Source organism: Petaurus breviceps, unplaced genomic scaffold (assembly GCF_028583685.1).
Source record: "Petaurus breviceps papuanus isolate PSGF00001 unplaced genomic scaffold, PetGlider_PUasm1.0 90760, whole genome shotgun sequence".
NCBI lineage: Eukaryota > Metazoa > Chordata > Mammalia > Diprotodontia > Petauridae > Petaurus > Petaurus breviceps.
In genome coordinates, this window is record NW_027187338.1 from 12,979,509 (window position 1) to 13,051,597 (window position 72,089).

The 72,089-nt window shown below is 41.3% G+C and overlaps 1 protein-coding gene, 1 long non-coding RNA gene and 1 pseudogene across 2 annotated transcripts in view; 1 reads left to right on the forward strand and 2 right to left on the reverse strand.

Annotated features, from left to right (window-relative positions):
• The first annotated feature begins 7,434 nt into the window (after positions 1-7,434).
• Positions 7,435-47,117, forward strand: LOC138146165 (uncharacterized). Its single transcript, XR_011164411.1, has 3 exons — positions 7,435-7,579; positions 41,153-41,232; positions 46,870-47,117. It is a non-coding gene; the product is annotated as an uncharacterized lncRNA (long non-coding RNA).
• Positions 47,118-52,757: 5,640 nt separating this feature from the next.
• LOC138146166 (heterogeneous nuclear ribonucleoprotein A1-like) lies at positions 52,758-54,018 on the reverse strand (annotated as a pseudogene).
• Positions 54,019-68,741: 14,723 nt separating this feature from the next.
• LOC138146167 (L-amino-acid oxidase-like) overlaps positions 68,742-72,089 on the reverse strand; it is a 7,824-nt gene continuing 4,476 nt past the window's right edge. The window contains exon 6 of the mRNA XM_069067872.1: positions 68,742-69,615. Within this exon, the coding sequence (XP_068923973.1) occupies positions 68,742-69,615 (874 nt within the window). The remainder of the gene's footprint in view (positions 69,616-72,089) is intronic.

Below are 72,089 nucleotides of genomic sequence, written 5' to 3' on the forward strand. Positions count from 1 at the left end.
CAGTGCAGACAGAGGGAGGCCAGTACCCCCTGGCCTTCCCCTCCCCCGCCCCTTGGCTTGCTGGGATCATCAGCGTTGGGTCACATGCTGGGGGGCTGTGCATCAAAGATGCTCAGTGACCTGAAAAGGAGGATTGGGGAGGGGGAGGGGGCCCAAATCGGCTTATCATTCTCCCCCAAGGGTATTAGGCCTCTTAATCACTTCTTCTTAAAGGGCCAGTGAGCCCTATTAGCTCTGTCTGAGAACAGCCTTGAGGTCTGAGGATGACCTAAGCTTCTTCCTGCTCCCTGCACTGGGGCTGTGTGTATGTGTCTGGGAGAGGGGGAGGACAGGAAGCTGAGTCTGTCCCCTTTGCCACAGATTGATAACTGGATAGCCCTTGCCCTATTTGGGGGCCTTCAGAACATCAGTTATAAGGTGCTCTGAAGGCGAGACTTCCAAGGTTTAGGATATGAGGCAGAGTGGTAGAGTAGAATTTTCCAAGGCCACTGTGTTGGGGAACCAGCCTTGGAGCCAGAAAGACCTGAGTTCCAGCTCTACCTCAGGCACATATTGACCCTATGACCCCAGGGAGGTCCTTGGACTACTCGAAGTACCAGGTGATTCAGTCGAAGAGAAGGTGCTGAGCTGAATTGGAGGAGGGACTTCCCTCACCTGGGAGATCTCACCAGTCCAGTCCTTCTCTCTGTGGGAATAGGGAGTCAGCAGTTGTGGCCTGGCCTTGTCTAGGTAACTGGGCCCTTGGATGTGGGGGTCCCAGGCTGGATGGAGATCACTCTCTCCATCACTCTCTGTCTTGTTAGCTATCCATGCCTCAGGGTCTGTCCCCACTTCCAGCCCCTACTCCGATGAGTTATTCCTTGCTAACCTGACTAGGCTCTGCTGCTATTGGGGGGAGGGGGGTTGTAGGGAATCTGGCTGATCTCGCTAAGAAAAATAGCATAGGTGGCAAAGGCAAAGGAACCATGGCCATGCAGGCCAGAGCCCATCCCCCACCTGTTTGGGGCCTTCCTGGAGACAGCTCCTTCTTCCTCCTCTTCCAGCCTATGGGAGGCTGGGCTGGGCTGGGAAGTGGAAACCAATTCCCTCAAAGAATCTTCAATTCCGGCTCAGCCTGGGCTTGGCCCAGCAGAGCCAGGAAATCCGCCTTCTTCCCCTTGAAGCCGAGCCTGGGTGGGCTGGGGATGGAGGGCACAGAGGGAGAGGGGGGCAGCTGGCACCAGCTCCTGGGTCAGGGTAGGGGCTTGCACTGGGCTTGCAACGTGACCACAATTGGTGGGGCGACTGGGGACCGGGGCTTTGCTAGGCCAGGGACAATGCAGCCTCTGTCCAAGGCCTGCTGATTAGCAATCATGTCAGCTGAGAGGGGATGCTGGCCAAATGCTCCAACAGCTCTGCTGATGGGGCCAGACTAGTAGGCAGGGAGTGAGAGATGGGAGCTTTCTGGGTCCCCCAACTCAGGAATACTGAGCCTTTTCCCCCAGGTATAAACTTTAGGTTTTATTGGTGGTAGATGCAGCATAGGAGATCTGGCTTTGAGATGCAATTCTGCCACTAATTAGCTGAATGACCTTGGGCAAGTCACTTCCTGTCTGTGGGACTCAGTTTCCTCATCTGTAAAACAAAAGGGTTAGACCAGATGACCTCTCAGGTCATTTCTACCATTCTGACCTGGTTAATGAACTAGATTAACCTCTAAATGTGTTGTGCCCTGTGTAAAATCTTTTCCTTATAGCCAGTAAGTGAGGCCGGGGTCTGCAGAGATAGAAGGGAAGACAGTCCCAAGGGAGAAGCTGTATGGTTTAGATTAGGGTGACAGGGGCTTTGCTTCTGGGTGCTGACAGCATTTTGGGAGGACCTTAAGTTAACACAGAAACAATAGAACTTGTTGCCCAAGTCATGAGAATAATTTCTCCCACATGGCGGCTGGGTGACCTCCTCCTCTCCCCAGCTCTTGCTTGGCCCAGCCCTCTGAATCACAGCTTCCTAAGTAGGGTCTCTGTCTCCCCCTCAATGTCCTCGAGTGATGGCATGCTTTATGTCCCTCCCAGATCCGCAGTCTGGGTGTCATCTGTGAGCCTCCCTTTTCCCCATCCCACATAATGCATTGTTGTTTCCACCTCTTCATATAGCTCGCTGCCAGAGGGAGTTTCCAAAAGTGTAGCTTTGCCCAGGTCACCCCCCTATTTAATAAACTCTAGTGACCAGTTAATACAGCCAGTTCCTGCGTGGTGGAAGTGGACTGTTCTGCAGACCTCCCCCTCCCCTTTTGGGGCTCTCTGTGGTCCCAGCCCCATCTTGGCTCCGTTTGCAGGTCCTTGGGTAGACCCCTAGACAAATTTTCAAAATGTGAATTTACATAAATCAAAAACTGCCTGTACTTCTGGGATAAACCATTCACTCCTCTGTTTGGTACCGAAGCCCTTCCTGACCTAGCCCCAACCTGCCTTTCTAGCTGGAATGTACATTGCTCCCTTTTGCATGCTCTATGCTCCAGTCCACCTGGTCTTTATGTTGCTTCTTACACACAACACTGTATCTCCCGTTGCCAGGCTTTTGCATCAGCTGTGGCGGATGCCTGGAATTTACTCCTTCCTTACCTCCACCTCCTTTCTTCACTTTAAGACATGACTCAAACACCACTTTCTACATGAAATCTCTTCAGATCTCCCCAGCTTCTAATGCCTGCCCTCTGTCCCAAAGTTATCTTATCTTTATTTTGTTAGAGGAGTGTTGTATAGTAGATAGAGACCTTGGAGTCAGAAAGACATGAGTTCAAGTCCTGCCTCTGTCACATGCTGACTGTGACCATGAGCAAGTCACTTACCTTTTTGGTACTCTAGACAATCCTTAGTCTATAAATTGTAGAGAAGGTAACCACCTGTATTGGTAGAGGGAGTTTCCTCATCTGGGAGTGGCCTTTTGGTTGAGTCCAAGTTTTACAGAACAAATTCTTTTATTAAGAGGATTTGTTCAGTGAAGTTTGGATTCAGTCAAAGGGCCACACTTGAGGACCTAAAGGGCCACATATGACCTCAAGGTGCCTGGTTCCCTATCCCTATGACCTAGAAGGTCTTCCACCTTCCTTGCCCCAACCCACCCTTTACACCCACTGTCACATGGACTCAATGTCCTCATGTACAGTTGTGGTCATGTTCTTCTGCTTTAAACTTTGCATGGAAGATTGCCTGTTGAATACAATTCTATCTCCTCTGCCTAGAATTCAGGGTCCTTCTATTCAATTCATTAAATACTTGTTAAAGGCCTGCAATATGTAATGTGTGAGGAGGTCTGGTGTAATAGAGATGTGGCCAAAGAATTAGGAAGGCCTGGGTCTAAGGCCTGCTTCTGACACATACTGGTTGTATGGCCCTGGGCAGCTCACCTAACTTCTCAGTACCCCAGACAGCTCTCTGTAACCTTGTAGAACAAGGCTTGATCTGTTTTATTAGTGGGAGTTTCCTCACAGGATTCCCTATATTAATGAAATTAATGTAATATATAATAATATAATAATTAATTTCCCTATATTAATGAAATCACAGGTCTAGTTTAAGAAAAAAATTTAAAAGGTGTTAAGTGAGGTGCTGAGGATACAAAAGTAGAAATGAAATAGATCCTGCCCTCAAGGAGCTTACATTCTAACGGCATGTTCTAGTCCCTAATCTGGTACTACCTCACCTTTCTAGATTAACTGTATTCTTTCACCTTCTATACACTCCATCCTCTGGTTCTGGGCAGCCCTAACCTGTGCACTGCATTTTCCTACTTGTGGGCTTTTGTTCACACTGTCCTCTGTACCTTGGAATGCTCCACCTACTTCTGCCCATTAAATTCCTTTAAAGTCAAACTTCAATACCTCCTCCTCCAGGAAGCCTTCTTAGATTTTCCCAGGCAGTAAGGATGCCCTTTCCTGCTTTGGCCCTTCCGTAGCATTAAGCTTGGACTTTTCACACACTTAGGATCATAATGTCATGAATTTAGGGCCTTCGAGGCAATTGATTCCAACCCCCTCATTCTATAGAAAAGGAATGAAGGCACAAGAGGTTAAGTGAATTGCCTAGGGTCATACAATTAGGGCTTGAAGCCAGGTTGTCCTGACTCCAGGTCAGCTGCACTATCCACTATCCTATGCTGCCTCTCACTTATCTTGGACTGTTTTGAATCATAAGTCTAAATGTGATGCATTTCCCTATTTAGCTCTAAGCTCTGAGTGGGCAAGGTCAGCATCCCTTCTAAGCTTTGTTTCTCCCACAAGGCCTGGAACAATGCTCTCACTGTAGGTACTTAACCTGTGTTCATTGTGTGGAATTGCTGAACCTGAGTCTTAGCACTTAGCACAGAGCCTAATAAATATTTATGGAATTGAATTAAAAATATCTGTGCCTATGTGTCTTTTTCTGAGGGTCTTTCTGTGTGTTCCTGTGTACATGGGTGCCTATGTGAGCACTGGTGAGAGGCCTGTGCCTGTGTGGACACCTCCTGCCCCCACCCACCTCTTCCTGCAGGGATCTGCTGATGCCTGAGCCCATAGAATGTGGGGGTTGGGGAAGGCAGAGGGAATGTGTCTCTAACAGCCACTGCCAGGCAATGGAAAAGTACCAAGCTCCCTCCCTGTAAGCCCAGGGGAGTGAGGCCAAGACAGTGAATGAGTCCTGGCAAGTCCTCAGTCCCCAGTCCACCATCCTTAGGTTGCTCTCTCCTCCCTCCTCCCTTCTCCTGCCCAGCTCTTCCTCCACCCAGTACCCTGGGTGATGAAGTACCCAGAGGCCCTGGCCCAGCTCAAGAGTACAAGGCCCAGTTGGCCTTCCCTGAGTTCAGACAGGACAAGCTAAGACCTAGGTAACTTCCCTCCCCTGCTGCTCTGTTAGGAACACAAGTTCCCTGGTTTCCTCCTGGTCACCAACTGGGGCTGGCCAACTTCAAGTCTGTGTCCATGTAAATCCAAGGGCAGGTGCCCTTTGGAGCCAAAGTTCAAGTGGTATAGACTTCAGAGGCTCTGGTTTGGAGAGATGTGGAAAGGCAGGACGTATGACCAAGTTAGATGGTTCCCAGGACCAGCATCCTAGATCTAGGGCAGTGGTCATCTAGTCCAAACCCCTCAACTTACAGATGAGGAAACTGAGACCCACAGAGGGGTAGTGATTTTATAGGGTCAGAGCTGGAAGGGACCATCGGACTCTAGTCCAACCTCCTCATTTTACAGATGGTGAAACCAAGGTCCAGTGAGGCAAAGTGACTTGCCCAGGTCATTCAGTAAGGGCATGAGAGAGTTTGGAAGAGAACACAGTTATCTTGTTAACCCATAGTTTTTTTGATTAATGAATGCTTGCCAAGTACCCATTATGTGCTTCTACTAGAGTCATATAGCCTGAAGCTTCACCATAAATATTCCTTTGATACATTATTTCATTAGCGTGGGTCCCACCCTCTTTCCTTTCCTCCCTTCACCCATGCATATGACATCCTGCTTCTCCTTCATGCCTTAGTAGGTCATCTTCATGAATTGCAGTTTCTAGGAGAAAAAAAACTCAACTCTCCTCACCTGGTAGCCAATTGTCCTTTGATCCCCTTTTCTGAACCTCATTGGGTTGGTCCTCAAATAACCACAGTCTGTCTCTCTGGGCTTGTACTCAAAGCTTTTCCAACTTATTAACTTGCTTGAGCTTGTGCTCTATTGGCATAGCCTTTGGGAATACAAATACCTCTGTGCCATGAGGAGGAATCAGGGCAGAATTTGAGCAGTAATAGAATAAATACCTATGTAGCACCCCATTATAGTCTCCCGTTGTTGACTTCTTCCAGATCTGTGGTACTCAAGGGAGTGATAGACTATCTCAATCTATTGTTCATGAGCCCCCATTTCCATCTGATCTGCCTAACCAAGCCAGAATAAGACACGTAATATCTTGGTAAAGCAAAAGGCATCTGCTTAAGACAGAATGCAAGGTAAATTGCAAGGAATGAAATTGAGCAGTGGCATACCTCATCACTGATTTCATGAGGCTATCTCTTCCAATATTTTCAGGGGCTGGTAGTTGGGAATCTATTCTCCAATCTTGTGGGCTTACCCAATCAACATAGCAACTTAACTAATGGCAGGATATTAGAGAATTTTCTTTGACAAACTGTCTGCTGGGTCACTGCTATTTTAGCACTATCACTAGCAAGTATTGTTTTCTTGGAAAACAGAGCCTTAGAAGGTAACCTGCAGGTTAACCACCCCACCACGATCTCCCCATGTCTGTGTCTATGTCATGCCCATCTCAGCTGCCCAATTCTTCAATTCCATTTGTCTCTAGTTGCATCCTTCTGGGCTGTCTGTGGATGCTGGAGACAAGACACGACCATATTCTTACCCATGTTCTTTGAATATCACAAACTTTCTGCCTCTTACCTGTACTAGTTTTTCCAGACTGTCTTCTCACACAGAATTCCAGAATTTGAGAGTTGGAAGGGACTTCAGGGACAACTTGTCTAACCCATACGCAAAGGAAAGCTGACAAATCTCCTCCCTCACTAAAGCTAGGGATTTGACAAGAGGCTCTTCTTCCCTGTTTGTTGACCTTTACTGAGGAAATTCCAATTAATTTCTTTTTCTTCAGCCAGTTTATATACTTCAATTCAGTGGGTCACCACACCTGATCCTGGAAGGAGGGGCTAAGGAGCTAGGTGGAATAGTGGATAGACTTTGGTTTGAAACCTAAGGCATAGAGTCAGAAAGCCCTTAATTAAAAATCCTCCTCATTCACATCCTAGCCATATGACCCTGAGTAAATCTCTTGACCTCTCTCAGCCTCAGTTTCCTCATTTGCAAAATGAAGGGGGTGGATTTGATGTCCTCTAATGCTCCTTCCAGTTCTAAAGTATGATCCTATGAGATTGGGGAGGAACTTAGAGCTGGGGTCTTTAAACATGTTAGATAAAAACATGACCATTTCCATGACCAAGGGATGGGCACAATAGATGATATGCAATAGAGCTCCTGCACAGTCTTCTGAGAAATGTAATCTCTAAAAGAACATTACCATCTGTGTCTGAACATGCCTTTGCACATACATGCACACACACATATTTCTACATGTATGTATACAATTGTCTAAGTCTCCAAAGAGAATTCTTAAAAAGGATCCCCAGAAACATTTTGAACATCTGAAGTGTTTAATAAATTAGCAAACACAGAACTAAACTCAATCTCTTTTCTAATACCATTAATGTCCTATTGTACTGAATGCTTCATCATGGTATCAAGGTGACCTTGGTTCTAAAAGGATATGCCAGCAAAGGACAAGTTCTTGCAGGTCCTACAGAATTGTAAAGGCTTAAAATACAGGCCAGATTCCCCCTCCCCCATACCATCCCAGTCTGGCTGGCCCCATCCCAGTCTGGCTAACTGCCCAAATGCTCTTCTCTAGAAGTTTAGCCACCTGGTGATGTTTTCTAGTCACAGCAACTGATGAACACATCTTCTAAAGAGTGGAGTAGGGGCCTTGGGATCTATGGGAAGAGTGATGGCCTTGGAATCAGAGGACTTGAATTCTAATCCTGATTCTGTCACTTGCTACCCCTGTGATCTTGGGTAAGTGATGACATCTTTGGGTCTCAGTTTCTTCAACTATAAAATGAGAGGATTGGACTAGACATCCCTTCTATCCCTAAATTTATGATCCTAGGATCCATCGACAGATCATGGATCTTTGAGAGTGTTTGAATATTCTGTGCTAAATCTTGTGGGAGAGAAAGGAGTTAATAAGACTCTATACCTGTTCTCTAGGACCTCACAGTCTAGTGGAGGGGGTAGAGTTAGTCTGGTGGGTGTAGGTGGAGTGATGAAATAAGACCCTTCCCTAATTAAAGACAGAAAAGGATAAGGTCTAATCCTTGAGGAAAGGCACAGATGGGGGCTTAGGGAAGAGGGATGGCTTCTTAATCAGAGGTTTAGGCGCTGAGGTTCATAGGATCACAGATTTAGAGAAGCAAGATTTAAAAGCTATTTGGCCCAACCCCTTCACTTTACAGAAGAGGAAACTGAGGCCCAGATAGGTCAAATGACAGATTTGCTCAAGGTCACAGAGATGGCTGAGCTGAGACTCAAACCTACATCCTTTGATTCCAAACCCAGCACTTTATCCATTGGTGTAGGGGAGTGGTGGTGTCTATGTGGTTGTGTATTTGTGTTTGGGTGCCAGTGTGTTTGTGGGAGGGAAGCTTTTCATCTGGCTGAGCACAAAGGCTGGATCTTAAGAAGGGAGGGTCCTCCTCTCAGTCTTGAACTTCTACTTAAGGGCAGGGTAAAGAGATAGGGTAGTGCATGTGTGTGTGTGGGGGGAGACGGGGCATAAAATGGGGAGAGGAGTCATGGTTTGAATTGTTCTAAATAGGCACTGAGATTCCCAGTCCTGCCTTGGTGCCTGGATGGGAGATGGCCACAGGGGCCTATGGAGAGCTAGTGCCCCCTTGTGGTGTGGTTTCTGTCCTAAGGTTATGCCCGGGAGAGAGCAGATGGATTGGGTGGTGGGGGAAAGTCTCCACTGAGATAGTGAAGTCAGAGTCTAGCCCCCAACCCATCCACGCCTCATAGTCACACTCCTCACTCACACACTTCTTTGTGGGGGCCATCTCTTTTCTTCCCATGCCAAAGTCATTCGTCATTAGTCCTTCCTTCTCAGGTGCACTCAAGTCTGTGGAATGGCATTTGAGGCAGGTGATCTGGGAAAGGGCCAAGGGAGGAGCACGTGGGGCAGGTGATCTGGGAAAGCTCCAGTCCGCCAGCATGCCAGTTAGAACCTGGAGGCAAAAGCATTCTGCAAGCTTCTCCCTGCTCTGGGGCTAGCAGGCTTTCCAGTCTGTGTTCTGACCTCCTGCCCTCTAATTTCTATTCTCCTGAGCTGACAACTGCCCAGGTTAATGTTTCTTTCCCATGTACTTACTCTTCATAATCTTGTCTCCACTCAGCTATTCACATTCAGCTCATTCCATCCCAGTCCTTATCTTTTGTCCCCTGCCCCGAAGTGTCTACCTTTTTATACTCTCCTCCACTGGAGACCCCTCTTAAGTCTCCTCTGCTTTGTAGTACTAACTATGATCTGACTTCCCTCTGAGGATCCATGGACCCCTTTCCAACACTGACCACTTCTCTCAACCTCCAGGATTTGCAGGACCAGAAGGAGTCAGCAGAGGCCTTAGCTGCCACTTAGATGCCACTGCTATCTCCAGAGAAACAACATAGTGCTGTGCAGTGGGTTCTGAAACTTCTGCTCTCAGAACCCCTTTCCACTCTTAAAAATGACTGAGCACCCCTCCAAAGAGTTTTTATTTATGTGGATTTTACCATGTTAGAAATGAAAATATCTTAGTATTATGATAAAAATAGTCTTGACCTCCTGGGCTCCCTTAAAGGGTCTCAGAGGCCTCCAGGGGTTTCCAGACCTCACTTTGGGAACTGTTGGTGTGGGGGATAGAGTCACAGCACCTACAGGTGGGAAGTCCTGCATTCACATCCTGCTTCCGTATGACTGTGGACAAATCACTTTGCCTCTCCAGGCTTCAGTTTCCTCAAATGTGAAATGAGAGGGTCAGACAAGATGGCCTCTAAGATCCTTTTTAAATCTATGATCTGATGAGTTACTAGCAAACTGCAATAGAAGTAGGCTGTCCTTAGCAGGAGCTCTCCAACGTATCTTCAGCTAATACTACTACTACAAGTAGTTGTAGTAGCAGGTTTATAAAATGTTTTACAGCAATACTGGGAGGTAGGTACTATTATCATCCCCATTTTATAGATGAGGAAATTGAGTCAGAGAACAGTTAACAAACATGCCCAGGGTCACAAAGTTAGTAAATCGTAAGGCTGGATTTGTGACTTCAGTCTAGGGCTCTGTCCACTATGCTATGTAGCTGCAACATTAGTGAGGGGATGCTACAGTTTACCAAGAAAAGTCTGGGGGACAGCTGGGTGGGGGAATCTTATGCTTGGATGATGGGATTTTGTCAGGAGATGTCAATTTGGAAAAATGGAGAAAGAGGTGGGAGCTGGACATATAGAAAGATGGTTTGGGTGTCCTTGAAGAGCCGGAAATAAGAAAAAACAGAATTGTGACAGACATAAGAAAAACTGGAATGTGAGAGCTTGGGGAGGAAGCAGAGATACATATCTGGGATCGGAGTCTGAAAAGGGAGATGGGAGGGAGGAGGTATGGAGTGTTATGGTCATGGTGTTCCTGACCTCTGGGGTCCTGTTGGAATTTTAATGGCAGTGGAGCCAAACAGAGGGTTTTAGCAGATTCCATTATGCCCCAAGAGGTTAGCAGAGCACCATGCTGGTCATCAAGGGCATTGTGAGAAGAAAACACAAGGATTCCCAGTTCCTTACCCTTATCAGTCCATTCCTGGAGGGCTGTTCCCACACCCCCTTGTAAGTTTTTCCTGTGGAGATTTCTACTTTACTTACCACCTTGAGAAGTCTAGGAAGTTTGTGGGGCAGAGAATGATTCCACAACTTCATTCCTACTTGCTATATACATTGCTTTATGTCTTAATTAAATGCTCTTGACCTGGTTCTTTCATGGTCTGGTAAGGGAGAATGTCTCACTAGACAGAGGCTTAAGCCACGATGGATGTAATTTCTTGCCCATAAGTCACAATTACTGGAAAAGTTTCAAGGGGCTTGAAAGTCAAGGTTCCTAGAGCTCCTAGTGGCCTGATAGTTGCATAACCTCAGCTAGCCCTTTACATGTCTTACTGACTCCCTCTCACACTCTCCATGTGGGGGTCACAAACTTCCCTCCTCAGCCCTAGCCTCACCATCCCCCAACTTCCCAGGAACTGCCTTCACCTCCTGATTTAGTAAGGTCAGAAGGGCCATCAATTCTTTGTCTTCTACCTCAACATTTCTCAACCCAGCTGTAAAATGATAAGAACAAAAGCTGAAAGGGACCTCATGGGCCACTGAGCTCATTTTTACAGATGAGGCAATAAAAGCTCAAGGAGATGAAGGGACTTGCTCAGGATCATATATCTAATAAGTATCAGAGGTAGAATTCGAACTCAGGTCCTATGACTACAGAGTCACTCCTTTTCTTCCTACACTGCCCCCTTCTCCTTCTCTCTAGCTTCAGAGGTCCTCCTTATTATACTTGTGCCCTTAAACCTGTCTCCTTTCTTTTTCTCCCCAGAATCTACATTCTTCTCTCTGACTCTCTCTCTCTCTCTCTCTCTCTCTCTCTCTCTCTCTCTCTCTCTCTCTCCCCCTTTCCCTCTTCTTCTTCTCCCTCCACCCCTCTGTCTTTTTCTCTGTCTCCATCTCTCTGCATCTCCGTCTTCCCCCCACTTTCCTCTCTCCATTCCTCTGTCTTTGTCTCCATCTCTGTCTTCCCTCCCCTTTCCTCCCTCCCTTTCTCTACCTCTGTCTCTCTTTGTCTTTGTCTCAGTCTCTCTCTTCCCACCTCCACCCCCACTTTTCCTCCCTCCCCCCTTCTCTCACTGCTGGCTGTCTTTAGTAGAAATGAAAAAGAGAGGAGAGTAATGTAGCAAATAGTCCTAGACATAGAAATCCAATCCAATCTAACTCAACAGACGATTAGGTGCCTACTGTATGGGAAGGCACTGTGCCAGGAATGGGGGGGGGGAGGGGGTTCAAAGACAGAAACAAAATAGCCCCAAATCTCAAGCAGCTCAGTCTATCATGGGTGATAAGATAGACACAATGACTATGATACAAAGAAGAATGAGATTTGTAAAAAGGGGGGAAGTGCCAAGAGAGATCTGAGGCCAAAGAGGTCACTCTTACCTGGGTGGGTTAGGGGAGAGTTCATGGAAGCAGACATCGGGAAAATTCATTCTAGCCATGGGAGACAGTATGAACAAAGCAATGGAGGTGGGTGAGGTTAGTATGAGAAGGGAGGAAGGAGAAGAGTCCAGTTTGGCCACCATGACTGGAGTTATATTAGAAAGGATTGAAATGTTAGATTGGAGGTAGACCACCACAGCCATTGAATGTTAAGATTGGGAATTTATGCTTTCTTCAGTAGGCAATGAGAAGCCAATTTAGAAATTTGAGTTGGGCTGTTTTGGGCAGCTAGTGGGCACAGTGGATACAGAGCTGGGCCTGGAGTCAGGAAGACTCATCTTCCTGAGTCCAAATCCAGCTTGACTCTTACTACCCTGGGCAAGTCACTTAACCCTGTTTGCCTCAGTTTCCTCATCTGCAAAATGAGCTGGAGAAGGAAATGGCGAACCACTCCAGTATCTATGTCAAGAGAACCTTAACTGGGGTCATGGAGAGTTGGACATGACTGAAATGACTGAACAGCAACTGTGACATATTTGGAGAAAGAGTACTTAATACTTTTCATCCTTAGAAAGGATATTTGGGCAGTGGGATGGAGGATGGATCAGAGGGGAGGAGACAGAAACTGGAAAGCAGCTATTATACTAGGTACATGTGCTAGGTAAGGGTACATGCAGTAAGTAGGTACTTAAGTAGACAGATAAGAAGAGATAAAGGAATTGAAGAAGGGTGGTAGCAGTTAAGGGGTGTTGTGCATGGGTCGGGGGTTGGCCTGCTTACCCTGTCTATATCTTGTATATATGTAGCTATTTTCATGCTGTCTCTCGTTAGAATGTCAGCTCCTTGAGGGCAGCCTCTTCTTTTTGCCTTCTTTGCACCCCTAGTACTTAGCACAGCCTCTCAAACACAGTAAGGGCTTAATAAATGCTTATTGACTGACTGACTCAGGGTTAAGTGTACATGTGGGGTGGAGGCGGATTCTGGTAGATGCGGTACACAGATGGTGCTCAGAAGAAAATACTCTGCAGCGGGGAGAAGATTCGAGGTCCAGGCTTTCCTTATCAACAAGGACGAGTATTGGGCGTGTTCTCTGCGGGAGACTTTGGGAGACATAAAGTCAGGTCAGCTTCCTCCCTTCAAGGACTTTCCAGTGGAAGCCTGGAAGGTGTTGGGATGGGGAGGGGAAGAGACAAGCATTTATTAAGCATCTACTGTGTGCCAGGCCCTGTGCTGGGGCTCATTTGATATGATCTCATCTAAAGAGCAAAAAGCCACACAGAGATCACTCAGGAAATATGAGACCGTGATACGGGCACTTTGGAGTCAGGACCACGTGACCTATCCAGCTCCACAGAAAGGCCCCTTTCTCAAGTCCTCCCCATCTCCCCATGTCTGGGCTGGCTACTGATCTCACTGATCCAGGTAGGCAGTGGCACCTGGTGGCTGGCTCGAGGAACTGTCTCCACCTTCTCGTTTCTACCTTCAAGGGCGTGGCATTGTCTATTTACATTCTGCCCTCTTTCTGTCTCTGTCTGTCTGTCTATCTGTCTCTTTCTCTTTGTCTCTCTCCTGTCTCTGTATATCACTCTGTCTCTGCCTCTCTCTCTTTGTCTCTGTCTTTTTCTTTCTGCCTCGCTCTTTGTCTCTCTCTGTCTCTTTCTCTGTCTCCATCTTTCTCTTTCTCTGTCTCTCTGTGTCTTTCTCTCTCTGTGTCTTTCTCTCTCTGTCTCTCTCTTTCTCCTGTCTCTGTCTCTCTCCCCGTATCTATCTTTGTCTCTGCCTTTGTTTCTCTGTCTCTCTCTCTCTCTATCTCGTTCTCTCTCTGTGCCTCTTTTTCTCTGTGTATCTCTCTCTGTCTCTTTCTCTGTCTCTCTGCCTCTGTCCTGTTTTACTCTGTCTCTGTATCTCTCTGTCTCATCTTTCTCTTTCTCTGTCTTCTGTCTCTCTCTTTGTCTCTGTCTCTCTCCCTGTCTCTATTTTTGTCTCTCTTTCTCTCTCTGTCTCTATCTTCCCCCCTCTCCATTTCTCACACACAGGAACACAGAGAGCAAGCAAACTCCTACTTACATGCACACCTTCCTAATTCCTCTCTTCTGATCTACCCATGTGTCTCAATAAATAACAATAACTGATGTTTTCTATGTACCAGCCCCTCTGCCAAGTGCTTTACAATTATTACCTCCTTTAATCCTCACAGCACTGGGAAGGCAGGTGCTATTATTATCTCTGTTTCACAGGCGAGGAAACAGACAACAAGAAGTTAAGTGACTTGCCCAGGTTCTATTCCTACTTCAGATACTACTGTAGCAGTATCATTTAACTTCTAATGAGGACACCTGTCTCAGAGTTGTAGGGGATCCGAATGCAAACCTCTCTGTAAATGTAAGCCATTATAACCCCTAATCCTGAGCCACCAGTATGGAGCATAGGGAAAGCCAGTAGCTCTGAATGGAGATAAATCATAACAAACAACAAGGGCCAATACCATGCGACCCTTGGGACTCAGTAAGTCAATCAATCAACATGTATTTATTAAGAGCCTACTACATACCAAGCCCTGCCCTAGGTTTTGGACAAACAAGTACATAGAATGAAACATTCTCTATTTGCAATGAACTGACATTCTAATGGGAGCGGCAAGAAGTACATATAAAAATGCATAAGCAGAAATATAAAGCTACTGTACACACCCAGATGAAGTTGTTAGCAAGGTAGCTTGTGATGGAAGGTACTAGCAGTTGGGGGATCAGGAAAGATGATATTTGAGCATTTTTTTAAACCTGTCATCTTTGAACACATCCTTTTTTGCTTTTTTTGGGGGGGGGAGGCAAGGCAATTGGGGTTAGGTGACTTGCCCAAGGTCACACAGCTAGTTTTTTTGTGTTAAGTGTCTGAGGCTGCATTTGAACTCAGGTCCTCCTGACTCTAGAGCTGGTGTTCTATTCACTGAGCCACCTAGCCTCCCCACATTCTTTTTTTTAACTCTATTTTTACCATGACCATATGAGTCATGTTGTGAAAGAAGACACAGACCCAAGGGGGAAAAGGGGAGAAAATAAAGAAAGTGAAAAATAGTGTGCTTCACCCTGAATTTGGCCTCCATCAGCTCTCTCTCTAGGGATGGATAGCATTTTTCATCATAAATCCTATGGAATTGTCTTGGATCATTGCATTGTTGAGCAGCATCTTAAAGGAAAAGAAAGGAGGTAAGAGAAGAGGGACTAAGGGCTGTGCATCCTAGGAGGGGGTGGAGGCCACTGCAAAGGCACGGAGATGGGAGATAGTGCATTGAGAGTTTCCTCCTTTGTAAAATGAAGGATTTGGTTGGTCTTGGAGGTCCCTTCCAGCTCTGATCCTTGGGAAAAATCTGGATTATGTTAGCCCAGATCTGGAGAAGGATCGATGACAGCAAGAAGACACCAGAGGGAGCCAGCGAGCCAAGGCTTTCTGATGGACGCTGTTATGTATGGGGTACCGGAGCATTAGAAGCCATGGGCAGTAGAGAAAGTTTCAAGGAAGGGATAGTGTGAGATGGCCCTTTAACCTTTGGCAGACTTTTGTTAAGCACCTACTGTGTGCAACATGATGGACCCAGTACTTGGTGGGGGTGGGGGTAGCGGAGGTACAAAGTGTACATAAACCACATTCTTTACCCTCAATCTAGTAATGGATCATGGAAATCCTCTGGATAATGAGATCTTAAATCTGGAGCTGGAAAGAACCTCAGTAGCCACATAGTTCAACCCTCTACCTCATTTCACAGATTGGGAAACTGTGGCCCAGGGTGATGATGTGCTTGCCCATGGGTCACACAGGCAGTAAGTAGCAGAGGCGTGATTTGAACCCAGGTCTTCTGATACAAAACCCAGTTTTTTCCTCCCATTAAATCACACTGTCTCACTCATTGAAGCAGAAGGCTCCATAATTTGCTATGACTATGAGTAGTGGGAATATAACAATAATAATAGCTAGCATTTATATAGCACCTACTATGTGCCAGGCACTGTGCTAAGTACTTTACAAATATTATCTCATTTGATTTTCATAACACCCCTGGGAGGTAGGTGTTACCAGTAACCCCAATTGACAGCTGAGAGAACCAAGGAAAACAGAAGTCAAATGAGTTTCCTCCCTTCTCCTCCCCTTCTCCCCTCCTTCTCCCCTCTCCTCCTGTCCCCTCCCCCTTCCTTCCCCCCCTCCTCCCCTCTCCTCCCTTCCCCTCCCCTCCCCTCCTCCACTCCCTTCCCCTTTCCTGAATTCAGTTGATCTCAATTACCTGGGGGTTGGGATGTGGGAAGTCTCCATAACACCAGCATTCTAATTGGAACCTTCTGACTGCTTGGAAAAGTCTCTCCCTCCTTGGTGCTCTCTCTGTCCCTGGGAAAGTAAATACCAACACCCTTCTCCCACGATGACTCTGCTTCCACAGAGAAGTTATAGGAGAGAAAACCATGCCAGTGCTTTTCCTTCCGAGTGTCTCTCCTTTGTCTTCTTGATCTGCTCAGCTTTGATCTAGACAGCTACGTATTGTATACTTTTGGGCTTGCACTCAGGAAAATTTCAGTTCAAATCCAGTCTTAGACACTTCCTAACTTTGTGGCTCTGGGAAAGTCATACAGCTACTGTCTTCCTCAATTTCCTCAACTGAGATCTGGAGATGACAATAGCATTTACCTCCCAAGGTTGTTGTGAGGATCAAACGAAATAATATTTGTAAAGGGCTTAGCATAGTGCCTGGCACATAGTAGGTGTTTAAGAAATACTTATTCCCTTGATCCAACCATTCTGGAGAGTGTAATGGTAATAAGAATTTGAAAATCTTTCCTGCCCCTTAATAGGCTGAATGTAATCACATGGAGCCTATGGTGGCAGGAGTTTGCTGAAGGGTGGAAAGAGCCCACAGGAAACTGGGAGTCAAAACAGCTAGGAGAGAGAGAGGATGGCAGGCAAGCAGACAGCTAGGCTTGTGAGGGTTGATTTGTGGGAAGGCTAAAGGATGGTGTGGCTCTCTGCTGCATTGTGGTATATTAACTTCTATGCTGCTATGATGGATTTGGTTTCCTGGTGTTAGGATTTGGTTTTCTCGTGTCAGAATAAATGTTTTGCTTCTGTCTTCTATATAGAGAGTCTGTTATATTTTTGCAGTTGAGCACTATGCTGGCATATTCACAGTTGCCATGGGTGCTGTGAATATTGCACTGATGCTACAGAGAGCAATTTGGAACTATGCCCAAAGGGCTATAAAACTGCATACCTTTTGACCCAGCAATACTGCTATTAGGTCTGTATCCCAAAGAGATCATTAAAAAGGGAAAAGGACCCATATCTACAAAAATATTTATAGCAGTTCTTTTTGTTATGGCCAAGAATTGAAAACTGAGGGGATGCCTGAATTGAGGAATGGCTGAACAAGTTGTGGTATATGAATGTAATGGAATGCTATTGTTCCATAAGAAATGATGAGCCGACAGACTTCAGAAAAACTTGGAAAGACTTACATGAACTGACACTGAGTGAAGTGAGCAGAATCAGGAAAACATTGTATACAGCAACAGTAACATTGTGTGATGACCAACTTTGATAGACTTAGCTTTTCTCAGCAATGTAAGGATCTAAGACAATTCCAAAAGACTCATGATAGAAAATGCTATCCACATCCAGAGAAAGCACTGTGGAGTCTGAATGCAGAAAGAAGCACACTATTTTCTCTTTTTTATTTGTTTCTTCTTTCTCATGGTTTTTCCCTTTGTTTCTAATTCTTCTTTATAGCATGACTAGCATGGAAATGTGTTTAATATGACTGTACTTGCATAACTTACATCAGATTTCAAACTGTCTTGGGGAGGGGGAGAATTTAGAACTTAAAATCTCATAGAAGTGAATGTTGATGGCAAGTCACTTAACCCCAACTGCCCTCCAAAAAGCAAAAAGAAAAAGAAAAAAAGAGGAAAAAAAGAAGTGAATGTTGAAAACTAAAAGTAAATAAATAAAAATATAAAAGATAGGAAATTTTTTTTTTAAAGAAATACTTGTTCCTTTTCTACCTCCTCCCCTCTTTGGACCACTACTATGACCTCTTTCCAACTCTTGCCTAGCCCTTGGATTTGCTGTCCCCTGGGAATTTTGGCATGGCATTGTATTTAATCTCCCAGGTCACACCTTTTTTTCTTCAGATGGATCATATCCCTACAGCCCTGTTAATTAACCTTAATGACTCTGTATGTGTTGACTACATTTCCTCAAGGAGAGAAATACAGCAATAGCGTCTTTCCCCAGACTCTTACCTGTATTTGCTTTCTTTGTCTTGCTCCCCAAACCCTATCTTCTTCTGTCTACACTTTCCACTAGAGAACTTGCTTCTTGTTAAACAAATGTGTCTGTCTCCCAAAACCCTTCCTCTTCTCTTCCTTAAACCTCCTGACTCTAAGCAGAATCTGGCTTTTCCCTGAAGGTACTGAAACCGTGGGTTCAAATCCAGTTTCAGACTCTTACTAGCTGTGTGACCCTTGGCGTAAGTTTCAGACTCTTACTGCAACCTTTCTGTGCTTCAGTTTTCTCATCTGTGAAATGGAGATACTAGCACCTACCTCCCAGGGTTTTTGTGAGGATTAAATGATATAATATTTGTAAAGTGTTTTGCAAACCTTAAAGTGCTATATAAAGGCTAGTTCTTAGCTATCTCTTCCCAGCCTCTCCAATGTCATATTGTGCTTGCCACCCTCTGCCTTCCACCATCTTCTGCCCCTGGAGTCCTCCGATTCAACTGTTACACAGATACCAAATTAATCTTCCCATTGCATGTTACTTATCCCCTTGAAAAATGTTCAGCGGCTCCTTATTGCTTAAGGGATAAAACATGCTGTTAAATAATTTCAATCATGTTCAACTTTCCATGACCCCATCTGGGGTTTTCTTGGCAAAGATACTGAAGTGGTTGGCCATTTCCTTCTCTAGCTTGTTTTACAGATGAGGAATCTGAGGCAAACTGGGTTAAATGACTTGACCAGGGTCATGCAGCTAGTAAGTGACTGGGGCTACATTTGAACTCAGATCCTCCTGAATTCAGGGCTGGCACTTTATCCACTGCACCACATAACTACTTATATTTGTATTAAAACCCTCACAATCTAGCTCCAACCTCCCTTTCCAACTTTCTTGTATACCACTTGAACTCTATGTTCTAGCCAGATTGGACTCCTACCTATTTCCTCAATGTCGTCCTACCTTTTCCCCACCTCTAGGCATTTGCACAACTGGTCTTCCTTCCATGCTGGGAGCACACTCCTTCCTTATCTCCCCCTGTTGAAGTCCCTCTTCTCCTTCTGAAGACTCATGGGAGTTGATTCTTCTTTTTTTAAGGTGAGCTGCTGCTCTGAGGTATCCTGTTCTCTACTACAGAAGGTCCTGACCCCTGCTTCTGGGTAGAGTTTTGACTTCTATCCTGACTTTCCTTTCTATGTATGAGGAGGACAAGTGGAGGCTAGGAGTCTGCTCATTTAGAGAACCGTCCTGTTCCCTGTAATTAGAGGCAGAGAAGCTTTGCCAAGAGAATGACCAGATTATCTAGTGTTCATCTTGTTCAGCCTCTTCCTTGGATCTCAACTCTACCACCACTATTTCTTTTTCCTTCTCCTTTTCCTTGCTCCTAGTTCTGCACTCTGTAGCTAAGCAGAATGAACCCAATCCCTCTGCCACCTGACAGCCCTTCAAATATTCAAAGATGGTAGTTATTACATGGTGCAGCGGAAAGATTGCTGGGGTGGTTCAGTTTACCTTGGATAAGTCAGATGACCTATATTTCAGTCCTATGTCCATCATTCTTCCCTGTGTGATCTTAGGGAAATCACTTACCCTCTCTGGGTCTTAGTTTCCATGAAGGACTTTGACTAGAGGATCTAACTCTAAATCCATGATCCTATAATCTCTGTGTAGTTGAAATTTGACTTTGACTCATTAATCAACTGACCAATTAATGAGTATTTATCAAGCACAGAGGCAGTTTGGTGGTGTACTCTATAAATATCAGCTCTTTCAATCCTCACAAAAACCCTTCAAGGTAGATGGTATTATCCCCATTGTACAGTTGAGGAAACTAAGGCAGGCAGGGATTAAGTGATTTACCTATGATCATATAGCTGGTAAGTGTTTGAGGCTGGATTTGAACTTAGGCCCTCCTGACTTCAAGCCCAGCACTCTATCTCCTGTACTGTCTAGCTGCTTGAATGATGATGTGGTGGAATATATGGAGCCCCAGACATTCATAGAGAACCCTCACAAAGATCTATGATTATTCAAGGGATTGGTCTAATAAATCCATACAAGAAAAGTCATAGAAGGATGCAAAGTGCCAGTTGTCTAAACCAGGGGGCAGCAAACTATGGCCTGGAGGCTAAATCCAGCAAGGCCTATTTTTGTAAACTAATTTTTATGTTTTTTATATAAAGTTTCATTGTATTTTAAAATGTTAAAACCATTCTTATCATCCTAGTATATACAGGTGGTAGTTCAGATTTTGCCCTTGGGCCACAGTTTTCTGAGCCCTTGTCTAGACTGCAATGTGCTGTTGAGTGGCTGATCCATTTGAGGGAGTAATTTGATCCATAGATCTTGAACAGGTACAATGGATGGACAATGAGTCAGGCACAGGATGGAATGGGAGAGGGAGAATAGTCTGAATTGAATTTGGGAAATTACTTTCTACCTTTGATGATTCCATATTGTTTCCCAGGGCAGCGGCCCATCTTTTTTTTTTTTTTTTATCACAAATGTTCTCTTGTGATGCTGTATGAAATTACCTAGTATCCTAGGAAATGATATTTCTTGCCACCTTTTAGTTCATGACAGAGCCAACTCTGCCCATTCATTTATTTACCCCAAAAGAACCTGTGAACCATCTTTCCATTTCTTTATTGTGGGAATATAGATACTGATAATCATTAAATATCACATTTTGGCCAAAGTCTGAATTAATCGAACAGACTGCTATGCATCATTTTAAAAAGGCTCTTTTTTTCCCCCTGTGTCAGCCATTCCAGAGGCCAGATAAGGCTGGGAACAGGATTTAGAACAGGTCTGAGATAATAAATTCCAAACAGACCCAGCTTTGTCTTACTCTCAGAGAACACCTCTCCTTATGTTAACAAAGCCTACTTTGTGGCCCTTAAGGATGAGACCCTCAATTCGAGACATTAACTTGAGTAATGGGACTTTTTCTTAATATTTTCTGAACATATACCATGTTATGGAATGTTAATGCTAAAGAAAACACAGGTATTCTGAATCATAATTTCAATTGACACATTGTCAACTCTTTTGTTTGACTGTATTTGCCATTTATTCAATTAAGAAAATTCCTTTAAACATTTATGGGGGTCATAAATTTGTGTCTCTCAGCCACCCTGAACTGGATGGTCCTAAAATGCACTTAAGCTCTCTCATCCTTTTGTTCATCAGTCAGGACTCTAGCCCCGCACTCCTTGTACAAGTATCTGCTAGCTTTGGGGAATAAATTCTATAACTGTATATCGCTATTTGTTTGTCTCCTTTAACAAAACCTTTGAAACAGTTCAACAATACTGATGTGGTTTAGTAGATTAGTCAATAATAATTTATTAAGTGCTACTTACTATGTGCAAGAGGCAGCTAGGTTGCACAGTGGGTAGAGTGTCAGGCCTGGAGTTAAATCCAACCTCAATCACTTAACTAGCTGTGTGGCCCTGGGCAAGTCACTTAATCCTGTTTGCCTCAGTTTCCTCATCTGTAAAATGAACTAGAGAAGGAAATGACAACAGTAGCTTTGTCAAGAAAACCTCAACTGAGGTCATGGAAAGTTGGACACAATTGAAATGGCTCAACAACAGTAACGCTATATGCAAGGCCCTAGGCCTCTGCTGCTGCTGCAGGAAGGTGGCAGGGGGCCTGGATGACTGATTTCCATCTTCCCTAAAGCTTCCCCTAGTCCAGAGAGACTAGAGGATCCTACCTTTCTTGGACACTTACCTCCCATTTCCTGCTATGCATATGTCCTGAGGGAAGGCCAGAGGTTGACTTAATGACATCCCTCTGTTCCAGCACAAGAAAACTTCTGCCCCCTGTTGCCAGCCTGCTTTCCCAAACACGTTGTGGAGAACCTATGGGGGAAAGAGGAGCAGCCTCCTCTTTGACCTCAGACCTGTCTCCTACTACACCTGTCTCTTGGGGAAGAGGGAAAGGAAAGTTGATGGGGAGCAAGCCTTCCTTGTCCAGCTGCACCATTTCCTGTTTAATCTCCAGCCTTTGGAAGGAAGAGGAGGAATGAAACGGGACCTCTCAAATGAACATCTTGCCATGTGGCTCCCATCTCGTATCACGTTGGTCCCTAGCTTTTTCTGAGAAGAGAAATCATTCTACTCAATGATAAACATTCTTATACCTGGTTGTAGCCTACGCATCTCACTGATTCTGAATACCAGTAGGTAACAATTCAAAACCCATTCCCCATTTGCCATGACCTGATTCCTTATTCTATTCTCCTCAATTCCAACCAAATGCTACCCACCCCTTCCACTGATGCCCTCAGAAATGCCTGTTCCATGGACAACACACTTCCTTTATCCTAATCTTTCTCTTTCCCACTCTTTCCATGAAATCTGACTTCCTCCTGATGACCCAGATTCCCTGGCCACCCTTTCCAGTACTGACTGCACCATCACTCATTCCCTCTGTTCACTGGTCGATGCAAAGGAGTGGGAATATTTTTTGCTACTCATCACCATTTCCAGGTTCTCTCCTTACCTCCACCTTTCCTCTTTTGACATTGTTGCAACTCATATCAACTACCCAATCAGAATTCTGATAACTTTGGTAGGTTTGGCTACATGATCTGGCCCCTTCCTCCCTCTCCAGTTCTTTTACACATTACTCCCCTCTACATAGGGCAGTTAGGTGGCACAGCAGATAGAGTGCTAGGCCTAAAGTCAGAAGACTCATCTTTGTGAATTCAAATCTGACCTCAGACACTGTGTGACCCTGGGTAAGTCATTTAACCCTGTTTACCTCAGTTTCCTCATGTGTAAAATGATCTGGAGAAGGAAATGGCAAACCACTCCAAGATCTTTGGTTTTGTTTTGTTTTTTGCTTTTTGGAGGGGGAAGACAGGGCAATTGGGGTTAAGTGACTTGCCCAAGGTCACGCAGCTAGTAAGTGTTAAGTGTCTGAGGCTGGATTTGAACTCAGGTCCTAGTGACTCCAGGACTGGTGCTCTATTCACTGAACCACTTAGCCCCTCCAAGACCTTTGCCAAGAAAACCCTAAATGGGGTCACGAAGAGTCAACAACAACCCCTCTATATACACTATGATCCAGTGGACAAACCCCCAGCCACAGCCTAAAAGGAGAGAAGGGGAAAAAGGTATCCCTGCTCCTAATTCAGTTATGGGTCAACTGTGATCGAGGCAGCTGGTGGAGCAGCAGATAGAGTGTTAGGCCTGGAGTCAGGGGGAACTGAGTTCGAATTCAGCCTCATACACTTACTAACTGGGTGTCCCTGGGCAAGTCACTTCACCTCTGCTTGCCTCAGTTTCCTCAACTGTAAGGTGGAGATATTAGCACCTCCCAGGGTTGTTGTGAGGATTAAATGAGATAGTATTTATAAAGTCTTTAGCACAATGCCTGGCATGTCGTAGGTACTCTATATTGGCTACTATTATTATTGTCATTAAACTCTTTGGATGCAGCAGGAAAGAGAAATATGGAATCTCTAAATTGCTCCTGTCTAAATGGAAATGTTCATATTTTTATTTTTCATTTAAACAGATCCTGGACAGCTTATGCTTTGGGAAAGCAAAAATGCCTCACACCTTCTTAGGGTGAGATTTCCTGTGTCTGAAATTCAGTAATACAAATACACAGACGGAATTCAATAGTACAAAAAGTATTAACAATCAAACAAATGAAAAGTTTGTAAAATTACACCAATGGAATTGGTTTGTGACGGAACATAGACTGAAAAATCTTTTTAAAAAATCTCTTCTAGAATAAAAAAAAGTAGCCAAATTTCTCTAAGATCTCACAACCTAGAATTGATATTTTGAGGCAGAGAATCTCTGCAGGGCTCCCTACAAAAGCAAAGGGCCCAATTTTATTCTAGACAAGACCCCACATGCAACAGTGCCTACTCAGCCCTCATAGACTGAAGGCCAAGCACATTACATTTCACTTCTTCCCCAGGGTTCTCAAGTACTCTTAATGAGATCTGGGGTGTGTAGTCTCTCTGCCATTGTTTCCAGCTCACACTAATGGTGTTCATTTGCACCCCAGTTCCACTGAACTACTAAGACTCAGATATGCTTTTACAAAGAAACATTGACTTCAAAGGTATATTTATGCTCAGCTCAGTTTTCCTCTATAATGCAATTCTAGTTCCAAGTCTCAAACTCCCCTTGGGTTTGAGTCCCAGTCCCCCTAGCTTCTCTGGGCTTCCTTGCCAGGCTGGTTGGCTGTAACACTACACTTGGAATCCTGGGTCAATGTGGCCATAGCTCTAACTTCCAGGTCTGCGTGGGATCGCTGCTGGCACCTGAAACTGAGGACAAGTAATGCAAAACAACACAACACCTTAGCATTGAGATTTAAAAGGAGAAGGGAGAGAGAGGTATTCCACATCCCGGTGCAGTTCAGAGTATCCATGGATAAACTGTGATCTTCATTCCATAGACACAGTGGGAAAGAAGGATGGAAAGAGAGACACTGTCTCAGTCTGGCCAAGTTTCAAGGAGGGAGCCTATTCTTGCTATTTAGCCAATCAAAGAAGGCTACTCCCACCCATTTAGTAGAGGAGGCTGAGTGCCTCCATGTTAGGCAGTCTGAACATGTTTCAAAGGCTCCATTATATATAAAACCTAAAAATCAAACTATTACACATAGCTTACTTTACAAAATTTAATGCGTTAGGACTAACAATGCCCTGCTTCTTCTGAATGTCTTTTTGCTCTTTTCTATGTAAATATTTAATTTATACTCTTCCCCCCCCCCCATTTTTTCATTTGGTTGTTGATAGACATATGAAATCAAAAGCTTTTTTTCTTTTAAGAACTACTTGCTCATATCCTTTGAGCATTTCTTTATTGGAGTAATGGCTCTTGTTCTTATATATCGGTGTCAATTCCCTATGTATCTTGGATATCATACTGTTATGAGAAAAATTTGCTGCAAAGGTTTTATTATCCAGTTTATTTTGTCCCTTCTAATTCTAACTACTTTTTGCATGTGAAACCTTTAAAATGTTGTTTAATCAAAATTGTCCATTTTATATTTTATGCTCATTTCTATCCCTTGTTTGACCAAATAAATCTCTCCCTATCCATCATTGTGAAAGCCTACCAAACTTTTAAAGAGCAAATAATTCCTATGTAGGGAATGCAGTGATCTGTGTAGGACAAAGGATACCAGTTTCATCAGCTTCACCTTGCGCTTTTCAGCATTGCTCCCGGGTGATTTTCATGGACTCAGTCTAATGACTAGGAGCAGATTTGGGATTTGAAAGAATTGTCTTCACATAGCCCTACTCATCCCCTTGTTACAGAGCCCCAGATTGTCAACTAGGAGCATAAGAGTATTTTAAATGAATTTTCTGACCATAAATCAAATAAAAGTTTAGACTGAATGTATCTCAATCAGATGACAAACTTTTGTTAAAAACTTACAATGTGCCAGACACTGTGCCAAGACAAATTCTAAATATTCCCTGCTGTCAAGGAATTTATATTCCAGTGAAGGAGTGAGCACGTACACATACACACACACACACACGATACAAAGCAGACATAAGAGGTGGAGAGATGGTCCCACTGGGATACCAGCCCAGGAGCATGAGTTGCCCTAAACACACATACCTGTATCCTCTTTTATTGGTGGTATGCTGACCTTTGGGAAAATATACCTCTGTGTATAAGGGAGGGGATTTTTGTCACTTTTTTTAAATTGCTGTGCTATTTAATTAAATGCCATTTGCTCTGAATTAATATAACATTTGGTTGATATATTAGAAATATATTGGTGGAAGCTTGCAAGCTTTGGTTTTGAACAAATGCTGACCTACAAGGTACTTCTAGTTTGGTTAAGTTTCAGGGGACTCACATATAAGGGGTGGGAGTGGGTGCTATGCTAGTACTAGTTAGACTGTTCTAAATCTAGAGAAAGATTATTAGCCACTCAATTCCTTTTATGAGGTAAATATGATTTTGATCTGGGAAAAGACAAGTGTGAGAAAGATTATAGGCCAGTGCCCTAAATATGTATCAGTGTATAGACACCTACCCCTCAACTCTGAGAGTCCTTGGTATCTCAAGTTCAATGTGGGCATTATGGGTAATTATAAATGTGCAAATGTGACTTGAATCACCACCTATTTTCTCAAAGAACAGGTAAGTCAGTAATCCTAAACAATCAAGGAGCAATTACTGCCTTATCATAAATCTTAAGATTTGGTACTGCTAAACCTCCTTCCTTTACATTTCTTTAATGTAATTCTTTAATTCCTTTGATAGTCTTGACTTTTTGTTCTTCCAAATGAATTTTGTTATTATTTTTTCTAACTCAGTAAAAGTTTCTTGGTAGTTCAACTAGGATAACATTGGCTATATAAATTAGTTTAGGTGTAATTGTCATTTTTATTATATTGACCCTGCTTCCCTATAAACAATGAATATTTCTCTAATTATTTAAATCTGATTTTATTTGTATAAAGGTTTTTTCTTTCTTTTCTTTTTTTTAACCTTTTGGAGGGCAGTTGGGGTTAAGTAACTTGCCCAAGGTTACAGGGCTAGTTTTTTTTTGTGTGGGTGTTAAATGTCTGAGGCCAGAACCGAACTTGGGTGCTACTGACTCTGGGGCCGGTGCTTTACTCACTTGCGCCACCTAGCTGCCCCTGTATAAAGTTTTAAAAATAATTTTGTTCACATAGTTCCTGGGTTTGTTTTGGTAGGTGTACTCCTAGGTATTTTATACTGTATAGAGTGATCTTAAATGGGGTACCTCTTACTATCTCTTCCTGCAGGTTTGTTATATGTAGGAATGCTGATGATTTGTGTGGATTTACTTTATATTCTGCTACTTTGCTAAAATTATTATTTGTTTCAACTAACTTTTTAGTTGGGTCTTTGGGATTTTCCAAGTGTTATTATTAAATAATTAACAAAAACTATCTGGTATTGGCTAAGAAATAGAAAGACAAATCAGTGGAACAGAGTAGACATACAATTCACAGTAGCAGATGACTATAGTAATCTTGTGTTTGATAAGCATTAAGACAAGTTTTGGGAAAAAGAATTCATTATTTGGTAAAAAAAACATTTTTGGGAAAACTGGAAAGCAGTCTGGTAGGAATTGGGTATAGACAAATGTTTTACATAACTGACGAAGACATAGTAAAAATGAATACATATCCTAGATATAAAGAGAGATATTACAAGAAAATTTGAAGAACATTAAACATATCACCTGTCAGACTTAGGGATAAGTGAACAATTTATGAATAAACAAGAGATAGAGAGCAGTGTGAGATGTAAAATGGGTAATTTTGATTACATCAAATTAAAAAGGTTTTATACAAATAAAACAAATGTAGTCAGGATCAGAAGGAAAGCAGAAAATTAGGGAAAATTTTATAGACAGTTTCTTAGATAAAATCTCATATCTTGAATATAAAGATTTTTTGTCATTTCTTTAAGAATATAAGTCATTCCCTAATTAACAAATAGTCAAAGTACAGGAACAGCCAGCTTTCTGACGAAGAACTCAAAAGAATTTATAGTCATATAAAATGCTCTAAATCATTATTGATTAGAGGAATGCAAATTAAAACAGCCTTGAGATTGGCTAAAATGATTGAAGGAAAAAGTGACAAATGTTGGAGGGGATGTGGAAAAATTGGGAAACTAATTCACTGTTGGTTGAACTGTGAACTGATCCAACCATTTTGGAGAACAATCTGGAGTCATGCCCAAAGAATTATTAAACTGCCTATACCCTTTGACCTAGCAATACCACTACCAGGTCTGTTTCCAAAGATGATTAGGGAAAAGGGAAAAGAACCTATATGTTTAAAAATATTTATAGCAGCTCTCTTTGTGGTAGCAAAGAACTAGAAATTGTGGGATGCCCATCAATTGGGGAATGGCTGAATAAATGATGTAAGAAATGATGAGCTAAATGCACTTAAAAAGTATGGATATCTTGTGCAAAAAAATGAAGAGTGAAATGAGCAGAACCAAGAGAATGTTGTATACAGTAACAGCAATATTGTTTTAAGAACAACTTTAGACCTCAGATACTTGACACAACTAACTGTGTGACCTTGGGCAAGTCACTTAATCCCAATTGCCTTGCCTTCCCCCCTCCAAAAAAAAAAGAACTTTGAGCAACTAAGTCATTTTTAACTATTATAAATACCCAAATTAACTGCAAAGGACCTAAGAAGGAAGATGGTATCTGCATCTGAAGAAAGAACTGGTAAATAGAAGTATGTATAGAAAGATTTTACATACACACATATGTATATATATATATATATATATATATTTGTGTCTAATGGTAGCTATCTCTAGGGTTGGGGTGATGTGGAGAGGGAAAGAAGAAAAAAAAGGAAAAAAGTAACATGATTACTTTAATATATATAAATACATTATGCTTTTATATAAATATATAAACATTTATAAACATATAAAATATATAACAATACATACATATATGATAAATAAATGCATAGAATATAAATATATAATTAAATTTCAAAAATTTACATAAATATATACTTATATATATTTTAAAGGAATTATAACTTGTACATATAGATTTACAGTTTCATGCACAGTCATCTTTTTTTTTTTTTCCTATTCTACCATGCTATGGAAATTCCTATTTTATTTCTTAACTTCAGAATAAAATAAAATTTTAAAACTGCTTTTTCTAATTAAAAAAATGCACTGAATTGAGACAGATTACAAGGTGAATAATAAAGGGGAAAAAATCAAACCATGGAGCCACTTTCAGCCCTCAAATGCAAAACAGAGACCGACTCCTCTGTCTGTAGGGGAGAAAAGAGTAGTTTCATAAGTCACACTTTAGGGCAGGACAGAAATGATGCCAACATTATAGTTGCATCTCCTAGCAGACAAATATTAATTCTTTCTTCTTGGCTCTGCCTCTCACAGTTCCTTTCTCTCCTGGAATTCTTTTGTTCCTGTTCCAGCTTACCCCTCTAATTGTCAGTTGAAGTTGCAGCTTTTTCTCCCTTGAGTATAGAGTTATCACTGTTCCATGAGACTGCCCTGCAGGTCAGGGCAGATGGGGAAGATGATAATGGTGAGGGAGAGAATATGGATACCTCAACTCAAGTCAGTCAACCAGTCAGTCAATATACATTTATTAAGCGCAATCCCTGAGCCAGGTACTGAACTAAGCATTAGGGACACAAAGAAACTCAAAAGACAGTTCCTACCCCCCTGGAACTCCGACTAATTCATATTTTGCTTCTGTTTCCTCTGCAAAGGAAATAAAATCTTGGAATGTATAAATATGAATGGGAATAGGGTCTTGACCTATGATTTCATCAACATAGGGAGCTTCATTGTTGAGGAATTTGTTCTACAAACACAGGCCAGTCCCTTTTCTGCAACTTGCAGAGAGGTTAAATGATTTGCCCAGGATTGAAGAGACAAAAACAGAACAAAAATGACTAATAGGAAGCTGATTTCTTTCTTTTTTTAATATAAAAAATTTTTATTATGAATTTAATATCAACAAATACGAACATTGCAGTAGACAAAAAGAACAAAAGGGAGAATTATTTCTAAAACTGTAAACAGTTACATGGTTTGTTTTTTTAAAAGTCTCTATTAAATTTAGCACAATAGTAACAAAGTCACCCTGTTTGTGTCCCTTTTTGAACTTCCTTTTGTTTTCTTCTGTGTACTTTTTAAAAAAGAAATTTTGTTGATATCTTTTGTTCTTCTACATCACCAAAAATGGCCCCAGGATCCCTTCCCTTTCCTTCCCTGAGTGTCATCCTATATAGCAAATAATAGTTTTTAAAGACACAAAGAAAAAAGAAGAGAAAAATGAACAAAACTTTAACACATTGGAAAAGTATGAAAATGTGTACAGTATACTACACCCATGGACCTCCCCACCTCTTCAAAGGGGGCCGAAGGTATCTCCTCATATCTCGACTTTCCAGCTATACTTGCTTTTTGTAATTTTGAAGCATTCACTTTTTTTTTGGACTTTATACTTTCCACCTAAGTTGTTGTAGTCATTGTGTATGTTCTTTTCTTTACTCCACTTATTTCATTCTCCATCAGTTCATTTGGATATTTCCATGTTTCTTTGTTTTCATCACATTTCATTATTTCTCATAGCAGAGTAATATTCCGTTACATTTATATACCACAATTTATTTAACCACCCCCAAATTGATGAACATTTGTTTTGTTTACAATTCTTTGCTAAAAAAAATTGTTGCTATAAATATTTTGGTGTAAATGGGGGCTTGTTTTTCTTATCAATGGTCTCCTTGGGATATAGGACTAATAGTGGAATCTGTGAGTCAGATGGTATGGATAGTTTAGTCACTTTATTTGTATAATTTCAAATAGTTTCCCCAAATGGTTGTACTGAGTCAGCGCTCAACCAACAATTCAGTAATGTATCCATCCATCTCCCTATAAGCCTTCCAACATAAATTGAAAAAAAAATTTATTTTTGTTTTTCAACATTTGCTTTTATAAAATTTTGAGTTCTAAATTCCCCTCACCCCATGCCAAGATGGCATGCAATCTGATACAGGCTATACATATACAATCATATTCAACATATTTTCACATTAGTCACATCCAACATAGATTATTCCCATTTTTTGTCATCTTTGTTAATTTTCAGCATGTGAGGTAAAACCCCAGAGTTGTTTTGGTTTGCATTTCTCTTATTATTAGTGATTTGGAGCATTCTTTCATGTGGTTAATAGTTTTTAATTATTTTGAAAACCATGTCTTTTGACTACTTATCTATTAAGGAATGGCTGTTAATTTTATAATACACATAATACCATTTGGTTGTTTATATATCTTAGACACCAGATCCTTTTTTTGAGAAATAGTATACAAAACCCCACAGTCTCTTCCCTATTTATTTTCCTTCTTATCTGAGGTGCATTAATTTTATTTGTGCAGAAGCTTTTTAGTTTCATGTAATCAAAATTATTTAGTTTGTCTTTTGCCTTTGCCTCTATCCATTATTAGGTTACAAACATACCTTTTACCCATAGCCATGTGAGGCATATGATCTTTTTCTCTTTTAATTATATTGTGATCTTTAATATTTAGGACATATCTACATTTAAAATGTATTGTGAAATGTGGTATAAGGTATCGGTCTAAGCCTAATTTTTTCCAGATGGCTTTCCAGTTTCCCCAGAAGTTTCTTTTAAATCTAATATGGAATTATTTTCTAAGGAACTCATATTTTCCAGTTTATTGAAAACTGAACTCTTGAATTTTATTGATTCTGAATCTTCTTTGTCTAGTTCATTCCACTTACCTGCTTTTCTATTTTTAAATCAATATCAAATGGTTTTGATTAACTGCTGCTTTACAACAGAGTTTGAAGTCTGGAAGTGCTCCTCCTTCATCTCTACCCCATTTCATTATTTTCCTTCAATATTCTAGATCTTTGGTTTTTCCAAATGACTTCTGTTATTATTTTATTGAGTTGTTGGGTTTTTTTTTAATCGAATTTCTGTATCCTTTAAAATGTTTATTTAATGCCCATTTCTCTTTTTTTTACTACCCACTACTATGTACTAACTCATGCCCCACCCCTCCCTTATAATAAATAAATGATTCAACCCTTGTTTTGAATATGCAAAATAGTTCCTTTACACTGAAATCCCAAAGAATCTGGTCACCTGGACATGGGTTGAATCATTTAATGGAAATAGGAGAAAAGATGCATTTGCATCTTATGTATTCACTCCCTCTCCCAGCATACCTGACTTTGGGGATCAAGGTAAGCTGATTCAATTGGGAGGCACTCATTGGGGAAAATGACCCAGACTAAATGATCCAGTCTCTTTTTGCTACTCATTCCTATTTCAGTCTTACCAGAAAAAGGAGCATCCACGAGGGGAGTCTCAGCTGGTCTATATTATTTGTTTCAGTATTGAATGTTCAGTTAGAAAGAGATTCCTTATGGTTTCTGTTTTCTCCCCACATTAGTCCACTATCTGCCATGTACAGTTGTCTCTAAGAGAAATGAGTTATTTTCCTTCTTTTTTCTGTGCAAATCAATGGGTACATGCTCACATCATCAAATCTAGGTATTGGCAATAAGAGATCATAGGCGTTAGCTATGTAACAAGATGTAGTCATGATACAAATAATGGGATCCTGTAGAACAAGCATGCCATTCCTGATTCCAAATGAGGATTTGCTGACCATTTCTTAGCTAGGCACATGGACCAATAAATTTGTTTCTGGCCTAAGTATGGATCTCAATTCTCCTGAGAGTCTCCTATAAATCTTGCTATCCAAACCACTAGGAGCAACCAGGTGGTACAATGGATAGAACACTTACCCTGGAATCAGAAAGATCTGAGTTCAAATCTTGCCTCAGACACTTACTAGCTATGTGACCTAGGCAAGTCACTTAACCCCATTTGCTTCAGTTCCTTATCTGTAAAATGGGGAAACACTGAAGAAGGAAATGGCAAATCACTCTAGTATCTTTGCTAGAAACAAAAACAAAAAAATCACGGAGAAGTCCATGGAGTCACGAAGAGCTGGACAAGACTGAGCAACAGCAACAACAATCCAGACCACTGTAGCTGTGGTTGTGTTTGTCCTTCGCTTTTGAAGAAGACCCTGGCATCAGGGAAATGATGACATGACTCGCAGTTGACTTTGATTTGAGTGAAGGAGGCCTGGGCAAGGTGACCAGCCTCACTTTCTCCTCCAGAGCCATCTGGATCCAGTGACCAGATATTCATCAGGATGACTGGAGATGACCCAGAATGCAATGGGAGATCCTGGCCCTTTTAGGCTAAGGTTTTTTTCATGTACTCACTTGAGTGAGGTAACACCCATTCAGTGAATAGGCCTCTTTAAGAAGTGAGTTAAGGGATGACCCCTTTAATTAGAAAAAAGAAGAAAAAAATCAATCTTGGAGGCCAAGACCCTCAGAACTGCTGTTCCGAAGAGAAACAGTTAACATTGACATTGACTCTAAGCAAGGAGGGCCCAGAATACAGCCATTAAGTGGAGCTTGGCCAGGGACCTATTGTGGTCCAGTCTATGAGCTTTGGAGTCAACTGGGTCTAAGGTTTTGTGAAAAGAAAAAGAAAGAGAGAGAAGGAAGGAAAGAAAGAAGGAAGGAAGGAAGGAAGGAAGGAAGGAAGGAAGGAAGGAAGGAAGGAAGGAAGGAAGGAAGGAAGGAAGGAAGGAAGAAATCTAACCAGTAAACTCTAAGTTAAGTGGGCAGCTTCTGGACATCAAAATTTACCTTCCTTTGGAAAGGAGAAGGGGAGGGAGAGGGAGAGGGAGAGGAAGATCTGAGTTACCCAACCAGGTGGGTTCCCATTCAGGCAGCTTGGTCTGCTCACAGGTTGTGTTTGTCCTTTGTTTCCAAAGAAGACCATGGCATTAGGGAAATGATGACATGACTTGCACTTGACTTTGTAGTATGAAAAAAGAATAGGTCAGTGTTTTCCCTATTTTTTAAAGAAACAATTTGTGTAGTTTTGGAATTACTTGTTCTTTAAATTCTTGATACAATGTATTCAATAATCCTTCTACCTCTGTTGTTCTTGAGCAAGGGAGTGACATGGCCAACTTCATTGTTTCAGAAAGATTATTTTAGCAGCAATGGGGAGAATGGATAGGCTGCAGGAGACTGGATGCTAGGAATCCAATTAAGAGACTGCTTCCATAAGAGGTGAGGAGGGCAAAAACTAGAATGGTAACCTCATGAGTGAAAGACAGAGACTGATGAATAGATGCATCGTGAAGATAGAAGTGAAAAGGCTTTGTATATGATTATGGGAGTTAGGGGAAATTGAAAATTCAAAGATCACTTTGAGTTTGTGAAACTAGGTGATTGGAAGGATGGTGATGCCCACAAGAACAAAAATAAAGCTTGGAGAATAGGTAGATTTAGGGGGGGAAATAATGAAATCCATTTTGGATATGCTGAGTTTTCCTATTGGATATCCAATCAGAAAACTCTACTGGGCAGTTGGTGTAATGGGCTTAGAGCTCAGAAGAGAGATTAATACTGGGTATTTGGATCAAGGAGTCATCTGCATGGAGATGATAATGGAGCTCATAGAACTGATGAGATCAGTAAGAGGGAATATATATATGTGTGTGTGTGTGTGTGTGTGTGTGTGTGTGTGTGTGCATGTGTATATATCTTCTCTATATATAGATAATCTATCTAATCTCTCTCTCTCTCTCTCTCTCTCTCTCTCTCTCTCACACACACACACACACACACACCTTTGGGGACATCCATGCTTAGGGAGGGGGACATGGATTAAAGGGGATTGAGCATGCCCTCCAGGGAAATAGTAGGCATGAGAAAATGAGTTCCACTAAATCAACATTGGAAAACAGTGATGAAACTGGAGAGAGGAGCTACCTAGATATCAAAGAATCTAAACCATTCCCACCAACCATTCTTGGGTCATTTCTACCTGGATTTGTAAATCTCATACAAGCAAGGAATGGGAATTGAAGATGTATTGACTTCCTGTGTTGGTTGAAGGAGCCCAGTTGACAATTTTATTCCACTATTTCATGAAAAAAATTTGCATAAGATCGTTCTACTGACAGCGTAGAAGTTAGGTCTCTATGGGCTGGGTGAGAAGGGCTACTCATATTAGGGATAAATCAGGATGAGCTTGAAGTTTCCTAAGGAAGTCATGGATATGAGCAAGAAGATAAAAACTGTAGCCACGGTGTCTCTATCTGAAAAAATGTCTCTGATGTGTCAGCATTGATAGGCACCAATCCTAGCCTATTAAAGTATGAATGAAATAATGCAGGCAGGAAGCTAGAGCTCCATACATGGATACCCTAATGATCCATGAATCCAGTAGAGAAGTGGGGTTTGGTAGAGATGATCAAGAGACCGATAAGTCTTCTACCACCAGAGTAAATCTGAGAGAAGCTCAGCTGTGTTGATTTTCCAGGGTCTTAGAAATGGAAGGATCATTTGTGGAAGAAATTCAGTTTGAGGACTGCCAACGTTCACTTACTTGTCAAGTCTGGTGCTCTTTCCTCAGTCCTTATGCATAGCTCTCTGCAACCTTAGACGCTCTTTTCTGGGTTTTCATGACACTGCTCTTTGGTTTTCCTCCTACCTGACTGCTCCTGCTCAGTCTTTTTTTGCTGAATCTTCATCCAGGTCACACCCACTAATTGTGGTTATATGTCACAACCCTGTCTTGGATTCTTTTTTCTTCTCTCTACTGTCTTTTTCTTAATAACCTCAGGAACTCTCATGGCTTTAATTACCATCTTTCTGCAGGTGTCTCCCAGAACTATTTACCTCACATCAGTCTTTCTTTTCTGAGCTCCAGTTCCACATCAACAACTACCTAATGGACAATTTTTTTTTTCATTTCTGCTGGACATTTTTAACTGGATGTGCCAGAGACATCCCAAACAAAACCTAACTGAAACAGAACTCATTATCTATTCCCCCAAAGCTACCCTTCTTCCTAACTTCCCTATTTCTGTCAAGGGTACCACTATCCTTCCAGTTTTCTAAGATTTCTACCTGTGAATTATCCTCATGAGATTCCTCACTCTCCTTCATATCACATATCCAACCAGCCGTCAAATCATGTTGTTTCTTTCTCCACAATATCTCTTTTCTCAATCACCTTCTTACTAATTATAAAGCCAACCCCTTAGTTCAGACCCTCATCCTTTCTCAATCTGACTATTGCAATATCCTCTTAGTGGTTTTCCGTGCCTTCTCTCCTCTCTTACCTTTCCAAGCATACCACTGCCAAAGGGACCTGTACAGTTCTGACCATGTTAATACATTCTAATGCCTCCTGATTTCTTCTCAGATAAAAATATTACCTCTTCCATTTGACTTTCAAATCACAGCTTAACCTGACCTCAACCCACCTTTCTATTTCAGTATACATTGCTCCCTTTTCTACACTTGATGGTCTAACCAGATTGACTTTCTTTCTGCTCCTCAGACATGGAACTCCATCTTCTATATCTTTGCCTTTAAACGAGCTTTAGCCATGTCTAGAATGTAATTTTTCCTCAGTTCCACATCATAGAGCACTTCGCTTCCTTCATAGTAGCCCCCTTCACTTCTAGTGTCCCCTCTATACTATCTTCTATTTTTAAAGTTGATTCTATGTTTACTTAAGTATGTACATATGGTCTACCCACAATAGAACATAAGCTTCTAGAGAGCTGATAGAGTATAGCTTTAGTTTTGTCTCTGTATCTCCAATGAGTAGCACAGTGCTTGGAACATAATAGGTGCTTAATAATCGTTCTCTGGTTCCTTGCTTGACTGATTTGATCAGCTGCTTCAGGCTTGAACCAATACTTGTTTATGCAGATGTAGACAAACTCTTTGCTCTATAAAGTTGCAGCAGTGGTGGGTTGCTTGTTCAGCCATTCCTATTTGTTCCCCTCATCCTACTACTGAATTGCATAGGTGAGTTTCTTGGTATAAGTACCCTTTCTTTGTCCTGAGAAGTAACCAAGCGATCTGGAATTCTTTTTTTTTTCTTCAGTTCTTAGTCCCCAACCAGAGATAGTTCTCTACCAAACCACCTCAGCATAGCTCTTTTTTTCCCTCTTGTCCAGGGATGCTCTTCCCTTCATTGCCTCCTCCCAACTGCATTTTCAATAAATAACTCATACTAGCAAGCATCTGTGGTTAACCCTGTTTGTAAAGCAAAGTTACTGGATTTAAACCAAAGAAAGGCAAAAGGACTTCCCCATGCCCAGAAGAAAAGACTCCTGGCTCTCATGCAGGAATGCAAGGGAGAAAGGATATATAGAATTATTCCCATTAGAATCTGTGGTTGAAAGGGGCATGGGTTTAAACAACACAGCATCTGTTCTTACATTGTGAATGATTGGCCCATATAGCCTCACTCCTGCAACTCTGGCAGAGCTCCCTGAGGCAGTTACTTCTGCCAGCCCTTTCACTATTCTAACTCAATACATCTTTTGGGGGCTTCCATTCCTGCAGCCCCATCCTCCACTACAGTCCTCAGTGAATCAATATTTATTAAATGCCTCTTATGTGTTATGTCTATACCAAGTGCTGGTAATACAAAGAAATTGAATTCCTGTACCCAAGGAGTTCATAACAAATGGAGGAGACATCGAATATGATGTATGTACATAGATAAATAACTATGTAAGAACAAGTATGCAGAATAAATGAGAGATAATCAAAACAAGGAAGGCATTAACATTAGAAGGGAATAGGAGTGGCTTCTTAGAGATGGTGAAATTTTAACGGGGACTTGAAGGAAGACAAGGATGAGATGAGGAGGGAGAGAATTCCAAGCCTGGGGGACAGTCAGTGAAAATGCCTAGACTCACAGGTTCCCCTCCCTCCTAGAACAGAAGGAAGGAACAGAAAGGAGGATAATGTCACTGAATCACCGAGTACATGGAGGAAAAGAAGGTGTCAGGAAAGACTGGAGAGAAGTTACAAAGGAAGAATCAACAGGCCTTTGCAACAGGTTGGATATGGGGAGCATGAGAGCATGGAAAGTTGAAAATATCTAGGTTTTGAGCCTGGATGACTGGGAGGATGGTGGTACCTGCCACAGTACTAAGTAATAAGGAAATTAGGAAGAGAGGAAAGATAAGGATTTTGGTTTTGGCTGTAGAGGGTTTAAGATGAGTATAGAACATTCTCTTTGAGATGACTAACAGGCAGTTGGAGAGGTGAGACTGGAAGTTAAGAGAGAGGTTAGGGCTGGATAGGTACATTTAAGAATCATCAGCAAAGAGGTGATGATGGAATTCAAGGGAACTGATGAGATCACCAAGTGAAGTAGTAGATAGGGAAAAGAGAAGAGAGTCACTGTGGGATTCCCACATTTTAGTGGGCATGACCTGATTGAGGACTCAGAAAAGGAGCAGTCAAATAAGTAGGAGAACTAAGAGAGAGCAGTGCTTCAAAGACCTAGAGAAAAGAGAGTATTAAATAGAAGAAGGTGATTAAGAATGTCAAAGCCTGCAGAGAGGTGTAGCAGCAAGCACCCCAGTGTCCCCAGGGTGGCTGCCAATACAGGTTCTTGGATCTGCTTTGATAAAGGAAAGCAACTCAAAATGGGTTAACAAGCTTACTTTAATCAGTCAAATATGTATCGTTTACCTAGTTCAGGGGAAAGAGGTCAGCACCCCGAACTTCAGAATATACAGACAGAATTATCAAGACAGAGAAACAGATCAGGTAGACAGTTTTCCAAACTGTCCAACCATTACATCCATACCAAATCAACATCTGGGTTTTTCAAAGCCAAGGGGGGGCTCTCAACAACGGCTTCCCAGAATCTCATCTGATCAAATCACAGAACACTTCTCAAAGTGAGCCCCAAAACAAAGCTATACATCAGGGCTTATATAGCCTTCTCCTGGCTCAGAGAATGTAACAACCTTTTGGACCCACTGGCCAATCAAAAAGTATCTATTGAAAAACAAGCCTCCCACCCCAGGCTCCAGGTGCATTTTAGCCTAGGGGCAGGGAAGATCTTTAAAATTTACATTTCCATTACATTCGGCCCCAAGATCTTTCATGCCCATAGCATAGACAATTTCCTTTTGAATTGGCATGAACAATCATAGGTCACATTTGCAAGATACATAACTGAAGTTACCAAAGTGGCCACAGGACCTTAAACAAACACAAAGTACATTGCATTATCACCTCAATTCAAAACAAGAGTCCAAATAAAGTTCTCTTGAGTGGAGGGGGGTGTTCTTCCCCTCACATAGCTCCAGCCCCTGCTTCCAAGTACAGAGAGGGGGCTGGGCAACAAAACCAACAAGGTGGGGTCCTTGGGGATCCAAGGCACTTCATCCCACCCACCACAGTCACAAGTCCATCCTCCCCCTGGGTCCCAAACTGTGGGATGCAGCAAGGAAACACATTCAGTGCCCCTGCTTTGCTGCTCAGTTCTTATCTTTTCCTGTGGCTGAATTCTGAACTCCTGGGTTCCTTCTCCTCCCACAGGCAGCAGCCGCTCCTGGCTTCTGCCCAGGTCCCAATGCAGGCAGCTCACCATTCCTGCTCTCAGCTCAGCGAAGTCTGCATGCAGGCCATTCTTCTCTCCTGCTCCACGGCTCCACAGAGTCACAGCTACCACAACTGGGAAACAAACAATTATCCCAGCCCCCATACTTTCCTTTTACTCTGCAGATCCTGTTCGTGATGCCATTTTGTAGCAGCAAGCACCCCAAGCGTCCCCAGGGTGGCTGCCAATACAGGTTCTTGGATCTGCTTTGATAAAGGAAAGCAACTCAAAAAAAAAAACACCTCAAAATTCAGGTTAACAAGCTTACTTTAATCAGTCAAATATGTATTGTTTATCTAGTTCAGGGGAAAGAGGTCAGCACCCCAAACTTCAGAATATACAGACAGAATTATCAAGACAGAGAAACAGATCAAGTAGACAGCTTTCCAAACTGTCCAACCATTACATCCATACCAAATCAACATCTGGGTTTTTCAAAGCCGAGGGGGGGCTCTCAACAACGGCTTCCCAGAATCTCATCTGATCAAATCACAGAACACTTCTCAAAGTGAGCCCCAAAACAAAGCTACACATCAGGGCTTATATAGCCTTCTCCTGGCTCAGAGAATGTAACAACCTTCTGGACCCACTGGCCAATCAAAAAGTATCTACTGAAAAACAAGCCTCCCACCCCAGGCTCCAGGTGCACTTTAGTCTAGGGGCAGGGAAGATCTTTAAAATTTACATTCCCATTACAAGATGTCAAGAAAGATAAGGATTGAGTAAAGGCCATTAGATTTGGCAATTAGTAACTTTGGAAATGACTAGTAATTTTGGAACAGTTTTGGTTGGATGATTAGGTCAGAAACTGGATTGTAACAAGTTAAGGAGAGAGTGAGAGGAAAGGAAGAGGAGGTACCTATTGTAGATGGCCTTCTCAAAGAGTTCTAGTCACAAAAGGCAGAAGGGATAAGGATGATAATTATAGAGAGGATGGAAGACTTGGTTGAAGGTTTTTTGAGGATGGGGGAGAGATGAACATGTTTGTAGGCAATAGAAAAGCTTTGGAAAAACCACTGGACTAAGTGGGATAGTAAATTAATTAGGAGGTATGAGGGCACCATTCAGATTATGTAACATAAATTTTTAGTGAACACAGTCAAAATGGTTTTATGATTTTTTTCTAGCTTCATTCAATAACACAGTGATGAGGGGTGAAGACAATGGATGGTGGCAATGATGCAAGGCTGACTTGGCAGGGCAGCATCCAAGATAAGATATAAGAGGACAAGGGATTCAAGAGAAGAAGATAGTGAGTTGACCGTATTCACCAAAGGGTCAAGGTGGGGAAAGGAGGGGAGAGTAGCTAGTGCATCAGAGATGGTTTGGGAGAGAACTGAAGGGCTGAGGGATTGAAGGTCACTCTGTAATCAAAGAACAGGGTTTTAGGTTGGAAGGTAGAAGATTAATGATCAGATAAGGAAATTTCAGAGTTCACGAATATGGAAGGGTTGCATTTATGGGTGATGGCTGTATCAAGGGTATGACCATCTTTGTATGCCATTAAGGTGGGGGTGGAATTACAGGTCATGTGAAATGAGTAAGTTGAGGAAACTATGAGGTTAGGGTGTTTCAGGGAGTATCAATATGAAATCCAATATTATAAAGGCAGGAATTGGGAAAGATAAAAAGACTGTGAACTAGGCACTGAATTAGTTGAGGAAAGAAAGGGAGTGTCCTAGAGGTTGGTAAACAACCAATCTACCAGAATTTTGATAGGGTGATAGATATAGATTAAATGGACTTCAAAGGTGGAGAGATTATTGAGTGATGATAGTATAGGGAGAATATGTAAGTGGCCTTGATTAGTGAATTAGGGTATTTCTCTATTCTTTTAGAAAGAGTGGAGACCTTTACCCTAAAAACAGGCAGAAATCTCCCCAGTTCTTCTTCTTAGACCTGACTTTTGCTATGTTCTTCTTCTTAGACCTGACTTTTGCTATCTCCTGAGCAGGAGGTATGAAATAAAGATAAAGTCAGCAAGGCAACCACCTTTTAAACTTAACTTTCGTTTTTACCACCTTTTTCTGTTACAGAATTGCTTGTCCTAATTCAGGAACCTCACCCTAACTTATGATAACCATACAATACATTTCCCACATCTTTATCTCTGAAGGTAAGCATATAAATAGACAACAGTCATTTGTCCAATAATCACCAAATATTTCTAGTGCTCAGGGTTACCCAGTTTTTAAAACTCTTAAGTTTCTTCTGTTGATCCATTCAAATGAATAGGTGAGAAAAAGGTACAAAAGCAATATGTGTTTTGGGGGGAAGGGTGAGAAAGGGGAACACTGCTTTGTCTTTTGGCAGCCCAACCACTTTCATGGCATTTTCATATGCCAATTAGATAAACAAATGAGATGAAAATCCTTTACAAGATGCCAAATATAGCTTGAATAGTACCCTTTTTCAGTGAGACTGCCATGAAAGTTTTGGGAGCACTTTTCAATCAGGAGAATATAACTACCAGAAACCTTTTGCATTTTCCGGTAGAGGACTTACTGGTGATGACTTGTTATGCCATGTACAGATGGGAGCCCTTGGTTTTGAAATGTATTGTCACTGAGAAGTTCTGAGATGATTTGTATGACATTCAAATTCAAATATTAACCATCAAGCTGAAGACATATCCTGTCCAGCTATGGCCTCCTCCCTTATTTCTCCCCTTCTTCCTATTGCTTGACTGCTCATGGGACTTAGATGAGCAGAGGGCCTCCATTAGAAAGAATCCATTATTTCTGATGTCTTTACCACCTGCCTTTGCCTTACGGTGCCCACAATGTCATCTTAGCTATTTATGTTAAGTACCCCTGGTTCTTGTCATTTGCCCTGCCAATGAACCCTTAGGACTTTGAGACTTGTCCATGTGCCCTTAAGCTGAGCCTTTCATTCAACTAAAGTATGAGTCCCTTGAGAGCAGGGAATATCTAATTTTTTCCTGTTTGCATTCTCAGTGCTTAGCACAGGGCTTGACACAAACTAAACACTTAAAACATGCTTTTGAACTCATTCATTCCAGGACTAAATTAATACTACCTTGTCAGAGAAGGGTAGGTAGGGACATTGGTCATCTGTGAGCTCAATGTATTCCAATGGATCAGGGAAGGCTAAAGAGGATAAAGGTGCCATGCTCTATAGGCCAGAGTTGTCAGACATGTGGCCCACAGGCTTCAAGGGTCCCACAACACACCTGGGTGTGGCCCATTATTGCATTTAAAAACTAAGTCAATGTGCAGCCCACAGGGATTCTTATATATGGTTTAGTGGCCCCTCTTTCTATTTGATTTTGACACCACTGTTATAGGCCACATGAGTCCAAAGCTGTGATGATACCAATAGGAGATTCGAAGGCAATCTGTGATATTTAGGGAACAAAACCTTTGTCATATGAGAGTGTATATGAGAGTCTAGGACTTAACACTAGAGAGTGTGCTTACACTAAATATGAACATTGTTCCTTTGAAACTCTGTTGCAATTGAAATCTGTGAATGAGAGAAACTGAAGGCAACAAAGTTCCAAGTATGATCAATTTATTAGCAAAGTTAGCAATTGCCAATAAATGTAGTCCAGGGCTCCTTGGTAACCAAAGACTCCCACTGCCACCGCCCCCCACAACAGTCTGGGTAGTTCTCTTACAGCAAAGCAACACAATCTATTATTAGCAATGTGGACACTATCAAGTTACAATTGGTTGAAATCAGAGAATGGGTTTTTTTCCATAGCCTTTGGCATGGGCATTTTACACAACATCAACTTAGATTTCCTGGAATATCTGACATCAATGCTTCATGGAATATATTTGACCTTTACTTAAGTTTCCCCTAAGGAGAGTCATGGGTGATTGACGAGAGTGAAATAGGGAACTAAAGTTTCAGGCTTAAGGAGTTCTAAACTCACATAATTTGAGAGAAATATTCTTGATTAAACCTTGATGAAATGAAGTAGAATATAAATTTTTAATAACAAAATTCCTCCCTTTGATCCTTTGAAGAGGCATGCCTCTTCAATGGATCACTTACATAAATAACTATCTAAGACATAAATCGAATTACAGGAATGATTGATCATGACACAGGTTCTTCCCCATGAAACAGTTGATGGATTCACTCTTATTTCTGGGACGTCTTTTCAATCTGAAGGAAGAGATTTCTAGCTGCCTGGCCTAATTCAGAAACCATAATGTAAGGAAATATGGGCCAGTGGACCTTTATCCTCTTTCCATGTTCTTTTGCAAGGTCACTTATGTACATTCTTTCTCACTTTTGGCACTTGCACCGTCATGTGCTAATTTTAGAAGGGAGATTAAAAGATCACCAAGAAAACTCAGCAAACATAAACACTATGAACCAAAATGCCCAAATAATACAATAATGCAAAGCCCTGCACTAAGTTCTGGAAATACAAACAGTACCTGCTCACAGAGAGCTCACAATCTATGAGTGAGACAACACATACAGAAGATTTAATAACATCAATCCCCCCTGCAACCTGACAACCCACTCCCAATGTTCATTCAAGCAGTGTATTCTCATCTTGAGTCCCAGATGCCCCAAAGTGGTTAGCAATACTTGGAATGGGTCTTCACAGGTAGGTTGAATTCTACCAGTCTACTGGAAATTTTTTAAAAGTTTTAAGGTTATTTTAACTTTTTTTCCATCCCTGAACATATAGCATTACCTACAGTAAATTGTAAAGAAGAGGTCCTCAATTAAAAATTTGTTGAATTGAATTTATACAGTATTTTATACAGTATATATTTTATACAGTTCATAAATTGTTTTCCTCACCTTTTGTTATGGTCTTTAATGATAGGGAAATGGAAAACCTGATATGTGAAGCAACTAGTCCATGGTCACACAGCTGGCAAATAGGAAAGCCTGGCCAAGAACACATATTTTTTCCCCCAAATCTAGGATTCTTCATTGGGAGGAAGGAACTAATTGAACTCTCAGGGAGTGCTTATTTCAGTGTAGTCAACAGATTCTATTTTTTTCATTGTATTTGAATTTATTTTAAACTTAAATACAAAATAAGAAAAAAATTTTTAAATTGCCATGTACACAGCAGAAAATGAGATAATTCAATATAAAGCAATAAATTTCCATTTCAATGAAACTTTCATAATAAATACTCCATACTATTTTCAAAGCTGCCTGTCTTTGCTTCCATGTATGTTTTTTTTTGTCCTCTGCTATGCGCTTTTTACTTTATTTTTTTCCTCTTTCTCCCCCCAAGAAGGTTACAATTAGGCTCAGATACACACACATACATAATACAAAACACATAATACATATACATAGATATCCATAAGCATGCACATAAATACATACATACTTATACACATACACAAGACCATATTATGCTTATTTCTACTTGTCTTCTGCTTCTCTTAGGTGGATAGCATCTTCCTTCATAAACCCAAGTCTTTCCATATTTTTCTAAATCTACCACAACAATATTCCAACCCAATCACATTCTATCTAGGAGATTATCTATGAGAGTTTTTCCTCCAACTTTTCTGCATTCCCTCTGTTTTTGGCTACATAGGTTCTATTTATAAAGGGAAATTTTTCTTTAAAATAAGCAAAATTATCCTTTTTAAAATATAAATGTCAATACTGCTCTCATCTTATAATATGGTTTAAGGTCTGATATGACTGAATCTAGTTCCTTCACACCTTTTCCCCTGGTTTTCTTGAAGTTCCTGATCCTGTACTCTTCCAAATGAGCCCTGTTATTATATTTTCTGACTTAGTAAAATGATTTTTTAATGATTTAATTGGGATGGTATGACACAAATAGATTAGTTAGGTAAAATGGTCACTTTAAAAATTATATTAGCTTTACCCATGCACAAAAAATATTACTTCAATTATTTAGATATAACTCTGTATAAAAGGTGTTTCATGTTTATATTCACAGAGCTACTGTGTCTGTGTTGACAAGTATACTCCAATATTTTTTATACTTTCTAGTTATTTTATATGGTCCAAAATTATTGATTAATGTGGCTGACACATAATGTAGTTTCCCTATTTTTCTCACTGGAAATTCTTGATATAACTTTGTTACTGGGATGCAATTCATGTAGCAAAACATACAAAGGTCCAGTCTATACTGCAGTTCCTGCTTTATGAAGTTCATTCACTATATTTTGCTTAAATCTGTTGATAACAAGACTCAATACAATCCAGACTCAATACAAATTAGTATTGTCTCTGAGGTCCTGTCTTGGAAAATGAGCCTATCTATCTCTTAAAATTATCAGAGACTTAGAAAAGGAAAATAATTTCAATTGTCAATGAAATTTTATATATAAAATCCTTAATATGATTTTGAGAACATTTACTAAAACATACTCAAGGCCTGTGTATCTTTTTAGAAACATTTGGAAGCTAATTGCATATTCCCAATTCTTTTCTTGGAGAAAATATTCTGATCCTGTTCTTTTTTCAAAACTTACTACTCCAAAAATTCAAATTTTCTTATTTAATTTCTCCTCCCTCTTGAGGATATTATTCTCATATCACTCTGACAGAATATATAACTATCAGTAAGGGGTAGCAAAACTAGGAATTCATTCACTCAGACTGAAAATAGTAGGATCTTTCATACTGCAATCATATCATAGTAACTCAGATTCAGTATTGAAACAACAAACCTTCCACTGTTTATCTGCCTTGATTGTAGAAATTTTCTATGAAAAGAAAAGGGGAGACATGGTTATGATGATATAAAGACTTTTGCTGTAAGAGCACAGACTGCCTGACATCACAACAAGGAAAAACTTCCTTTGAACTATTTGATTTTAAGTATGAGTCATATTTAATAAGCACTCATGTATTAAAATTCCACATTATTCACAGGGTATCAAAAGCCAGGTTTGTAATTAATAGGTAGTAAAATTTCTTATTTAGGGAAACTGAGTCAAGAGGATACTACCTTGGCCTACACCAGGTCATACCCTCAACTTTTCTCTGGCACAGACATCCACCTGTAGCATTTCTCAGACAGTGCTCTATTTGGGAAGCACATGGCATTCTTCTTGAATAATAAGTTATGGGTTTCATTACAATTCAGAAATCATAGCTGAAATAAAAATTTAGAACAATGTCAAAGTATAGTCCCCTGAGATTTTACCTCAAATGGAAAAACTTCGCTAATCATAGCTCAGGATTAGATTATTGTTACTTTTCTCATGTCTTTTTTTTTTTTTTAAGCAATCGGGGTTAAGTAACTTGCTCAAGGTTACACGGCCAGTTATTTCTGGGTGTGGTGCTGAGTATCTGAGCCCGGATTTGATCCAGGTCATCCCAACACTGGAGCCGGTGCTCTTACTCGCTGAGCCACCTGGCCGCCCCTAAGCAATTGGGGTTAAGTAACTTGCTCAAGGTTACACGGCCAGGTGTTTCTGGGTGGGTGCTAAGTGTCTGAGCCCAGGATTCGATCTCCAGGTCTTCTCAACACTGGAGCCGGTGCTCTTACTCACTGTGCTACCTGGCCGCCCCTCTCATGTCTTAATAAATATAAGGACATTTTATTGGTCCTTCATGTAAGAATGATTACTTTCTGGAGTTTTACATGTATATAGTGAACTTAGGTTCACATATACAGTGAATAGTTGGTTAAAAAATGTAACTTCAGTACACCCTAATTATTAACAGATACAATTTTATGATTTCCAAATGATTTTTAGAAGAAACTCACTTTCTATTTAAAGTTAATGTGTAAATTTTTCCAATTCGGCAGGAAGAGGTCCCAGTTCCTCAAATTCCAGTATCAGTTTTACAATACATGATCAGCAAGGCTGGGAAGATCTTATGACCCAGCAAGGAACCTCACAGACAAGGATCTCAGAAGGATTTGCTAGTCTTTTCTCCCAACATTCAATCTTCATCATCATCATCATCATTTTCTAATTTAAAACAAAATACACCCCATTAAACTTTTTAAAGTTTTGAGCATTTTTGTCATATTCTTCTAATTCCAAATAAAAAGGGAAATTATCTGTTTAATGGCATTTGTGATACAATTGTTTCTCAAATTTCATAATATAATATTTTAGAAATACAATAAGAACATTTACAATGTCATGTATTTAAAACTCATTATCAATCAGGTGACATTAATTCAGTCAAATGTATCTCCAAATTATCTTATTTAGAAAAGAATTTATCTTACTACCTTTGACATTTTACAGTAGTCACATTTTATAATTATAATAAACAACAATTTATACAGTACTTACCACATACCAGGCCTTTTCTGGTTTTTAAAGTTTAATTTAAAGAGTTTTAAAGCTTTGCCTTCTATAGTACTTTAAACTGTTTAATATTTTATTTTTCTTTAGTTATTTGCATTTCCTAAATGATTCAGTATAATAATTTGCTGGTTTACATCATAGGGCAGTTGAGTAGTAAGATTGAGGAAATTATGGGAATTAAGTGAATTTATTCCATCTTGTGACTCAATTCTGGATCTAGCTCAATTTCCTTTCCATTCAATTAGGTATCTAGTCAACTTTCTGTCTTGTGAGAAAACTTTATTCAATTATGGGAACTGTGATAAAATTTTATTGCATTGTTTGAACCTAGTCCAATGTGTCTGAGAAGCTGGACCACTTCTATCTGTTGCTTAGAAACCTTTAACTAAGGACTTAAGGTATGCTGACCAGAGACCCAGTAAGATCTGAAGATTGATGCAAGGAGTTTTCTCACAATTATACATCTCAAGCAACTCCTATGTCTTATCTGACTGGTCAATCAGTTATTATTTCCATGTTCCTTTGATTAAATGTAGACACTTGGAGGGAGTGGGACACCTTTTCCCCACCCTGATTTCAGGGAATGTCACTTGTTTGCTTTCCCCATCCTAAACTGGAAAGATTAGCTAAATAAAGTTTCTCATATCCTTATCTCAATGAGATAAAAACCTTCCTCAGACCTGTCTTCAAAATTCCCAAACTTTCCATTCACACAGTGCAAACAGACTTCAACTTCTGTTTTCTACCCCCTTCTCTTCTCATCCCTATTTACTTAAACTTTTTCTCTTCCTTTCTTTAAAGCCCTTCCAGTGAACTTTGATTAAAACCCTTCAAAATGGCATCTTTCTTTTTTCTTTCTATATTCTGATCCAATACTTCTCTCACTTGCTTCTACTTGCTTAATTTCTCTAGTCTTTATTCCCCAATCATATCCTAGACTATCTATAGAATTAATCTTCATTTTCCCAAATTTTTCCTTTACAATTTAACACAAGTTTTTAGTACCCTTAACTCATTTATTCTACTGTGAGTGAGGCTACAATAGTCTGGTTATTGTCTCTTTGCTTCTCCTTGATTTTTTGTCTGTTCACCTTGTTTGCTAGATTTGTTTCCGCAGGCTTGGTACCATCCACCTGTAGATCCCTGATAGCTTAAGCTGGATGTCACCCCCTGTCTGCAACTGTGATGTGTCACCCTTGGACCTGGCATCAAGCATATTAAGAACTGACCTCTCAATGGGACCCCTTAGGACAGGGACAGCTCTACATCCGATTTCAGCAGCAAGTAGCCATGGAAGAAGAGACCTTCACCCCTTACCACAAGATTTTGGGGCCCCATTTGTTCGGGGTGGGGGGAATGATGGGGAGCTTGTGCTCAAGCCCCACCCTAAAATATGGTTTTCTGTGTTTATTGTGTGCTATTTTTGTTATATTGTTGTGAAATTTTGTTGACACCATTTATTCCTACTGTATTTTTGCCAAGTAAGGGACATGAAAGATCTTGGGGCCAAATGTAAGGGTTATGGGATTTAAAGATCTTCCATGCCCCATTGGACTTGCTGACGTAGCAGGAAGGGGTGGAGCAAGAGGAAGTGGAAGCCAAACTTGAGTTCCTGTGGTGGCTAGCAGTGGTGGCGACGGCGGCGGCAGCAGCAGAGGCAGCGGAGGCGGCAGCGCGAAGCCCTTTTTGAGTCAGCCAGAATTTCTGCTAAGGACTCCTGCTGAGGACTGCCAGGGGCCGGAGCTGCTGGGAGCATGCTTCCTGGACGCTGGGTGGTTGCTGTGAGTGGGGAGAGGAGGACCTTTGCCTGAGGTAGCCTTTTCTGTTTTAAAGGCTTGAGAATGTGGGTGCTTTCTACTTTATCTACCTGTGCCAATTTCATAACTACTCTGATGGCTTTCACTTTCTGGTTTTGGGACTCAGTCTTTTGGTATTTTAATAAATTTTCTAGCTTATTCCTCCATATGGCAAGCATGATATATTTTGTGATGGATAATTATATCAGCATATCTGTAATTTCCATAGGCATTGTGAATATGGCATTGCTGATACATTATTATACAACATCAATTAATTTGCAGAACTGTCACCTTTTTTTTGAATTGTTAAAGACTTACAAATGCATGATTCATTTGAATTTCTTTACTTGACTTTGTTTGGCAGCAAAGTTGTCATTCACAGTATTAATTGCTTAGGCAGACTAGAAGCCAATACAATGCCAAAACAAACATTATTCTAAATTAAATTTTACTTACTTTTGAATTGCTTCCTGATATAGACAAGCTTCTCTCTTTTCATGGTTGAGAAATAGTAGGCAATTCTTAAGTATCAGATACATTTAAGCTACAAACTGTTTTCTCTAGTCAGTAAAATCACCTTCTTTCCTTGCACTATAAAAAAAACTGTCAATATCTGGGTAAAGAGTGATAAAAGGACTAAATGCTATTTCCATATAACTTTCACAGAGTTTTATTAATTTTTTTCCTTAAAATATATTCTAATGGAGTTGTACATTGAAACTCACTCAAATATTTCAGCATTTAAAAACATTCAAATCAAAATTTAGCTGCCTATTAAATATTTAGTCCTTAATTACTTTACAATGCCATGAATTTCTACAGACTGGGAACAAAGATTTCTTTCCATTTTATACCATTCTAGTTTGGCCAAAGTTAGATAGGCAGAGAAAGAGAGAGAGACTTTCCTTTTCAAAGAGTGAAAGTTTCTCAGAAAAATACATTTTCCCCCCCTTTGACTAAGTAGTAAAAAAGTTAGCTGGATTTACCACAAAATGCAGATAATGCAATAAGATGTACACATAGATGTATTTACCAGCAATATTTTTTCCTTGCTTAGTACAATTTTTCTGACTGTAATCTCAAAGTCTTCAATAATTAAAAGACCCTGATCAGATCAGGGACCTATCTGAATTTTAAAATATTTTTTAGATCAATCTTTACACAATTTAAAAACTCTGATTTTAGTCATAGTCTTCTGAATTTATCTAAGTCCTGAAACAATAAATCATTTAACAGAGGTGAGGTTATTCAACAACTAATTGATTTCATTAATGTACAATAATCAAGAGTGTCAAATTTAGGCCAGAATGATTTATCAGCTGAATCTCTTGAAGTTTTAGACCTAATTGAATGCAGTTTAATAGTGTACTGTATTGTCATTCCTGGTTGTACTGGGAATTTTCCATGGTTCCAGAATATAAGTAGCCTTCCAAAGGAGTTCCCCTGGGAATACTATTGCCAGACCCCATTGTTTCATGGGTAAAATCCCCCCCCCCCAATCTTCTAAGAAGCCTCCAGTTCCTCTGGGACGCTCCCATTGGAACTCTTCGGGAATACAAAAATCCCCCTTTCCCAGAATGTGAAAAACTGATCCTAAGCTATGTCAGGATCCTTTTGCCAAGATTATTCCTCTCTTTTCACTCGTCTCTTTTCTTATTATTAGGAGACACCTTTTTTCCAGGGCTAAGGTCCAGCAAGCAAGCTGTGCCCTGAACTTGGAATAACAACAGTCTTTTGTGTACACCCTCTGGATGAACTCTGTTGCAGCTAAATCACACAGACCTGGTTCAAACCAGCCCCAGGCGGTACCTGAGCTTTAGCAAGCACCTGCTGGAACCACATACCAGTCATGAAACTTTGCTATGAACAGACTTTTCATCACTAGGCAAACTTGCCACATTGTTGCTGTTACTCTTCACTGCTACCATGAAGCCTTATTTCTTGATTCTTTGTCTTGCCACGACTATGTGTACCTAGGCTTAATCTTGCCACCTTGGGTATCTTCAGTCCTAGACCAGGCCCTGGCACTTGTGTCTAGTTTCCCTCAGTGGAATAAAGAAGGCTTTTTGCCTATAACTTCTGTGAGCTCTTTGGTATTTCATTTTATTTTTCAGAGTTGACGGTGTAAAAGCTTTTTACTATAACCTCTGTGGCTCTTTGATAATTTATTTTTCAGAGTTGACAGCTATAATACTTTAGAATTTAATAAAAATTTCCTCTTAAACTATAATATCTTTAGAATCCAACCAAAAAGAGGAAATTACTGGTATAAATTTTGCTTTAAACCTTACTTCCTCCTTTGAGGATTTATTTTCTTATTTGAAAATTTTGTCAAAAGTTAGTGCACATAATTTTAAGGAAACCATTTCAAGGCTTTGCTATCAGTTTCCTTCTCTATGTAAGGTGCCACAGGGATTTTCCTACCTACAGGAGAGATTGGTCTGATGACACAGGGTTTCTTTTAGATGAGAGAAGGAAATTCTCCCTTTTCTATTCTAATCCTTCCTCTGAGGTCCCAGTCCAAAGACTCATGTGGTTCTGTTGAGTCCCTTGGCCCTTGCTTTCCACTGTGACTCAAACTGGCCAAATAGTTACAGTTGCCTTTAGGAGTCTAGTCCAGACTGGTCCTTGGCTTATGAGTCTAAATAAAGTCCAAGGGGCCCTAACAGGGAATTCCTTCTGGAGGTCCACAGTATTCTATTTGGTAGCCCCTTCTATCAAGACTGCTATTCCAGCACCATGATCAAGACAGTCTTGGGGAAGAGGGGGGCTGCTACCAATCATAGGGCCAAGATGGGTGGATAGTTTATTCTTTTTTTTTTTTTTAAAGCTAAGTAACTTGCTCAAAGTTACACGGCCAGTTATTTCTGGGTGTGGTGCTAAGTATCTGAGCCCAGATTTGAACCCCAGGTCATCCTGACACTGGAGCCAGTGCTCTTACTTGCTGAGCCACCTGGCCGCCCCTAAGCAATTGGGGTTAAGTAACTTGCTCAGGTGTTTCTGGGTGGGTGCTAAATGTCTGAGCCCGGATTCGTTCCACAAATCATCCCGACACTGGAGCCAATGCTCTTACTCGCTGAGCCACCTGGCCGTCCCTGACAGTTTATTCTTAAGTAAAGATTCATAGTATTGGGGTAAGGAACATTATTGCACCTGTGACAAAAATCCTCAAGTCCTGATTATCCCATTTGGGAGAATTAATTTAGAATTTAACTCAGATGATTTAGGATTGAGGTTGAGAAGGAGTCTGACTCCTAAGTGTGCAGACTAACCTGAAGTCAATAACAAGGGAAAACTTCCTTTGAGCTGTTTGATTTTAGGCATTAGTCATATTTAACAGACATTTATGTGTTAAAGTTCCACATTATTCACAGGGTATCATTTTAGAGTTAAACAGGTGGGAATTTTCTGTTTTCACAGCACCATACTCAATATAGCCTTGGGGTAGCTGCTACCAATAATAGTGTCAAGATGAAAGGCTAGTTTATTCTTTTTTTTTAAAGACACATTTATTCAGCGTTGTGATCAGACTATTACATTTAGCAATCAACAGCATGGGTACAAAAAAAAATCTACATTAAAACCCTCTGTTGGAATGCTTTACACTTTCCACAGAACAGAAACTAAAATAACCTGTTATACAATTAGTCACAAATACAGTCCTGGTGGTTTTTTTGCCCATACACAAAAAGTATTGTCTAAAACATGTCTTCTTGTAGCAGCTAGGCCCTGCCACCACTGTGCTTGGCTGAGTTCACAAATCTGTTGTAACCTGTCTTCCCTGTCACTTCTCTGGCTCTCCTCTCCTGCTAAGCTTTGTTTCCTAATAGTAATTAAAATCTTCTGCCACTGCCGTAACTACTGCTACTACTGGAACCACCATAGCCACCTTGGTTATGTGGTTTGGCAAAATATTGGCCTCCACCATAAAGACCTGAGCTCCTGCCTCCAAAGTTTCCTCCCTTCATGGGACCAAAGTTTGAAGACTGTTGTAGTTGCCAAAATCATTGTAGCTTCCACCACCTCCAAAGTTGCTTCCATCATTTCCAAATCCATTGTAGCCACCTCCCCTTCCACTGTATCCTCCACCACCATGACTGCCACCAAAACCACCACAACCACTGAAGTTCCCACCATGGCCAAAGTTATCATTTCCACCAAAGCCACCTCCATGGTCACCACCAAAGTTTCCAGAACCACTTCGACCTCTTTGACTAGATAAAGCGCTGGCCATTTCTTGCTTAGACAAAGCTTTCCTTACTTTACAGTTGTGGCCATTCACAGTATGGTATTTTTGAATGACAATCTTATCCACAGAATCATGGTTATCAAAGGTAACAAAAGCAAAGCCTCTCTTTTTGCCACTGCCTCTGTCAGTCATGATTTCAATCACTTCAATTTTCCCATATTGTTCAAAATAGTCTCTCAGGTGATGCTCCTCAGTGTCTTTCTTAATGCCACCCACAAAGATCTTTTTCACAGTTAGCCTGGCCTTTGAGAGTCCTCTCTGGAAACAGCTCTCTTTGGTTCAACAACTCTGTCATCCACTTTGTGAGGTCTGGCGTTCATGGCCGCATCTACCTCTTCCACTGTGGCATAGGTAACAAAACCAAAGCCCCTGGAACGCTTGGTATTTGGATCCCTCATCACCACGCAGTCTGTGAGCGTGCCCCATTGCTCAAAATGGCTCCTTAGGCTCTCATCCGTCGTCTCGAAGCTCAGGCCTCCGATAAAGAGCTTCTGAAGCTGCTCGGGCTCCTTGGGGGACTCTGACTTCGACATGGCGAGAGCGGCAACAAACGCTTCGGCCATCCTTCTCTAACGGCGTGGAGGACAGGAAGCAAGGCTATTTTATTCTTAAGAAGGGATTCACAGTGTTGGGTCAGTGAATGTTATTTTACCCATGACAAAAACCTAAAGTTTTGCTGTTGGGATCCTTCCATTTGAGACTTATTTTAGCTCAGATGATAAAATTGAGACTGAAGGGATTTGGACCTCACGGGCACTCTGTGAAAAAAGTTCCTTGTGAAAAGTATCTACTTGGATGCTCTAGGGGGCTCCTTGGCAAGATCATCCCTGGGCTGGGGGGTGGGAGGTAGGGTCCTATCATTTGGCCTCCTGGCTGGCTCACCAATATCATGGTTGAAATCTCTGAATAAGGAAAACGGAGGCAACAAAGTTCTAAGCCTGATAAACTTATTAGCAAAGCTAGCAATTGCCAATACATGGGGTCTGAGGATCCTCAGTAACTAAGGACCCCTCCCTTCAACAGTCAAGGCAATTCTTTTATAGCAAAGCAACATAATCTATTATTATTCGCAGTGTGGGCATTATCAAGTTACTATTGGTTGGAGTCAGAGAAAAAAGATTTTCCACAGCCTGGGACATGGGGATTTCGCACAGCAACAATTTAGATTTTCTGGAATATCTGACATGAGTGCTTCATGGAATACATTTAAGTAAGTTTCTTTATCTTAAGTAAGTTTCTCCTGAAGTAGGTTGTGGATAACTTACAAGAAAGAAATAGGGCACTAAAGTTTCAGGCTTAAGGATATTTAAACTCATGTAATGAGAGAAAAAGATTCTTGGTTAAACTTTTATGAAATAAAGTAATATATGAGATTTTAATATCACAAACCATTCTCTTTGCCTCAGTTATTCTTGGATGATTTGTTGGTAGAAATAGTCATACAATGAATAGTTACCAAAAGAGAATCAAGCCAACAATCAGGGGTATGAACCTTGGTGAATCAAGGTTTATTCCCCAGAGGGTCCCTTATTATTGAAATAATAGCAGAAATCAGAGATCTTTAATGGGTTATTCTACTGGATTATAGTTTATTCCACACATGGTAGCTAGAAGCAGTTGGTGCTATCCAATGAATTTTACTTTATGTCCATATGAGCCCAGTACAAATCATCCCAAAAGTCTTAATGCAATTTCAAGCTTTGATAGCTTTCAACTAACCTTGGGCACTTAGATCAAGAGAAAACACTGACCCAGGATGGTGGCATATATGTTTATAAGAAGTGTGATACATATTCAATATCCAAAGGAAAGTGCTACCAAGTATTGCTGTTTACTTGAGGAGTATAAGTGCTAGCAATCATCTGGACTTTGTGTGTGCAGCTTTTTTACCCTGTAAGGATGTAGGAAGAGCATAATTAACATTCTGGCTTGACAATTTACTTCATCTTTGTGGATAAGTATAGCCAACAAAGAATCAGAAAGCTCCTATGTTGCCAATATTTTTTTTTGGTAAATAGCTTCCTTGCTAAAATCCTCCCTGACCTAAGTAGAGATTTTGAAAGAAAACTCCTTGTGGAGTTATTGGCTTAGCAGGAATCACTAAGTCTAGAACTATACTATCTTCAAGGAAATCTATAAACTGAGTGTTTTAATCATGGCATTGAACATACTGGGGACCTTGTGGCCTAAGTAGAAGACTCAAAGGAGTCAATATGTGATATAACTAATTAAGCATATAATACAACTAAAAATGATGCTACAGATTTTATTACCTATCTGCTGATGTTAAAATGAAAGTCTCAGTTACATATTGATTTATGCTTTGGAGACTTGGAGGATGGAGTAAGTGAAGGTGCTCAGTACATCTCTTGACTGAGATCAGCTGGAATAGGCCTTTCCTATGAGTTTAGTTTGGGGTAGGCTGAGTGGGTTGATCCAACCTGACCACACTCTATGAATGCTTATGCCTTCTACCTGGTCCTGGCCTTATCTCAGAAGATATCTTATAGGAACAAATTATAGTATGATAGAAGAGTTTGCTATCAAGATCTTCAGGAAGGTATGGAGTTCCACACACATATGTATGTGTGTATACACACAATGTTGGACAGGTTGTGAGATGATAGGCACACTGATACATTATTGGTGGAGCTGTTAATTAGAAGCAGGACTCCCTTGGTTTTCTAAGATAGTATTAAATTTTTTTGTTTAATTTAATTTGAAAATCCAATTTGACAAACATTTATTAAGGATCTATGATATACCAGCCATTATATTAGACTTGGTGACAAAGATTAAATCAGAACAGTGGCTACCAGCAAGGAACTTGCCTCCAGTGAGGTGGAGAGAATATAGCATAAGTAAATAAAATGTAAATACAAAGTAATTTGAAGGAGATGGTATTAGCAACTAGAGGAGTCAGGGAATGCTTTATTTAAGGGTTAGTATTTGAGTAATTGGACAGACAGATGGATAGGTGGATAGATGGATAGATGCATGGGTGAATAGGTAGATAGATAGATAGATAGATAGATAGATAGATAGATAGATAGATAGATAGATAGATAGATAGATAGAAAGAAAGAACACTTATTCAGGTTTTGCTATATGCCAAGGCACTATACTAAGTGTTAGGAATACAAATACAAGCAGAAACAAAACAAAACAAAACCAGAGATTGTCCCTACCCTCAAGAAGCTAACATTTCAGTGGGAAAAGACAACACATGAAAGAAAGTTGGATGGCAAGGGGAAGATATCTTGGAAAAGTCTCAGAAGATGATGATGTCATTCAAGGCTCTATAATTGTTTAAGAACTGTAACTCTCTTCAACCCTGCAAAAAGTACCAGGGTTCTCATGGGAGAGGTAGAAATATGAATGAATTCCCTCTGTTGTTGACCTGCTTAAGGTCAAAGTGTAAAGGTCTAGAGGCCATGCATGGCTTGGGTGTCTTCTTAAATGATCATCCTGGACAAGAACTCCCCAATTACAGAAAGGAGGCATAAGGGCAGAGGCTTCTCCAGGATGAGAAAGCTGTTGAACCAGAGGTGAAAACTCTGCTTCTGTCCAAGATTTTTCTCAGTTTCTCTCATTGACCTGGTGGCAACCAGAAGACCCTATGACATGCCTGGCATAGTGCTGAGTAATACGGGAGTTGAGAGGGTCAGGGAATTTTCTGTCCAGTTGAAGAGTATTAAAGTTAGGACAGAAAATGTCTGAAAACAATAGAGATATATTTTATCAAATGCATTTTAATTTCTGAAAGTTTCCTAACTTATACATGGGGTGAGCCAAGTTCTGTTGAATTCTCTTTCATGTTAGGATAGCCCGATTCAAGGATCATGGATTCAATGTCTAAAATACCAATTTAATGATCAACACTCCCTCCACTTTAGGAAGCATCATCCACTGCTGTGACTTTGGGAAAAAGCAAACTTTTCTGATTAGCCAGTTGGTTGAGAAGGCATTCCTTTAAGATCTTGGGATTTCCCTTATGGAAGTGGCTCATTTCCATTCAATAGTCATTTTACTGAACCTTATTTGTGCCAGGAACTATGCCTACTGATTCTGTGAGTTCAAAGGAAAAAGGAAATAGTCTCTGCTCACAGGAGCTTAAGTTATACTGGAGGATATAAGGTGGGAAATTAGATTTGTAATAATAATAATAGTTGGCATTTCTATGGTGCCTACTACATGTCAGGGACTGATAAGCACTTTACAAATATGATCTCATTCGGTCATCACAACAACTCCAGGAGAAAGGTCCTATTATTATCCTTATTCTATAGTAGAGGAAACTGAAGAAAATAGAGATTAAGTGACTTGCCAAGGAAGTATCTGAGGTCACATTTGAACTCAGGCCTTTCTCATTCCAAGTCCAGTGCTCTGCCCATGTGCCATTGAGACTTTTGAATCCTTTAGTTCAACCCTCTTATTTAACAGATGAAGAAACTGAGGCCTAGAGAGGCAAAGTAATTTGTCTAAAGACAAACAGCTGTTAAATGACTGAGTGAGGATTTGAATCCAGGTCCCCTAAATGCAAATTCATTACTTTTCCAATTTTTTCCTATTGTATCATGCTGCCCCTCCATAGATACATATGTAAATAAATGAAAAATATTTCTAGTCATGTAATATCAGGTTAAAATGGGAAGGGTCTGATAAAAGAGAAGGTGACAGGTTTGAAGGAAACAAAGTATTCTGTGAGGTTGCAGTGAGGAGAAAGTGCATTCCAGACATGGGCACCACCTATTCAAAGGTATAGAGATGGGAGATGGAGAACAACTAGCTGGCAGTTTTAACTAGAACAAAAAATGTGGAAAAGGAAAAATTGTGTGAATTTGACTCCAAATATTTGGATTCAGAACCAAGTGTTCTGCTCTGTGACCATGGGCAAGCCCCTTAACTTCTCCAGGCTTTAGTTTCCTCACTTAAAATGAGGGGGTTAGACTTAATGCCCATTAAGTTTCCTTCTAGCTCTCAATCTCTTATCCTATAATTCTAGGAAGTATAACTCAAAAGGAAGATGGGAGTTCTATCATGGAAGAGTTTACATGCAAAACCCAGGAGAATCTCTCTTACCACAGTGGTAGTAGAGAGCCACTGAAGATTCCTGAATATGGGAGTGAAATGCCAAGATCTCTTAACCTTTTAAAATATGAGGATGCTTTTTTAAAGGTACAATAAAACTCAAAGAAGAGAATAATAGTTACAGCATTGGTTTACAATTGATTGAAAACACATAGATGAGCAGAACTACTCTAAATTCCTCCTTTCTGTAGACTGACCCCATGCCTAGACTGTACTCTCTCTTTAGCTCTTCCCCCATCCCAGAACTCCTGCTTGAGGCTTAGTTCAAATGCTATCTTCTATATGATGCCATTTCTGAACTCTTGCCCCAGAAATTACTTTGTTTCCACTGTGTACATTTTTTTGTAATTAGGGCATAGGTTGTGTTCAGGGAACCTCTGGTGTGAGGGCTGCCAAACCCTTTTCAGGGCTGTCTTCCACCTTTGGTGTCTACCTGATCCATTCAACTCTCACCTGTGGCTCCAAGAGGCTGTAGCAGGCATAGCAGCTACACCCTGGTAAATCTTTTTGGTAGATGGACCAAACCAAGTTGAGGGGAACCAAGAGATCACAAACCCATTGATGAGTTAGAGGGGTGTCTACCCCAAGCATGTGAAGACTCCCCCTGGTGGAATGGGTGGATGACAACAATTTGTTCCAACAGTCATGAAGGCAGCTGAAGCTGTAGCTGTAGCACCTAGATCTTGTTTAGATATCAAAGATGCCAAGGTCATCCACTGCATCTTGAGCCATCACCAGTTATCTTGACTCTGTATTGCCACTGGACTGTCATGATTCTGGAAGAGAGTGAGACCAATAACTTCATGCAACTCTGCTTCACTTAAATCCAATTTATACATGAGTCGAAAGACATCACCCATACCATTTACTATTTTTACCTATCTCAAAGTCTGGCAGTGACAAGCAAGTGATAAAGCACCAGGTACAGATACACTGGGAGATGTAGTCACAACCCTGCACACAGGTGCCCCAGGCTGTAGGGTTGTCTTCTCTATAATTTCTTGTTTGGTCCACTCATTCTGTAGGATTAAATTGTTCAATTTCCAATTAGTTTTTAGTCTGTCTTTCCATGGCCCTTTATTGCATATGATTTTTATTGCATCATGATCTGAAAAGGATGCATTTAATATTTCTGCCTTACTGCATAGAATTATGAGGTTTTTATGCCCTAGAACATGGTCAATTTTTGAGTATGTGCCATGAACCACTGAGGAGAAAGTATATTCCTTTTTATCCCCATTCACTTTTCTCCAGAGATCTATTATACCTATCCTCTCTAAAATCCTGTTCACCTCCTTAACTTCTTTCTTGTTTATTTTGAGGTTGGATTTATCAAGTTCAGAGAGGGGGAGATTAAGGTCTCCCACTAGTACAGTTTTGCCATCTATTTCTTCCTCTAATTCCTTTACCTTCTCCTCTAGGAATTTGGATGCTATAAGACTTGGTGCATATATGTTAAGTAATGATATTGCTTCATTCTCGATGGTGCTTTTTAACAGGATATAGTTTCCTTCCTTATCTCTTTTAATTAGGTCAATTTTTGCTTTTGCTTTATCTGAGATAAGGATTGCTACCCCTGCTTTTTTTACTTTAGCTGAGGCATGATATATTTTACTCCAGCCTTTTACCTTTAGCCTGTGTGTATTCCTCTGTTTCAGATGCGTTTCTTGTAAACAGTATATTATAGGATTATGATTTCTAATCCATTCTGCTGTCTCTGTTTTATGGGAGAGTTCATTCCATTCACATTTACAGTTATGATTGTTATCTGTTTCTTTCCCTCCATCCTGTTCCTGCCCCTGTATAATGGGAATGCAAATTTTTAAGATCTTCCCTGCCCCTAGGCTGAAGTGCACCTGGAGCCTGGGGTGGGAGGCTCATTTTTCAGTAGATACTTTTTGATTGGCCAGTGGGTCCAGAAGGTTGTTACATTCTCTGAACCAGGAGAAGGCTATATAAATCCTGATTTGAGGCTTTGTTTTGGGGCTCACTTTGAGAAGTGTTCTGTGACTTGATCAGATGAGACTCTGGGAAGCCGTTGTTGAGAGCCCCCCGGCTTTGAAAACCCCAGATGTTGATTTGGTATGGATGTAATGGTTGGATGATTTGGAAACCTGTCTACTTGATCTGTTTCTTTGTCTTGATAATTCTGTCTGTATACTCTGAAGTTCGTGGTGCTGACCTTTTTCCCCTGAACTAGGTAAATGATACATATTTGACTGATTAAAGTAAGCTTGTTAACCCATTTTGAATTGCTTTCCTTTAACAAAGCATATCTAAGAACTTGTGTTGGCAGCCACCCTGGGGACGCTTGGGGTGCTTGCTGCTACACAATGGCATCACGAACAGGATCTGCAGAGTAAAAGGAAAGTATGGGGGCTGGGATAATTGTTTCCCAGTTGTGGTAGCTGTGACTCTGTGGAGCCATGGACCAGATGAGAAGAATGGCCTGCATGCAGACTTCACTGAGATGGAGCAGGAATGGTGAGCTGCCTGCATTGGGACCTGGGCAGAAGCCAGGAGCGGCTGCTGCCTGTGGGAGGAGAAGGAACCCAGGAGTTCAGAATTCAGCCACAGGAAAAGATAAGAACTGAGCAGCAAAGCAGGGGCACTGAGTGTGTTTCCTTGCTGCATCCCACAGTTTGGGACCCAGGGGGAGGATGGACTTGTGACTGTGGTGGGTGGGATGAAGTGCCTTGGACCCCCAAGGACCCCACCTTGTTGGTTTTGTTGCCCAGCCCCCTCTCTGTACTTGGAAGCAGGGGCTGGAGCTGTGTGAGGGGAAGGACACCCCCCTCCACTCAAGAGAACTTTATTTGGACTCTTGTTTTGAATTGAGGTGATAATGCAATGTACTTTGTGTTTGTTTAAGGTCCTGTGGCCACTTTGGTAACTTTAGTTCTGTATCTTGAAAATGTGACCTAAGAGATGTTTAGTGCTAATTCAAAAGCAAATTGACTATGCTATGGGCCTGAAAGATCATGGGGCTGAATGTAATGGGAATGTAAATTTTAAAGATCTTCCCTTCCCCTAGGCTAAAGTGCACCTGTAGCCTGGGGTGGGAGGCTCGTTTTTTCAGTAGATACTTTTTGATTGTCCAGTGGGTCCAGAAGGTTGTTACATTCTCTGAGCCAGGAGAAGGCTATATAAATCCTGATTTGAGGCTTTGTTTTGGGGCTCACTTTGAGAAGTGTTCTGTGATTTGATCAGATGAGACTCTGGGAAGCCGTTGTTGAGAGCCCCCTGGCTTTGAAAAACCCGGATATTGATTTGGTATGGATGTAATGGTTGGAAGGTTTGGAAACCTGTCTACTTGATCTGTTTCTCTGTCTTGATAATTCTGTCTGTATACTCTGAAGGTCGGGGTGCTGACCTTTTTCCCCTGAACTAGGTAAATGATACATATTTGACTGATTAAAGTAAGATTGTTAACCCATTTTGAGTTGCTTTCCTTTAACAAAACACATCTAAGAACTTGTGTTGGCAGCCACCCTGGGTATGCTTGGGGTGCTTGCTGCTACACCCTGTTAATGTTCATATTTTCCCCCCTTTTCCCTTCCCTCCCTTAATAGTTTTCCTTTTGACCACTGCCTCCCTCAGTATTCCCTTATCAGCCCTCCTCCCTTTTCCTCCCCTTTCCCCTTACTTCTTCCCTCCCTACTAACCACTCCCCTCCCCTTCGTAGTCCTTTCCCCTGTAGGATATATATATATTTTTAAGCAATCAGGGTTAAGTAACTTGCTCAAGGTTACACGGCCAGTTATTTCTGGGTGTGGTGCTGAGTGTCTGAGCCTGGGATTCGATCTCCAGGTCGTCCCAACACTGGAGCCAGTGGTCTTACTCGCTGAGCCACCTGGCCGTCCCTAAGCAATTGGGGTTAAGTAACTTGCTCAAGGTTACACGGCCAGGTGTTTCTGGGTGGGTGCTAAGTGTCTGAGCCTGGGATTCGATCTCCAGGTCAGTCTGACACTGGAGCCGGTGCTCTTACTCGCTGTGCTACCTGGCCGCCCCCCCCTGTAGGATATTTTTATGCTTAATGAAGTATGTTATTTCTCCTTCACAGCAAGAGTGACAAGAACAAATCTCATGTGAAGCTCCTCTCTCTCCTCTCTTTCCCTCTAAAATGATACTTTTTTCGTTTCTTCTCCATAGAGTCCTATGCTTAACTGGTTCTTATTCCCTCCTTGCACCAGAACCAATGAGGGAAAAGCTCATATGATTCCCATATCCCTCCCTTCTTTTCCTCTGCTATACAGTTTTTATGCCTCCTTGTGTGGCAAAATTTACCTTTTTCCACTTCATTCATTCCCTTTCTTCCATTGCAGTCCCTTTGTAGCCCTTAATAAGATTTTTTAAATTGTCATTTTGTGTATTTTATACTCATACCCTCTACTTGTCTATAACCAGTTTGCTCTTATCAAATAGCAGGGTGAGTGTGTGTTTTCCTTGTTTACCTTTCTACGTCACTGTTGCATCTCGTAATTGGAGGTTGAATTTTCCATTGAGTTCTGGATTTTTTATCAGGAAGGTCTGGAACTCTGTTATATTGTTGAAGGACCATCTCCTTGCCTGGAATAATATGCTCAGTCTCGCTGGGTATGTGATCCTTGGTTGTAACCCGAGCTCTTTTCCTTTCCGGAAAATTGTATTCCACTGCCTCCAATCTTTCAGTGTAGAGGCTGCCAAATCCTCTGCAATCCTTTCTGTGGACCCTCGATATTTAAATAATTTTTTCTGGCTGCTTGAAGTATTTTATCTTTTATCTGGTAGTTCTGGAGTTTGGCCACAACATTCCGAGGACTTTTCAGTTTGGGATCTCTTTCAGCAGGTGTACAGTGGATTCTCTCAATTTCTATTTTATCCTCAGGTTCTAGTATCTCAGGGCAGTTTTCCTTAACGAGGTCTTGCAGAATGTTGTCCAGGCTCATTTTTTCATCATGATTTTCTGGTAGTCCTATGATTCTCAGATTGTCTCTCCTGGATCTGTTTTCCAGGTAAGTTATTTTTTTCTTTGAAGTATTTTACCTCTTTTTCTAATTTTTCATTCTTGTTGTTTTGTTTGACTAATTCTTGGTTCCTCATAGAGTTATTTGTTTCAGTTTGGTTGATTCTAGTTTTTAGCAAATCATTTTCCTTGGTTAATTTTTGGAGCCTCTTTTCCATATCATACACCTTTCTTTTTAGAGAGATGTTTTCTTCATTATAATGTATTTCTCATTCTGCAGTTTGGGTTTTGAGAGAATTATTCATTTTGTCTTCTATTTCTCTCATTTAGTTTTCAAAGTTCCTTTTGAGCTCACCTGGGAGAGCTTTCTGTGCTTGGGACCTGTTCCCTGTTGATGTTTCAGCTGTGGGTGTGGAGTCTACATTGTCTCCCTCTGAGTTTGGTTTCTCCCTCTGAGGAGAGTAGGACTCCAGAGTCTTTGTAGTCTACTTTCTACCCATTTTGAAGCAGGGCCCTAGCCATGCCCTTCCTCTAGGGATCCCAAGCCTTTACAGTAGAGGGTTTTGCCCTGGAGCAAAAGTTACTATGTTTTTAGGGTCGGGGGCAGGGGGGGGGGAGTTGTAGCAGGTGTGGTTCACTCTGTCATCCTGGTCTTTGGAGGTCCTGATAGGGGCTTTTTTAAAAAAATAAGTTTCTGGGCTATGAAGTAGTAGCCCCAGGAGTATTTGCTGTCCAGGACAGGGGCCCCTGTATTTGCTTCCTACCTTGCTCTTTCCAGTCCCAGCCCTTTGGAGATAGGCCCTTGTGGTTGGTGGGATGACTTGCCCTCCGAGTTGATCAGACCCCTTCCCGGCCTGCCTCTGCTGGCCCCACCATGCCTCTAGGGTTGTCTTCTCACTGGAAGCAGCAGTGGGATTCAGAAGCCCCCTGGGTGTCTTAGCAGCCTTTTAAGGACTGCACTCCTCACCTCCTGGTGTGAGGAAGGGGCTGTAAAGTACTCTAAAAATTGTCTGCTTAACCCAACCCTGGCCTATCTACCACAGCAGGTGAGGATCCTACCCTGTGACTGAAACACAAAAAAATATGCAAAAACTTCTACAAAGATGTTTATACTCACCATCTATACATGGAATATATGTGCACTTACGAACCACATGAAATCCAGTAGACCTGAAAGATAAACAGTTCTTGTTGTGAGAGAACTAAGCAAGTAATGCATCCAAATAGCAGCCCTGAGTGAAATAAGGCTGGGAAATGAAGGCCAGCTTATCCAAGTTGGAGCTGGATACACACTTTTCTGGAGTGGCCCCAATAAAGGGGAGTGCCTTGAAGCTGGAGCAGGTTTTGCAATCAAAACTAATCTAGTCAACAAGTTTGTGTGCCTATTAAAAGGAATGACAGGCTCATGACAATGTGATTGCCACTTATGGGAAAGCACCATGCCACCATCATCAATGCCCATGCTCCCACCATGATGAACCCTGATGTGGTCAAAGAAAAATTTTATGAAGACCTGGAGACCCTCATTGTCAATGTGCTGAAAGAGGATAAATTTATAATTCTGGGGGACTTTAATACTAGAGTAGACACAGATTACAAGACATGGCAGGGAGTAATTGGGAGGAATGAAGTCAGAAACAGCAGTGGTCACTTATTACTGAAAACTTCTGCATCTCATGACGTTCTTCTCATCACCAACATTATCTCCCACTTATCTCAATGCAATAAAATTTCATGGATGCATCCTCAAAGCAAACATTGGTATTTAATAAACTATGTCATTGTAAGGAGAAGAGACAGGATGTGAGAGTGACGAAGGTGATGCATGGCACAGAGCCTCCCCACGCTAGATATTTGCATTCAACAAAAGCAGTAGGCACAAGGGAAGATAACTACCAGAAGATTTAATGTCAGTAGATTAGAGGCTTCTCCGAGTGGGAGTAGTTCATTGCTAAGTTGGAGGGAAACTTGTGGCAACACATGGTTGGCAACAGGGGAGCAAAAAAGGAATAAGCATCTTTCAGAAATTTGGTCTGAAATTTACTTATCTGAGTCAGAACACTTACAAACATTAAGATTAGTTTGACAAAAATAATGGGGAAATTCAGAAGCTGCCAAATGAAAAACAAGAACTCCACGGGGTTTACCAGCAGGATAGTCTACCCATCTCTAAGAAAGCAGCATTAAACTCCATTGAAAGTAAATTACAAACAAAACTTAGAAAAATGCAGGATTCTTGACTCAGTAAGAAAGCAGATGGAATTCAGTTTCATGCTGATAGTAATAATCCAAAGCAGTTTTATGATGCCCTGAAGGCTATTTATGGGCCAAAGACCTATAATGTATCTCAACTACTCAGTGCTGAGGGAGCCACATTGATTCATGACAAGGATATGATCCTGGAGAGGTGGGTTGAATGCTTCCAAAATGTTCTCAACAGACCATCATCAATCAATGCTGAATTCATTGACAATTTACCTCAAGTTGAAGTCAATCCCTCTCTAGCTAAATTTCCAACTGAAGAAGAGGTTTTGAATACTGTAAGGCTCCTCTCCTATGGCAAAGCACCTTGTGCTGATTCTATTCCATCTGAGGGCTCCATTGCTCATACAAAAGCTAACTGAAGTTTTCTGGGTTATGGCAACAAGACATTATCTCCCAGGAGGTTAAGGCTGTCTCCATTGTCCATTCATACGAAGTAAAGGGAATAGATTATCCTGTGACAAACATAGGGGTGTCTCTCTCTTAGTCATTGCTGCCAATATTCTTGCCAGACTCCTTCTTAATGGACTGATCCTTCACCCAGAAGATGGTTATCTACCTGAGAGCCAGTGTGGCTTTAGAAAGGGCCAAGGAACAGATGATAGGGTGCTTGTTCCCCAACAACTCCAGGAGAAATGCCAGGAACAGAAGTCTGTACCCAATATTCATTGATTTGACCAAAGTCTCTGATACTGTCGGTTGTGAAGGCTTATGAAAAATTATGTCAAAATTTGGTTGCCTGGAGTTCATCAGTATTATATGTCAATTTCATGATGCCTTGCATGCCTGGGTTCTGGATAATGGATGATGCTTTTCAGCTTTCCCAGTCACCAATGAAGTGAAGTGGGACTGCATGTTTGCTCCTATGCTTTTTAGCATGATGTTTTCAGCAATATTGTCAGATGCCTTCAGCAAGGACAAATATGGCATCAAGGTCAGCTATTGAATTGTTAATAAATTATTTAACTTGTAAAAGCTACAAGCCAAGAGTAAAGTAGAGGGAGTGTTGGTGCAGGATTTTCTGTTTGCAGATGATGGTGCACTCAATGCAGCCTGTGAAGCTGAGATGCAACAAAGTATGGATCAGTTCTCTACTGTTTATGCTAATTTTGACCTAACAACTAGCACCAAGAAAACACAGGGTCTCCTCCAGCCAGCACCATACCATTCAGATGTAGAACCATTGGTTACAAAAAATGGAAGAGTTCTAAATACTGTGGATAAGTTCACTTACTTTGGCAGTATACTTTCCAGAGATGTACATGTTGATAATGAGGGTGACACACACATTGCCAGAGTTAGCTCAGTGTTTGGGAGTCTCTGAAGGAAAGTGTGGGGGTGAAGAGGTATTAGACTGACTACCAAACTGAAGGAATACAAAGCTGTAGTGCTGACCTCATTGTTGTATGTCTGTGAAACCTGCACAGTCTACCAGGGCCATGCCAAGAAACTGAATTGCTTCCATTTGAATTGTCTTAGGAAGATTCTGAAGATCATATGGCAGGATAAGGTACTAGATGCTGAGGATCTTTCTCAAGTTGAACTGCCGAGTATTCCAACTTTATTACAGAGAGCACAATTCTGATGGGCTGGCCATGTTGTTTGAATGCCAAGCCTACCCTTGCCTAAAAGACTATTTTACAGAGAACTCACACAAGGCAAGCATTCACATGGTGGTCAGAAGAGATACAAGGACACTCTCAAGGTCTCTCTGAAGAACTATGGAATTGATTGTGTGATATGGGAGACACTGGCATAGGACTGCCCAGCATGGTGTGAGAAGGTGCCATGCTCTATGAGTAAAGCAGAATTGAAACAGCTCAAAAGAAACTCAAGATGCACAAATTTAGGGACAATTCCACCCCAAATGTTCATACGGACTATTTGTGCCCGACCTGTGATAGCACCTTCCAAGCTTGGATTGGTCTGATCAGCCAGTCAGACACACTGTAACTTGGCTCTAGCATAGTGATGTCATTGTAGTCGTAGAGCATGAAGAAGAGCAATCAACCATTTTGTTAGAATATTATTTGACGCAGAAATGGCTTCATTTTTGTCCTTACATCACTCCCCACCACATGCCTGGTACTTAGTAGGTGCTTAATAAATGCTTGTTATTGAAGTCAGTAATACTTTTAAACCAGTTTGAATTTTATTGATCATACCAGCAGCTATATACATATGGAAAAAAACAGTGCACATATATGCAAGAAATATGATTTATTTAGTTCCTAAAAGATACATTTGCTGATTTATTTTATCATGTCATTTAATGAGATAGTGGTGGTGGGGATTTCTGCTAGAGAGATGAAGAGAATGGCCAGATAGATTCCCTGCCTCTCCTTGCTCCCCATAACAAAGAACTGTTACAGTCTCTTACCCTTGTCTCTCTGCCCTGAGGCCACCCAAAGTAGCTGGAGGCCATTCAGGAGGCTTTGGCCAGGTAGCTCTCAGCCCATGACTGTCAGGCAGAACAGGTCCTAGGAAAGATGTTTACCCCAAAGCTGTGGGCCTGCTGTCCCAACCACATTTCAAGCATTGTTTTTAGGCCATTGGAAGAGGTCTTATTGATCTACCCACTCCTCCCACCCAATTTATCCCTGAATTATGCCAGAGTCAAGCTTTTGCTCTGTCCTGTCCTCAAACCCAGTACACAGAGGCCCCAAACAAGAAGCTGAACCCTTGATTCTCTTGGGAGAAACAAGGATTTTTTTTGGTGAGATATGGGTCAGACTAGACAGCCTTTGGGGTTGTTTTTGGTTGTTTTGATTCTGTGATTAAACTCTAATGCTTGATTTCTAAGTAATGGTCATTTGCCTACAAACTTATAGGCAAATTGTCCATAAATATTGGCTTAACTGCATTTATTTTCTTTGTATTCCAGTCCCTAGGCTATGCTAATGGAGACCTAGCTCATCTACTTCCCACCTCTCATTTCTGCCTCCTTCCATCCTCCACCTTTCAAAGGCCACTCTATGAAGAACAGGCTTTTTGGAACTTTCCTTTGATCTCCTAAAAGAAAGATGATCGCTCATCCAAAGCCACATCAGCATCATAGTCAACATCATAGCCAGCATGATCATCATAGTCAGAATCATAGTACGTAGCAGCAGCATCAATGGCCGCCTGTATGTTTCGGGCTGTCCGCAGGCCAGATTTGATTGCTGTGTCTATCCAGCCATGGGGTTTGCAAGTGTGCTCACCAGCAAAATAAATGTTGCCCTCGGGCTGGAAGAGTTTTTCTGAATAGTCAACAAACTGGTAAGGGGTGAACTCTGCATATGCACCCAGGGTGAATGGATCTAGGGACCAGTGTTTCACTATAGATGTCTGACATAGTCTCTGTAGTTCCTCCTTGGACCTCTGGTGGATAGTTGCTAAGTCACTCAGCACCATGTCCACCACCTTCTCATGTTTCATGCCCAGGAGAAAGATGGAATCATCACCCACAGTATAGGAGGCCAAAAGGACACCTATGTTGCTGGTGAAATTATGGCTGGGGTAGTAGATAAATCTTGTGGGCAGGTCTGTGATGGATTCCCCACCTTTGATGCCATCCTGTTCCCAGAAGCGTTCTTTGCAGGCCAAGACCACTTTGGTGGCACTGCTGTAATGGACGGAGCTGAGGGCATCTTGCTTGGCCTGGGAGAGTGGTGGCTCAAACTGGATGAGGCGTGTGGCCTTGGCTGATGATGAGATTATGGCAAAGTCACCTGTAATGATGGACTGGCCTGAGTAGGGTCTTCCATTCTGGTAGGTAATCTTGATCCGAGACCCAACCATCTCTACCTTCTTCACTGTGGCCCCCAATAAGACAGTGTTAGGCTTCAAGGTACGGTACAGGGCATTGGGGAGCTGATCAAAGCCACCAGTGATTTCATCATAGCTGTTCCAAGAAGAAAAGAAGAAGGAAGCAGGGCATTGAGATTCTTAGCTCTCTAGAGAGACAATGGATATGGCCATCTATGGGTTGGTCCTAGGAGTATCTTGATGTGCTTAAGTATCATCTCATTTGACTGTCATAGAGACTAAAATGCCACTATCATCAGTATGTTTCTTGAAGTGAAGCAATTCTCTAGGCAGGCTTGACTTTTAAAATGCAAATACCCCTGGGGCAGCCAGGTAGCACAGCGAGTAAGAGCACCGGCTCCAGTGTTGAGAAGACCTGGAGATCGAATCCCAGGCTCAGACACTTAGCACCCACCCAGAAACACCTGGCCGTGTAACCTTGAGCAAGTTACTTAACCCCAATTGCTTAGGGGTGGCCAGGTGGCTCAGCGAGTAAGAGCACCGGCTCCAGTGTTGGGATGACCTGGAGATGGAATCCTGGGCTCAGACACTCAGCACCACACCCAGAAATAACTGGCCGTGTAACCTTGAGCAAGTTACTTAACCCTGATTGCTTAAAAAAAAAAAAATGCAAATACCCCCAAGGAAGGGAAAACCTGTAACTACTTAAAGTAGGTGTACTTAACCTGGGGTCCATGTGCTTTATATAAAAATACTTTGATAGCTGTATTTCAATATTATTGGTTTCTCTAGTAATCCTATGTCTTTTGTGCACTTAAAATATTATTCTGAGAAGGGGTCCGTAGGCATCACTAGACTGCCCCACAATATAGAAAAGGTTAAGGACCCGTGGATCAAAGGTTTTCCTGTGACAGGGGAGGAAGTAGTTAGCTCTGGCCATGCAAGATGAGTAGGAGGGGGGGCAGGTGAGAGGAGAGTCTTGTCAATTTCCCTGCCTTAACTCTGGGGTATTGCAGCAGTGGAGGGAGTACTGACTGAAGTCAAAGGCTTGTGTTCAAACCCCAGACCCACTGATTGTGATCAGTGTGACCTTGGGGAGGTTACTTATCTCCTGGGCCCCAATTTCTTTATCTACAAGATTGGAAAGTTTGACACTCGGCCTCTGAGGTCCCTTCCAGGTGTAGATCATATGAACTTATTATCTCTGATCTAAGAAGTCTAAGGCCAGAAGTCTTAAGTCAATGTGGAAAAGCTGTGTGACTGACTGAATATCTATCTATCTATCTATCTATCTATCTATCTATCTATCTATCTATCTATCTATCTATCTATCTATCTATCTATCTATCTATCTATCTATCTATCTATCTATTTATCTATCTTTCTCTCTCTATCCATCTATCTATCTAATCTCTCTATCTAATCTGTCTATCTATCATCTATCTGTCGGTCTATCTAATCTATCTATCTGTCTATCTATCTATCTAATGAATCTATCAGTCAGTCTATCTATCTATCTACACACATACACATAGATGTATACACACATATACATAGATGTATACACACATACATACATATACATATTTACATATATGTATCTATATCCTTCCTCTTTTCTATTTCCATACTCAAAATTGGCCCACATTACCATCTGCCTGAATTACTTCAATAGCTTCTGAAATTTGTTACAGCTTCTACTCTTTTCAGCTAAGTGAACAGAGTGTTGAGCCTAAAGTGAGTTCAAATCTGGCCTTAGACACATACTAGCTATGTGACCCTGAGAAAGTCTTTTAACTCTGTTTGCCTCTGTTTCTTCATTTGTAAAATAGGCTGGATTAGGAAATGGCAAACCACTCCAGTATCTCTGCCAAGAAAACCCCAAATGGGGTCATGAAGAGTCAGACACAATTGAACAATATCAACTACTACTACCCTCTCCCTCTCCAGGCCATTTCTTTTTTCTTTGCTTTTTGCTTTTTGGAGAGGGGAAGGCAGGGTAATTTGGGTTAAGTGCCTTGCTCAAGGTCGCACAGCTAGTAAGTGTTAAGTGTCTGCGACTGAATTTGAACTCTGGTCCTCCTGACTTCAGGGCCAGTGCTCTATTCACTTTGCCACCAAGCCACCCCCAGGCCATTTTTTATACCACTGACAGAATAGATTTTTTTTGTGCCTAGACCTGGAAATGCCATTCTTCTATTTATTTCAGGGCTCCCAACTATCAGTGCTTATCCTGGTATTCAAGGCTGGCCACAACCTGGCACCATTTTAATTGTCAGGTCCCCTAGCAACACATCACCCATCTTTTCATAGCAAGGGGAGTGGAGGCCATCAGGTCTCCAGTGTTGCCAAGTACACTCCTGGTACTCTCCAGACTTGTCTCAGTGTTTCCAGTTTATGTTTTCCACCTCCTCCTTTACACACATATTTCATGCTCTAGACAAACAATACAACTCTGCTTTCTACTACATCCTTGCTCTACTGTGCCCAGGCCTGGAATTTTCTCCCTGTCTTCCCTTCTCCTACCTATCCCTTGAATTAAAATGCCACTTCCTCCATGAAGCTCTCCACATTTTCCACATGCTAGAATGACCTCTCTCTCGGGACCTC